Source organism: Perca fluviatilis, chromosome 14, assembly GCF_010015445.1.
Source record: "Perca fluviatilis chromosome 14, GENO_Pfluv_1.0, whole genome shotgun sequence".
NCBI lineage: Eukaryota > Metazoa > Chordata > Actinopteri > Perciformes > Percidae > Perca > Perca fluviatilis.
In genome coordinates, this window is record NC_053125.1 from 28,909,078 (window position 1) to 28,980,444 (window position 71,367).

At 39.0% G+C, this 71,367-nt stretch overlaps 5 protein-coding genes across 15 annotated transcripts; 1 reads left to right on the top strand and 4 right to left on the bottom strand.

Annotated features, from left to right (window-relative positions):
- Positions 1 to 6,678: 6,678 nt before the first annotated feature.
- On the bottom strand, positions 6,679 to 8,762 carry LOC120573518. 2 transcript variants are annotated; one of them, XM_039823304.1, is made up of 4 exons: positions 8,659 to 8,762; positions 8,492 to 8,517; positions 7,777 to 7,959; positions 6,679 to 7,614 (listed from the first exon to the last, which is right to left on the bottom strand). In XM_039823304.1, exons 3-4 carry the CDS (start codon positions 7,870 to 7,872, stop codon positions 7,000 to 7,002), a joined length of 711 nt encoding a protein of 236 aa, XP_039679238.1. In that variant the 5' UTR covers positions 7,873 to 7,959; positions 8,492 to 8,517; positions 8,659 to 8,762; the 3' UTR covers positions 6,679 to 6,999. The 2 variants fall into 2 exon arrangements, with proteins under 2 accessions (XP_039679238.1, XP_039679237.1); XM_039823303.1 differs by lacking the exon at positions 8,659 to 8,762 and having other exon boundaries at positions 8,492 to 8,609.
- Positions 8,763 to 18,264: 9,502 nt separating this feature from the next.
- Positions 18,265 to 21,561, top strand: LOC120573516. Its single transcript, XM_039823295.1, has 6 exons — positions 18,265 to 18,829; positions 19,159 to 19,208; positions 20,527 to 20,582; positions 20,679 to 21,061; positions 21,160 to 21,274; positions 21,353 to 21,561. The coding sequence occupies exons 1-6, from the start codon at positions 18,710 to 18,712 to the stop codon at positions 21,445 to 21,447; spliced, it is 819 nt and encodes a 272-aa protein (XP_039679229.1). The 5' UTR covers positions 18,265 to 18,709; the 3' UTR covers positions 21,448 to 21,561.
- Positions 21,562 to 25,329: 3,768 nt separating this feature from the next.
- On the bottom strand, positions 25,330 to 45,111 carry LOC120573515. 4 transcript variants are annotated; one of them, XM_039823292.1, is made up of 9 exons: positions 40,649 to 45,111; positions 40,482 to 40,507; positions 40,107 to 40,209; positions 39,796 to 39,969; positions 38,516 to 38,855; positions 36,129 to 36,208; positions 34,167 to 35,820; positions 33,849 to 33,898; positions 25,330 to 25,630 (listed from the first exon to the last, which is right to left on the bottom strand). In XM_039823292.1, exons 1-7 carry the CDS (start codon positions 40,649 to 40,651, stop codon positions 35,704 to 35,706), a joined length of 843 nt encoding a protein of 280 aa, XP_039679226.1. In that variant the 5' UTR covers positions 40,652 to 45,111; the 3' UTR covers positions 25,330 to 25,630; positions 33,849 to 33,898; positions 34,167 to 35,703. The 4 variants fall into 4 exon arrangements, with proteins under 4 accessions (XP_039679226.1, XP_039679225.1, XP_039679227.1 ...); XM_039823291.1 differs by having other exon boundaries at positions 25,330 to 25,639; XM_039823293.1 differs by lacking the exons at positions 25,330 to 25,630; positions 33,849 to 33,898; positions 34,167 to 35,820; positions 36,129 to 36,208 and adding an exon at positions 37,557 to 37,830 and having other exon boundaries at positions 40,649 to 45,109.
- Positions 45,112 to 52,784: 7,673 nt separating this feature from the next.
- LOC120573514 lies at positions 52,785 to 55,326 on the bottom strand. The gene is made up of 5 exons (XM_039823289.1): positions 54,688 to 55,326; positions 54,524 to 54,549; positions 54,175 to 54,289; positions 53,864 to 54,037; positions 52,785 to 53,698 (listed from the first exon to the last, which is right to left on the bottom strand). Exons 1-5 carry the CDS (start codon positions 54,772 to 54,774, stop codon positions 53,057 to 53,059), a joined length of 1,044 nt encoding a protein of 347 aa, XP_039679223.1. The 5' UTR covers positions 54,775 to 55,326; the 3' UTR covers positions 52,785 to 53,056.
- A 1,028-nt stretch (positions 55,327 to 56,354) lies between these two features.
- On the bottom strand, positions 56,355 to 67,503 carry LOC120573517. Of its 7 annotated transcripts, XM_039823302.1 has the most exons (9): positions 62,958 to 62,994; positions 62,277 to 62,377; positions 62,039 to 62,102; positions 61,519 to 61,577; positions 57,366 to 57,421; positions 57,110 to 57,282; positions 56,900 to 57,031; positions 56,687 to 56,801; positions 56,355 to 56,601 (listed from the first exon to the last, which is right to left on the bottom strand). In XM_039823302.1, exons 3-9 carry the CDS (start codon positions 62,084 to 62,086, stop codon positions 56,513 to 56,515), a joined length of 672 nt encoding a protein of 223 aa, XP_039679236.1. In that variant the 5' UTR covers positions 62,087 to 62,102; positions 62,277 to 62,377; positions 62,958 to 62,994; the 3' UTR covers positions 56,355 to 56,512. The 7 variants fall into 7 exon arrangements, with proteins under 7 accessions (XP_039679236.1, XP_039679235.1, XP_039679230.1 ...); XM_039823301.1 differs by having other exon boundaries at positions 56,900 to 57,282; positions 57,375 to 57,421; positions 62,958 to 62,992; XM_039823296.1 differs by having other exon boundaries at positions 56,900 to 57,282; positions 62,958 to 62,990.
- Between the last annotated feature and the right edge of the window lie 3,864 nt (positions 67,504 to 71,367).

The window sequence follows — 71,367 nt, forward strand, 5'->3', positions numbered from 1 at the left end:
GGGACGTGGATGATTCTGAATCGATTCACAAATGTCAAAAATCGATTTTCTGAAAAAAAAGTGTTTTCTAATAACATAATATTGGCAAAGCGAACACCCTTCTCGTTAAAAGCTAACGTGTGGAATTATTTTGGCTTCTATGAAGTTGAGGGCGGAAAGGACCTAGACAAGAGCCACACTATTTGTAAGTTATGTCAAACAAAACAAAAATATTTCGTTCGTATGTTGCACACTTTGGAGCCGAGATACAACGTCCCATCTCAGAGATATTTTACGGATACAGCGATCCCCACACTCTACAACGAGACCAAAACCAAAGTCATGGAATCACTGAAGAAAGCGGGGAGGATAGCTGTGACATGTGATGCCTGGACATCCATTGCCACTGAATCTTATGTCACCGTAACTGCGCATTTTATTACTGATTAGTGGCAGCTAGCGTCTCATTATGCTCCAGACAAAGGCAGTGAATGAGAGCCACACGGGCGCAAATATCGCTGAGCTGTTAAAGAATGTAGCAGAGGAATGGCAGATCACTAAAAAAGATTTAGTTTCAGTTACTGATAATGCATCCAACATGGCTGTTGCTGCTGAACTGTGTAAATTTCTGCATGTGAAGCGCTATGCCCACACGCTAAAACTTGGCCTCTCAGCGGGCGCTTAAGTTGCCCACTGTGTCAAGGCTACTGGGGAGGGTGAGACGTATTAGTAGACACATTTTTTTTCCTGTTGGTTCTTTGCAATGTTAATGAAATATATTGGAAGTAAATTCTTCATGGGTCATTACTTGGTACTTTTAATGCAAAGTATCTATAGTCACGTAAAAAAAAAAGATTTAGATAATCGATAATCGTTTTAGCATCGCATCGCCGACCTCTGAATCATAATCGAATCAAATCGTGAGAAGCCTAAAGATTCCCACCCCTACCGGAGGGGTGGGAATCTTTAGGGTGCCGTGGGTGAGGATGACTGGAGGTGGAAGGGGCGAGGAGGAGGGTTGCACTCTTTGCCTGAAATGACAACTGACAGCAGCAGAGAGAAGAACAGAATTAAAGCAGGGATGCCATGCTGTGATTGGCTCGTGGAATTCATGGCCAATTCTGGTTGGTTTGACTAAAAAGTGTGAACGCCTCGAAACAGCTGATTAGTTTTAGGAAGAGAAAGAGTGTGATGAAGTTTAGAAGTCTTCCTGAAAGAATTTAAGCTGAGCCTCATTTAAACTTGAAAGACCATTGGGGGGCGACCCTCATTTACAATGTCATTGAGTAATTACAAAGACAACAACAAAACAACACAGAGAAGAATACCCTATCATAAGCAAGATATAAAAAGACAATATAATCTTTAAAACTTTAAAATGAATAAATTAGTATAATACAGTACAAAAAAAAGTACAGGTAGAAGTTTGCAGGTTTAAAACAAGATTTCTCATATTCCGGTATTATTTGAGTTTTAGAGGCATTCTTTGGGCATGTGCAGCACATTTGTAATATGCGTCTCAATCTGGGTTTTTACAGTTGTTTACGGTTACGGTCAACTCTGTGCTTTGCTGTTAACAAACCAACCAGCCAACAGTTTGCAGGGCTGCAGACCCGAACGAGAAACACAGCTACTTTTAAATGTTATCAAAGACCTGGATATCAACAGTTTTTTTGGATATTGGCACATATCGCTACTACGACCTTTTCAAGAAGCTGGTTGAAGGAATGAAAAAGGGACATTTTAGTCCGAATATTGTCTTTTTCAGAATAATGGAAAACACCGGAATATTATGTGCATGTAAACGTAGTCACTTCCATATTTTCAATAAAATAAATAAATAAATACTATATAATTAATAATTTCACATTCATTCTTAGGTAAACAACTGAACATTAATCCACATTCACATCCCCACTACCGTATGCAGTTAAAGATGATTTTTTTTTTACTTATTGCTAAATTTACTCCCGTTTTAAAACTGATCTCACTTGTAATCTGTGTTAAAAGCAGTGGTAATATGTTCCAATTTGACATTGCCCTGGACATAACAGTTTTCTTTTTGGCATTAGTTTTAGGTAAAGCTAGTGGGAAGTATTCCATAAAGGCTTGCCTAGTGTTGTGATAGTGCCCATCATGTGTGTGTGTGTGTTAGCTGCGAGTAGCCTACAAGTGTTTGGGTTTCCTGGAGACAGATTTTCTTATATACTGGACCAGGCTTTATGCAAACTCTCTCTACAAGACTGCATCAAACTAAGAGGTGTAGCTAATATACTGTAGCTCAGATGATGGAGTGACGGCCTCTTGTTAAATGTTGCCACAGTTACAGATCACTTGATTTTAAAAGTAACAAAGTTAGATTACAAGTTACTTTATTAGTTAAATTGAGCTACTGCCGACCACACCCCCACAGCCACGACATAAAAACGACAACCGGTTTACTGTGAGGCAGCTCGGCATTAACTGTAGTAGGGATCTGGTTTATTATGGCACGAAAGAGAGTGAGTGAGCCGTGTTTAAGGGCAGCATTTCTTTAACTCTCCCCCACTTATTGATTTTGCACCAAAGTCCATCTTTTGCTCTCTGCTTCGCACCACCTGCTGGGACTTGCTCTGTAAGTTTGACTGCAGCGCTGCGACTCAAAATCTTTCTTCAAATTTGACGTAGTGTTTTTGTAGCTGGATAGCACTTTGTCGCCACCAGCACAGAGTGTACAACAAACCTTAATATTGCAGTCTTTTGCTGACACAAACTCAAAATAGTGACTGTATTTCCATCTCTCTCCTCCCTCCATTGTTGTTTACGTTTGTGTCGCTGCGTGGTACACGTGAACTGTCCACATGCTGAAAATGTGACTTGTCGCATACGTGACTCCAATCCCCAAGACAAGAAGAAAGCAAAAATATATGTTTTTACTAAGGAAAATGACAAAATAGTTACGCACATTGACTTGGATAAGTAACTTTAATCTGATTACTGGTTTGGAAATAGTAACGCGTTAGATTAGCCTACTCGTTACTGAAAAAAGTGGTCGCGTTACTGGCATCACTGCTCTTGTTGAGGGTCTAAGTCAGGGGTCTAAGTCAATAGTTAAGCTTTTCTTTGAAAAAAGAACAAAGAACGGTACAGAAATCATTCTTAAAAAACTCAGACCGGATACGGCAAAAGTTTAATCTATCAACTAGCTTCGCTACCTTCTTCGTTGCTCTGCCTGGTTGTAGCGCTATCCTATTACGTGCAGAGGGAATTTCAAAGATAATCGTTTATCCCTGCCCACGGATTAAGCCCTGCCCAATGTTCCCAGACCCAACATCTTGATATGGGTCAGGCTTGTCAGGCTAAAGAGACACTTGAACAAACATCAGCGTGATCAGAACTACATTAAATGACAGTAACTACGTCTTACGGTCAGCTCTGTGCATTGCTATGGTTATGGTATACAAATCAGCCAGCCAACAGTTTGCCAAACAGAGAGCTCAACACACTGGAAAAAAGGAGCTGCAGCAATGTTCAGTACAACAAAACTATGGTGGTTTTTAAAAATGAAACCATGTAAACCTATTCTGGTACAACCTCAAAATAAAATTATGAACCTGAAAATGAGCATGATATCAGCACTGTAACTACTCCAGCAGCTTATTATAGCCATAATAAAATTATTGTTATTATTAATTTGCTAGCTGAAACAACTAAATTGTTTTAGCTTATACATTTATATACATTGCATTAGTGTGCATGTTTGTTTGTGTAAAAATTGTATAAATTAGGGCTGGGCAAGTTAACGCGTTATTATCGCATTAAGAAAATAATTGGCGGATAAACAAACCAACAAACACGGAGAAGGGTACGGAACTTTTACATGGCCATTTTCATTTTAAAATTCTTCCAGACGGCGCAGTCGACAGAACCAAAGTTATTTGTAACCACTGCAAAGTTGAATTTTCTTATCACCGGAGTACTTCCATTCTGAAATATAACTGGATAGCTGCAGACTACAGGCCCATTAGTGTTGTGGAGGCCGTCGGTCTGAGAAACATTCTGAGAATCGCAACAAATGACGGCAGGTATGAGATTCCCTCAAGACGCACCATTACAAGCATAATACATAAGTTGTATGAAAAGGAGAGTACCACAAAAGCGACACCTCTACAACGTGTTGCTCTCACTGGGGACTACTGGACATCACTGGGTAACCATAGTTACCACGGAGTTACAGTGCATTATATTGATGAACAGTGGGCGCTGCATTCACTATGACTGTAATGAAAACAGAGGAGAGACATTATGCTGAAACGTTTGTGCTTCACCTCACTCTAACAGGGACATTTGGTACTGAACATAGACTGGTTATGCTACTCCCTGATAAAAGAAAAAAAAATTTTCTGCTCTTATCTCAGAAATTGCCGGTTTTAATGTTGTAATTGTGGCTCAGGATTTTGTGGGCAGTTTTATTTTATATATAACAAACAGATTAACATTAATGCCCTGGCAATAGCAATAAGCTTTAAATTTGTATTTGCATTGATTACATTGTTTAAGTTGAGATTTACACTAAATATTTTATTTAACTGCTACTGTAAAAACAAAATGCTGATGTTAAGTGTTTGCAGAACAAATGTTATGGCACTTTTGTTCATATGGCAGAACATTTAAAATAAAATTGCGCTATACACTACTTTTGAATTCATTATTGGATTTTGCGAATAACAATGCGATTATTCGCAATTAATCAGGGAACTCATGCAAATAAAACTGTTAATCATTGCCCAGCCCTAGTAAATATACTTATTATGGCATGCCATTTTGGAAATTATTAAACATATGTGAAGTTTGGATACATTATATTGAATACATTTTATTCTGAATATATTGAATGAAAGTCTGAATATATTGAACGAAAGTCTGAATATATAGAATGAAAGTCTAAATATATTGAATGAAAGGCATGTTGGCATTAGCCTGATGAAAGGGACCTGCCTGGCCAGAGAGGGTCCTTTTCTTTGGTCTTCCACGATGAAAAAGTGAATAAACTTGGGAGAATGGTACTGGATATGGTTACCGTTACCAGTGTTTTGGCCCGTACATGCATTCACCAGTGTGTTAATAATCTCTTCATTGCTCAAAATTGCTGACACTAGATTACTTGCTGATTCGCTTATAGTGTCACACTTCGGTTAGGATTAATTACAACGAAAACACAAGATGGCGGCAGACAATGATGTCAGATTCCATTTCAACTTTCATTTAATATATTCAGACTTTCATTCAATATATTCAGACTTTCATTCAATATATTCAGACTTTCATTCAATATATTCAGACATTCATTCAATATATTCAAACTTTCATTCAATATACAGCATGCCATACACATTGTATATATATATATATATATATATATATATATATATATATATATATATATATATATATATATATAAGCCTATGGAAGTATAACTAGTCATCTCAAAGGTTAAACTTGCAAACAAAATATTTGTGTAATGTTACACTTTTGGTCTATTATTTGTTCGATAATACGTCCATTTTGTTTACGGTTCACTCTGCTTCTTTCTCACTGATCAGTCTCTTAATCTCTCTGTCGCATTGACAACTTTCTTGTTTGTTTCCAAACTCTTTGTTTGGAGTTCTGGCACAAACCTCTTGCGTGGGAAGTTGCGTTTTGATGAAAGCTTCAGTTAAATGAAATGTATCGTTTCATCTGATATGCTAGGTATCACCCGTATGTCTGTTGTTGTTGTTGTTGTTGTAACAATCCGCCTGAGGCTGAAAGAAAAAGAAAAATGTTTTTCTTTTATTGTTCAGCATAAAGGAACTACAACTGCATGTTGTTATGTAAGCCTGTTTTGGGGGTTAGGGTTAGATACATGCCCCAAAATCTGTCTATAAAATGTATGTTTTTATATATGCTTTTGATAACTTTTAACATGATGGAGAAGTGCAGTTTTCTGTCTGGCTTCTTTAAAAAATATATATATTTAAATTGCATATTTTGGAATAGACTTTACATTTGGTCTTAACCTTAATCTCTACCGTGTTCCAGTTAAAAACTGTTCACACCGCAGTAATAACCGGCGTCCTCAAATTTAATGTTAAAGAAGCAAAGAACAACAAGCAAAGATAGAGTCTTCTGAACATGCCAGATGATGGAACCTCATCATCTGGCATGTTCAGAAGACTCTATCTTTGCTTTTTCACACTTTTACTAGACTCTCCAAACATATTAGGACTAAGAGTTGAACTTGAAAACTGTTTTGGTAGAGACCAACCTGCGTCTGCATTTTTAATCTCAATTACTTATTCTTTTATCCTGTATTAACTGAATTATATTATAATAATATAATATAAAACTTTTATATGGCATTTATTTTGACAAAAAAATGTCTTGAACAGCTACTGGACACATTTTAAACATATTGGCTTCATATATCAAAATGATTTCGCACAGTGCAACAGCATATGTCTGATATTTATAAACTCTGTATCAACAACATGTCAAAAAATATAAATTTTCTTTTCTAATTAATTATCACCTCTTTGGCAAAGGATCACTTCTTTCAGGTTGCAGGACATGAAATCAAAACAAATCATGCATTTAAGTTAACACCAGTGTTATTTTATTAGGAATGACATCTTTAATACATCATCTTCTGCTTGCTTTATTTAAACAATTAACACACTTTTTGATTTACAATCTTCTCCATTGATGCATTTCTATCTTCATTGTTAAAGTAAATACTTATATCAAAAGAATTTGCTCTATTCAAGTTATAAGGAAGCACCGTAAGAATTCTACTTACAATATTTAATATTCAAGGATTCAGGTTAACACGCTTATTTCAGTAGATCTGAAGATTAGTAGATTTGTTTTAATGTTTTAAACTAAGCTGAAAGTCTGAGCCACTTCAAATCTGATCATGTCTTACACATTGCAACTTTAAGACACAGGTATGATTAAAAAGGAAAGAGCAGGGAGCCAAAGCATTTCGCTGCACTTGAAACTCATTGTGGGGTGAAGAAATTTCCATCCCATGTAAAGTTGTGCTGTCTCAGCAGACGTTCAAGCACTGTCTTGACACTCTCTTCAGCCCTCTGCCTGTTCTCCTCTGTGTTATTTGCCGATGTTGGTCTTGCTTGCTCTCTAACTTCTTCAACATTTTTAAACAAGTTGCTCAGACTTTCAACTTCAGCACAGTTACCGTAGGGCCACTCTTTGGTTCCATCTGTTTTTAAACTAAACAAATTCTTACATGATCTGCAAGCAGGCAGTTCTTCTCCTTGAACGATTTTAAACGCCTCACACCTGACATTCTCTGGCAGTTTGATGGTCCCATCAAAATATCGTTTCTTGGCATTATATGGGTAGTAGGTCATCACTGCACCAGCCACATAACTGTCCCAGGAGCTAAGACAGGACGCAGCAACCATGATTCTACCAGGAATACGCCCAGCAGTGGACATGGAGACACCATAGTAGCTGACTGAATTTGGGATCTGAGAGACACAGATGTTGGAGGAGATAAGAGGCCTTGTTTTACCCCTCCTCAGTTGTTTGGTGATCTCTCGCACCTTCTTCTTTATTTCCTCTTCATTCTGCTGTCCAGTCAGGAGGACAATCTGAAAGCAATCACACATATTATCAAGCTGCTGCTGTCCCCGCAAATGCATCAAATCATTTAGAAACATACTGTAATATTTGAGAATGTTAAGGAGAAGTAGCAGTCCTGTACAACTTTACAAAAAACAATTGTATTATCTTTTGACAAGCTTTCATCTTACCATGTCTAGCACACATGAGAATGGACTCCGCTTGGGCAGTTGAGAGGAATAGTGGTCAAAAGGCCGAAGATAGATGCTCTTTAAGTCTTCAAGCATTTTGGCATCAGTCACAATACTTTCTGGGGGATGCTGTTTTTTTTTATTTCTATTTATCCTTCCCAAAAAGAAGATGCTGTGAAGAATCTGTAAAGTCAAAACACATTCACAGAGATGTCATTTTCTGTGTTGTGTAAAAAATACACTATTTCAGCCAGGACCAAGCAGTATGTCCAGAAGAATAACACTTCTAGTTTTCAAGTTCATAACAGTCTCAGATGAACCTCATCCACGAGCACTGTAGTCGCTCTTTCAGTACGTTCTGCATGCAGTTTCACCATTTCATAAATAATCAGTAAAGCATTCATCCTGAAGTGGTTTTCCATGTATTCTGCAACTCTAAATAAAATAAATAAAAAAATAATAAATAATAATAAATAAAAAAATAATAAAATGAAAAGTTTTTAGAAACATTTGAAAAGATCAGCACGTCAACACTGGACATCTTCCCAAACAGATGAGTATGCTTCCACTTTTCCCAAAGAATTGTTTCAAATGTTGCCTTTGTTTTTGAACTTTTTGGGTTATGTGTGTATCCAGACTGATGTACCTACACAGTTTCTACTTTGTGACAGATGCATCGATACAAACTTTTAGTTCAGTAAATCAGATGACTCACCTGTCTGTCTGGTCTTCTGTCGCAGCCTGATGCAACCAGAAATAATACAAGACAAATTACAACAATTATACATTTCACTGACAACAGAAATAAAATAAGAAATGCTGAATTTAATTAAAATTATATAAAATATTTACAAAGCAGAGAAGTTAAAGACACCTACTCACCATGGTGCAGCACTGAGTCATTTGACGAGAAACTAAATAAAGACAAGTCCCGCCCCTTGATGATTCAAACTACCACTCCTTAGATGTTTTCAGGATGATATGATGTTCCGCCCACACACACACACACACACACACACACACACACACACACACACACACACACACACACACACACACACACACACACACACACACAGATGTGTCCATGACACATGCTGCTTTGTTTTTGCTTTGCTTTTGGTTGTGATATTGTAAAAAGGGTATATAAGTTTATTATTGAAGGATTATTGTTTAGCTACTGATAATTGTGAAGTTAATAAATCTTATTATGCTTAATTAGCAGTTGCTTGTGATTATTTGTGTACTTGTTGTAACAATTGCTGGTCAATCAGGTCCGTTGCTTGGATTCACCCCTTCCTTTATTTCCTTTTTAAGGGATTACCACAGAAATGAGACTGTTCCACAGCTTTATTATTGGTCCCTGACTAGCAGGGTGGTGCCCCGTTTTGATTGTTTGTCGATTTGATAAAGTTATTAATAACCATATTCATAACTTTATTAATATTGATAAAACATCTTTGATAATTTGCCAATGATCAAATCTGTACCCTACGAGTATGGGACAACTACCACATATTCCTCGTGTTTTTGCAGGAGAGCCCTGAACACCTCGAGTTGAAAAAAAACTCAACTTTATGCTCATAAGGATTGGAACAACAAAATGATGGAATGACAAATGATGGAAAATGGAATTTAACAATCCATATCTTAATCTATTTTTGAAACGATGCAGTTTCATTACTCTAACAACAGTGGAAGCTCTATTGTAAGATCATTAACCTGTCAAGTTTCCGTAAGTCTGTGCGTAGACCACGGATGATGCCTGTCACTGACTTACATAGGCATCACTTCAGTGGGCCCGTCACGGAATTTTCGGTGATTCCGTGAAACTGCCCCAGAATTTGACCGTGTTCATTCCACGGAATACTGGGAGACCAGGTTGGTTTTTGTGTCTCTTACATAGCTTACTGAGATTAAAAAATCTGGTAACATTTTATAATAATAAGGGGAGAAATCATAAGTGATGTTTAACTAATGTATGACTCATGATTAGATCATCTGTGAGTTTTATCTGCTCTGTTTTGACTGGTTTATTAAGCCATTGTGAGAACTTTACTCTCTGATTCGTAGTTGAACCTTAAAGTGAGCATATCTTTACAGAACTGACTAAATACAGAGGTGGGTAGAGTAGCCAAAAATTGTACTCAAGTAAAAGTACTGTTACTTCAGAATAATATGACTTAAGTAAAAGTAAAAAGTAGCCATCCAAATAATTACTTGAGTAAGAGTAAAAAAGTACTCAAGTACTGAGTAACTGTTGAGTAACGTCTGATTTATTTTTTAACATAAGCATTCAATCAGACGGACAAAAATACAAAATAATCATCTTTAGGCAAATTATAGTTCATCCAATCAATAAAATAAATAAAAATTTATTAATTACAAAATAGCTTACATTAAAATAATCCAGGTAAATTCAAGTACTTAAAAAATAAAATACATAAAATAATAATACATAAAAATAAATAAGCACAAGTAACACAAACTTTTTTTTACCAGGCTCTGCAGGCAGAACTAGAACAAGGTAACGGAGCTGCTTTTTGGCACTTTTACTAAGGTAAACATGCTTTCATTATGAGGCCAAAGGCCTGGATTACGAAGCAAGATTTGGGGTTAACAGCTAACTTCAGGTTCAACCCAGGGTTTTCTGTATCACGAAGGTGGATCACTTGATACCGGGTTCAATCGCCATGGTAACTCATGCTGGACGCCTAACCTGGTCGGGAGCAGGTTGGAGATCAGAGATGAACTGGACCGGTGTAAAAGCACCGCCTACTGACCAATCAATAGGCCTACTCGATTGATAACGGCGTCACAGTTCTTATAGAAGATCAGGCGGAGCTCGGTGCGGAGAGAGAGAGAGAGAGAGAGAGAGAGACGGGGGAAATGTGCGCTCATAAAAGTTAAAACATTTAGAGAAAAACATTCCCTGATGGGTATATTTATGAAATATATAGATTTGAATGGGAGGGAATTACATATCGGCTATTTCTCTGCTTCTTGAGCCAATGCGCACAGCGGTTTGAATTATGTTTTTTATATTTTTTATAGAAGAATAGAATAGAATACCAAAGAAGTAAAAAGAAAAGTAACGAGCTCATTGTAGCCCAATGTAGCGGAGTAAGAGGACAGTTTCTTCTTCACAAATCTACTCAAGTAAAAGTAAAAAGTATAGTGATTTAAAACTACTCCTAGAAGTATAATTTTTTCAAAAACTTACTCAAGTAAATGTAACGGAGTAAATGTAACTCGTTACTACCCACCTCTGACTAAATAGATCATCACATCCAAAGTTAGACAGCGCACAGGACAAGTTTTGTCCAGAAAACACGTCCAAAAACATGTTGCTAGAGTTGCATTTACTGAAAATATTTGAGTTGGCTTAATCAGTACTAATTTAACTGATATTCAAGTATCAGTTACTTCATATATTTAAGCTCTGAGAACCTCATACCTTTGAGTTTATGAACTCAAAACAATTGCCTCAAAACCTTTTTCAGGTGAGTAACAACAAATTCACGCGTTCACCCCTTAGTGGCTTATTTAAATAATTAATAATAATAAATTAGTTTTGTCCCTACGGATGATGAAATTATTTTGACCATTTGTGAAAGTATAAATGTTGCGTGAGAATGTGTGTCCGTTTCTGTGTGTGTGAAAAGCACTGGTATGTCTTTATCTATATCTTATCAGTCTCGCTCTGCAGACGGGCTTTATCAGGTTCCACAAAACTCAGTCTGAAAACTTCATAAAAACTTCATAAAAGTTCAAACATTTAGAGACCGACGACCCGGTTAACGTTCTCTGATGGGTAACTTTATGAAAGATATAGATTTTCAGCAGAGGGAATTACATATCTTTGTCGGCTTCTTGAGCCGTGTGTTGCCAATGCGCGCATCAATTTGAATTATGTTTTTATAGGCCAATTTTTTCCTCCCACTGCCAGGGTTGCAAATGTAATAAATAGGTTGAAAAAATAGGCTGAAGCAATTACAGTTTATGGAAAGCAGAAGTGTAATTATGGTCTGATCTCCTGCCTGACTGATGGGGAACTGATATTGATAAGCCTTGTGATTTACGCATTGACAGCGTCGCCTATTTTTTTTGCCAGCTTTCCTTTCTGTTGTAGGAAGCAGCGACTGTATTGCATTTTGCCAGTAAAACCTTTGTGTTCTTCATATTTATGTAGAATTATAGTTTTCTCTTCTTATGTACAATATGTGGCTCTAGTAGATGTTTGCGATTGGTCACGATGTGCAAACACTGCCTCTTTTATGTGAATTCTACATTAGGAAACCCTGGGTTGATTGAACTAGTTGATAACCAGCGTCGTGACACAAGTTATGTGGGATCGCGATTGTAAGGTTAGGTGAAGCCGGGTTAGGTGAAGCCGGCTCTCATCTACATGGACGCAGCAGTTGCCATTTTTGCAAACCATACATAATTACAAGGAAAAATATTACTGAAAATGCGCTTCAGGTGTTTGGAAAGGTCAGGAGGCATTTTACAGTACAGTCCTCAAAAAGTCGCAGCATTCTTTGTGGCTTGTTGTGTTTTACACATTTACATAAATCATGGATGTGTTGATGACATAAATGAAGAAATATTAGAGGACTTAAGGAGACGTGATGTTGAACTATGGCGGGATTGGACACTCCGGCGGGATCTGGTCCGGGAGTGGCGATGCGCTCCTGATGGAGCGGGTGGACAGAGGTGGAGTGGGGGGGAGGAGGAAGGGGCACAACAGGTGCAGGTGGTGCGTTTGGAGGCCCACGCTCCATGGCTGCAGCAATCCTCTCCAGACTTGAGGAGATGCGCCCGAGAGGCTGCAGCAACATCGCCACCCGGTCAAGACGGGCATTTATTACTTTGCCGCATCCCGGACAGCTCCCGCTGGCGTGCGCCAGGCAAATCCGCCATTATAATAGCAATCAACCATGGAACCAGCGCGCCTGCTCTTAAAGGGAATGTGATATGACGCTCTGATTGGTTTATTGCACGTTATGCCCAAAACACACCTAGCTACTTCAGATCAACCCATTTAAGATTTGCGTCGGGCGCAAGAGTCAATAGGCTCGTTTGAGATGAACTGCGCCTCGCCTGTAAAGCGGACGAGAGCAGGCGGCAGCAGCGGGGGTGGTGACGAAAATCCACTCTCAAGTCGGACAGTTTTCTAGCCGTATCCAGCAGCCTTCAGGCTGAACAGGAAGTCACAGGAACACTGTGGTCCGATTCTGATTTATTAAAATGTTATCACACCAATATATTAGCTCCTACACAGTCTCCAGTTGTTTTTAGGGTTGGGCGATGTCCCCTAAATTGGCAGTTGACGATGGTTACAGTAAAACATCCTGATGGACGATGATATCGTCGTCCGGGGCGGGGTGTAGCTTTACATAAATATTTTTTCCTACTACTATGGGCCAACAGTTAACATAGAAACGATTAGACATACATTTAAATGCCCTCTGTAAATGGTGCCCTGCTGGTAGGTTTTACAACATGACCTACTTTCACTTAACTATGGTGCAGTAAAATCAATCAGATGTCCGTGATCTGCGTAGCGACAGTACAGTGGGACGTTTGCCTTCAACAGAGCGACAGTAATAACCTAACATACCATCATTACTGAGTTTAAACTACATTCACGGTTATGTTTGCACTGAATAACGCATTCAATAAACAGAAACATAACTCTTGCAGCGCACATGAACAGATGCGCAATATAAGCTCACACATAAAATAGCACCCTCATGAATTAGCCTACTGTTGCTAACGTACATTCATAAATCCTGCATAACATCGTCCCGTACCTACATGACCTCAGACTTACTTATTGATGCACGCACAGAGTAGTGTCGACAAACTTAGTCCAATGAGGGGAGAAAGGAAAGTGTGATAGCGCTCCACTTTTAACGCTTTTTTCTCTCTCACTCAAGACCGCTGTGTCCAACGTTAGAAGGTAGAGCGAGCTACAGCTGACAGGGAGAGAGAGAATGTATCACTACAGCCAATCTTGTCTTTGTGTCTTTGCTAGTTTAAGACCGACGCACTTGTCAATTTCCCGTCCAGCGCCCGCGACTAGGATTAGTGTGTTTGACCGGGGTGGGGGGGGGGCGACACATCACGATGGTGGCTCTCCATCATGATATCGTCCATCGGCACAACCCTAGTTGTTTTAATTATGACAGAGTAGCTCTCAAAATGCTCTACATGCGATCTGTTTCTGATTTTAATTAATAACACTGTATCAGCTGTGCTGTGTGTTTAGCCAGTTCTGTTTATTTTGTTCCTCGTTCTTGTATTCTAGTCAGGCAATGTTATTCCATTCCTGTGAATAGTGTCACTACCCAAAATGAGTAGAGTGCAGCTTTGAGTTGCGCATGCGTCACTTTGCGACGAGTGCAGATGTGAGTTGCGCATGCGTCACTTTGCGACAAGCAGCCTACAAGATGCTAACGGCGGTTTGAGCTAACGTTAGCAATCAAGTAGCCTACTAGATGCTAACGGCGTTTTTAGCTAACGTTAGCAATCAAGTAGCTAGCCTACTAGATGCTAATGGCGTTTTGAGCTAACGTTAGCAATCTAACAATTATAGAGAGCTAAAACGTTTTTGAAATGACTGCTAGCTACAAGTTAGCAATCAAACACAACATCGGCTGTCACTTGAATGGCGTTTTGAGCTAACGTTAGCAACCAAACAATCATAGATAGCTAAAACGTTTTAGAAATGATTTCCATCTTCTGTTATTGTATGTAAAGAGAAAAGTTTATTATTTTACAGATTTCACAAATTTCAGTAAGACACGTTATGCCGTAAACCGTTTAAATCTGAGCATGCGCAACTCAAAGCTGCACTCTACTCATTTTGGGTAGTAACAATAGGTCCTAGTATTTTGATCAGGCACTCAGTCGGCCACCTAGCGGTACAAAGCCTGAAGTAACAGTCAGAACCCACCTTTTCAGAGTCATTAGGCTCGTTCGAGATGAGCCAGATCTGCGCAGAATCGATCACCGGCGATCTGCGCCCAATGCATGCCGGTTAGATTTGTGTCCGACTTGATCCCGACTTGCTCTGACGTCATGCACACGTGGGCAACGATACTCTCACGAGACCAAGGCGGCCGCAGTTCTGAGACGCAGGTAGCGCAGTTGCTTTTCACCAACTGCAAGAGCCAGGCGGACGCAGGTGGACCCAGTGCATGCTGGGAAACGCCGGCCTCTCAGCCGATCAATCAGCTGATTGGTTCAGAATCGACTCAACATGATGACGTTTTATATAAACTTTTTATTGATTTTGATTCGGAGGGGTTTTAACTGCGATTTGTCTGATTTAAAAGCTTATTCTCTACAGAACACATGTTGTGTGGCTGATAGTTACATTTAGAAGTCAGAGAGACAAATCTGTTGAGATTACAGATCATCTAGGCCTACAGTCTGTTGGTAATTAAAATCAGCAACAGATCACATGTAGAGCATCTTGACTGCTACTTTGTCATAATAAAAACAACTGGAGACTGTGTAGGAGCTGATATATGGGTCTGATAACATTTTATTAAATCGGAATCGGACCACCAATGTTTCTGTCACTTCCTGTTCAGCCTGAAGGCTGCTGGAAACGGCTGGATAAACTGTCCGACTTGAGAGCGGACTTTTGTCACCCCCCCCGGCTGCTGCCGCCTGCTCTCGTCCGCTTTACAGGCGAGGCGCAGTTCATCTCAAACGAGCCTAGTCACACATGTGCAGGGCAAGATTGTGCATCAGGTTGAATCCTCAGATTATAGTATAATGATTTGGTGTGCGTGCATCTAATGGTGAGTTGATACCAGTTACTCAATGTATGTTCCTAGCTGCAATGTTGCACTTGCTTATTAGAGGCACCACTTAAAGTTTGTGGCTCTCGAGAGAAGCGTGCTAAATTGTTTGTGCTAATATTGCTATGCTAATGCTAATGCTAGGACATGCTGGTTGCTAATATGCTAGCTTTCTCATTGTGTCATTGTAAACCATGTTGCTATACTAATGCTAATGCTATGATATGCTAATTGCTAATGTGCTAGCTTTAGTTGTTTCATTGTTAGCTATTGTTAGCCATGTTGCTTAGCCTTAGGCAATGTATTAGCTTAGCAGGTCAAGATGTAATGTTACCTATGCTATCTGCATGTTTTCATAAGACATTGAATTGTCTTCTCTCTTGTTAATTCCAGAACCACACCCAAGCTCCCAAGCTTTCATTCACCTGATCATCTCTGTTCTGTGTTGTGGGTGTGAAGATTTAATGTGTAATAAATCTTTGAACGACCTTGGCAAGCCTGGTGTTTGTGTTCTGACAGGATACCCTGTAGAGTTTGCTGCCGGAAATTAAGAACTACTTCCCTCATCACCCCAAATCCTTTTCAAACACACTGTAGATGATTCTTAATCTGAACAGATTTAGTCTCTCTGACTTCTAAACGTAACTATCAGACACACAACATGTGTTCTGTAGAGAATAAGCCTTTAAATCAGACAAATCACAGTTAAAATCCCTCCGATTCAAAATCAATAAAAAGTTTATATAAAACGTCATCATGTTGAGTCGATTCTGAACCAATCAGCTGTGAAATCAGCTGAGAGGCCGCCGTTTCCCAGCATATATTTTAATAAGTTTAAGAAACAATATTTGATTATATTAGAGTTCACTTAAAGCTTTTAATATTTGTCTCTCTCTGTCACACCCACACACACGGGTTGCATGATATTGACAAAATGTGATATTGCGATATCGATTATGAATATTACGATATCGATATGAATTAAGATATTTTTAAACATATGTAAAATTACAAAATAGATTCATAACAAATTAAAGTTTTCATCATCATGTATTGGACTGGTATTGGACAATATAAATAAATAAGGACCATGTATACAGAACAGGACATGTTTTACTGGTTGTACAGTATAAAATATATAAAGAAAACAGGACACAACTTTTCTTTGGCTTTTCTGATTCGTTATGTTTTGTTGTCTCTATTTCTTCACTTACGCTGTCACTCTATCTAGTGAACAAACAGAAGTATTTACAGACCCGCCAACACTTACAGCAGTATTCACATATAATGTATGTGTTTCCAGGCGGTTGTTAGCCATTGCCAGTGCTTTTAGTTTCAGTGTTAATGTGGTCAGACTGATGAGAGACACAACTTACTATACTACGTGTGATGAGTAAGGTTACGGTACAGATATAAAGCTTAGACTTAGTTCTGGGATGCCAGAATTTAAGTCTTGAATTGTCGTGGAACTTTATCTGTTCACACACACACACACACACACACACACACACACACACACACACACACACACACACACACACACACACACACACACACACACACACACATTTTAACCATTTATTTATGTCCACATGAAGAAAAATAGTACAGGGACACAAATATTACAGATGCAGTACAATACATACAAAAACTCATAGACCAGTGGCACGCAGCAGATCTTCACAATATCACTTAACAAGCACAATACTCAGTTCTTAAGGGTATAAGTAGCAACGTCCCCGCCATATGTGGCAGCTGCCAATAATAGCACATATGGCACAGTATTTTGCAATCTGTTTAGCCTCTTTTTGGCCATCCCAAGTTGTTGCAGCCCTCTTACTACCAACCTGTGTGTGTAGGCTACCAAATATGAAAACTAGTAGTGTGCACCTATAGCCCAGCTCTGAGATGGTGTTTAGGAGTGGTTGGTATTAAACTACCTTAGTGTAGAAAACCTTCTCCATGCTGGAATCAAAGCTGCAGCCTACCTCCAAAATGAATACCTCACTGGACTCCTCATTGATAATAACTACATTTGGGGTGTTGGCAACCAGGGGCCTAGTTCACAAAACCAAGACTTAGCCTTTAGCCTTGACTCGGTTTCACGAAAGCAGAGGCACATAAATCACCATGGAGATTTAGTCTCCTTGTGTTCATGCCACCTTGGAATAACAGGCACCGCCCCCAGGTTACGTTGTTTTTCCCGATGCAGGTTCGTCTTTGACATTTTGGAATAACGTTGCATGACTGCCACCAACGGTTGGCCGTAGCCGAGAGCATCAGGTGGGTGAAAACATGGAGGCCACAATAACAAAAGATTTTCTGCTGTTTTCTTATGCGAGCATCCAAACAGCACATCGCCAGGTGTTTGTTTGTGTTATCTGCAGGACAACCAATGGGAAAAGACACGGATAATGTGTTTTTTTTTTTTATACATAGGCCTATTTATGAATAATCTTAAACATGTTGTGTCTGTGTATGTTTCTTGGCAGAGGCATTTGTCCACAATAAACAGTTTATTGTCATTGAAATATGTTCAGTGAACCAAAGTCGCCTCCATCAGATGTCAGTTGTCAACAACGCGTCACCAACTGGGGAACTTGGTTATCAAAATCCAGCCCGAGTTTCCGACCTCTGATTCCCACAGGACGTTACGTGAATGGTGACGTTTTCATTCGGAAAAACGTTTTTCTGATGTCCATGAACGCACAGTCTGTGCAGTTAGCCTGCTCCCAACCAGGGCAGTGGTACTGTACACATCCTTGGCATTTGACTCATGACTCAAATCTCCAGAGATAACAATGAAGGCATTGGGCTTCTGCGTCTGAAGATTTGAGACAGTGTTGTGGATGACGTCAGCAGCTGCCTTCATATCAACAGATCATGGAATGTAAACAACGGTCACTATGGCGGACGTGGGGTGGGGGGGGGCATGGATGTATTAAGATAGGAGCAAAGTGTGTCTGCTCGGCACAGACAGCCAGGTCGCCTCTTTGATCGAACTGCAGCGGTGCATACTGGAGAGAAACTGAAACTAGCGAAGACAGCCAGGTCGCCTCTTTGATTGAACTGCAGCGGTGCATACTGGAGAGAAACTGAAACTAGCGATCTCATCAATGTTGGTATTGATATTATTGATATTTGGATCGATCTGCCCACCACAAGTTCTCAGGCGAAAATTTAAAGATTTGCCGACAGCCACATCAAAAATGGCAGCAGGTACAAGCTATAGAAAAGTAAGTAACACCTGTTGTATTTTATTTCCTTATCAGTGGTGTGAGCCAAATATATTTTTTAAATGCATTAATTTATACTTCATTTGAAGACTTAATAATGAAACAGAATAGTTTGTTGTCTAGTTTATTGATCATGTTAACATTTTAAAATGTATTTGCCAGATTTAGGTTGGTTGTTTTCTGTTGATACGGTATGTAACCTGTTGTTTCAGAAAAGGCTCAAATTCTGTAATTATATTATTTTATTAATCCATTGCAGTACTTTGATACTTTTTGAATATTTTTCCACCACTACTTTTAACAAAATAAATTTTGTTTTTTGGGGACAGAGAGCCACAATGGAGTTGGTCCTGAAATCCGCCTACCAAATAAAACTGAGGTGAATGGGAATTTTTGTTTATTCAGTCCATGTTGAGAAATCACAAATTTGTGTCAGCGGTCTTTCAAATCTGAGCAACATGCAACACTCTCTATTATTTAAGTCTCAGTTTTCTGATTGTGATCCAGCATCACTTCCTACTCCTAATTTAAAGTTTCATGGGTTCTTCCTTGGTGCGCTCCCAAAGGTGGTTGTTGGTGATGGTATCCGACCTGTACATACCAAACATTGGTAGGACCTGGACTACAAAACCTCCCATGTTCTCCTATAGAACAAAAATGGGACTGGAGCACACTGATTGCACAATTTAAGGGATACTTTGCCGACCAGTGTTGTAGTACTCGAGATGGGTCTTGGTCTATTGTAGAGATCAGTTTCAAGACCACATTTTGAAGGTCTCGTCTCAGAATGAAACGCATATTTACTCGGTCTTCTCTCGGTCTCAGATGAAGAGGACTCTGGATTTTATTTCAAGACAAACTGCAGGGATATCACTAAATGGCCTTTGCATTGTCTGATTTATGTGTTAATATTATTACTTTGATTTGATGTAAAAGTTTCTGCTTGAAATGCAACCCATCACTTCACTCGTTTCTAATTTGAAATTTGTTACTGTTAACTCCCTCTCCCCGCCACCTTAACACGCACTCAAACAGGATAAGATGCCCTGGCTGTCTATAAGATGTCAGCCATCGTCTGTAATACGATTTAGCTTCCTAACTATAAGGAGTTATGTGCAAAACAACATCTAAAAAAATCACACAGCAGTGTAACACTGACTGAGACAGCTAGGACCATTTACATTTTTTTATCAGCTATACATATTAGCTAGTTGTGTATATATTGTTTGTTTCAGGGATCTAGTGTGGGTTACACACCCAAAAATAGAAGTACCATTGTGTACCTTAAAGGGTACAAATGCTTGTCGCAGGAGAGGTACCCTTTTGAAAGACAATTCAATACCCTTCTCTTTCATTTTGTACCCTCAAATTAGTCAAAAGGTACAGTTCTGGCCTCTTAAAAATACAATACTTTACTCTTAAGGGAACATAAAAAGTGTACCTGTAAGTATCTTTTCTCGTACCTCCTGTTTTGAGTGTGAAGGGTTAGTATGGGACTCGCACTGGACTGGTATTGATGGACTCTGGTCTTGGTCTTGACTTGGTCTCGGTTTGGGTGGTCTTGACTACAACATTGCTGCCGACTTTAAACCAGCTCTATGTCATGACAGTGTGGGTGGTGTGCACCCACACTGTCATTAACTAAATCATTAACATATCTCTTTGCAAGATCATTATCTTTTCTCTCTTTCTTTCAGGTCGGCAAATCAGCTGTTTGGTCTAATTAGTTGCAAACAATGTGAAGGGGAAACAGGTAGCTACACATATTTGCATCACACATCATAAAACCATGCTATGATAAGTGTTTTCTGTATTCCATCAAACTCTTCTTGTCTGGTATGTGTTGCAGGTTCAGAATACCTGAAAGGGGTGTTAGGCTTTGTGTCCAAAACCAGACACAAGACTTTCAACTTGAAGAATCCAGCTGGTGCTACATGGAAGATAGGAGACCTGGGCGATACTATTTATAGTGGGGAAGATTACGAGGTAAATGGTTGGGGAAAGTTTTACCTTCCCGAGAAAGTAAATATGCAGGTTGTAGGTGTAGTGAAGGGGATCTCGTGCCCGTGTGACCAGCTCGTTGTGATGACCTGCTGTGAGGACAGACAGGTGTATGCCTACGATGGAGAGAAGCTGCATCTGGTAGCTTCAAACCTGCAGCAGCTAATGGATGAGGGAATAAAGTACCCAGGGTCCAGGAGCTATTACAATGGGGAGGCCTTCAAAGATATGGTGAGAACTTAGTTAAGTTGCTGAACAAGCAAGGCTTTGTGACTCTGATGAACCTGTGGGCCCTGATAACTATGGCTTATATTGTCTGTTTTGTGTAGACAGATGAGGACTGGGACAAAGTGAACAAGAGGCTGGACCAAGAACACCATGAACTGGTGATGTCAAAAAAAACTGAATTCCTTAAGAATCTCAAATCAATCAAAGACAACCTAGGTGGGCATCTTTCTCTTTCCTGCTTTCAGTTGTGTTTTGCTTGGAATAATTAATCAATCAGTAATTATTCTTTCACAGGGAAGCCAGAGATCCTTCAGCAGCAGACTGCTCCACCCTCAGAAGAAGGAGCGCTACCGCAGGTCCTTCATTCCAGCAGCAGTCAGACTCTTTAATGCAACATCATAATGTAGCACTGTTAGCTGTTTCTGCAATATGAGCATCACTCGACTATATTCTGCACTATACATATTAATTTATTTATTTATTACTCTCTGTTACTTTCGATAGTGCAATATTTTTGTAATATATATATATTACAATATATATATTATATATCATATTTCTATTCATCTGCACCTTTCTCATCTGTATATCTGTATATATATATACACTTTTTATTACTATTATTAGTATTATAACAACTATTTTCTCTGTCTAATGCTTTTACTATGTATATCTTTTCTCCTATGTGTACTAAATGTGTATTTATGTTATTCTGATGTGTGTACGTTTTTCTTCTTCTTTTGAGCTGCTGTAGCACAGGAATTTCCCCAGTGTGGGATTAATAAAGTCTATCTTATCTTATCTTATATTATCTTATCTTATCCTCCAAGCAAAACATGCAAAGTTGCCCCTTGCTGGGTTTTAAACACAGAACCCACTTTCCTTTAATATCGTTTATAATATCTGATAGATTTTTTTATAAAGTGTTATTAGTGGAGATGAGTTTCACTGTGAATTTGTTGAGCTATAAAAATAAGCTAGAAAGCATTATTAAAGTGTAACTCATAATTAAAAGCGTAATTAGGACGTAAGGGCCTCTTTTAAGATTTTTCGTGTTGTCATTTTCGGTCAAATGGCCTTTTGAATGGGAGTGCTAGGGGCACTACTATGATAGCATCGAAATCTCTATTTCTAAAAGACTAAGAAGGCTCTAACGCAGTGGTCAGAAAGAACAGAAACACTTTGTTTCTCCCACTATGACTCTAGAGTCGCTACTCGCTCAGAAGCTTGAGAAAAAAACTTGAGGGTCTAATAATAGTGTTGCATGCTGCTCAGATTTTAAAGACTGCTGATGCAAATTTGTCATTTGCCAACATTGGCTGTATAAATAAAATACCCACTCACCTCAGTTTTATAGAGCAGGGAGGTTTCGGAACGAACTCCATTCTGGGTCTCTGTCACCGAGAAAACAAAATTTGTTTTGTTAAAAGTAGCGGTGTAAAACTAATCTAATCAGAATTTGAGCCTTATTGAAACACCAGTTTACATACCGTATCAACAGAAAACAACTAACCTAAATCTGGCAAATACATTTTAAATTGTTAACATGATCAATAAACTAGACAATGAACTATTCTGTTTCATTATTAAGTCTTTAAATGATGTATCCATTTAGCTCACACCACTGAAAAGGAAATAAAATACAACAGCTGTTACTTACTTTTCTGTAGCGCATACCTGCTGCCATTTTTAGTTTGGCTGTCGGCAAATCTTTATATGTTCGCCTGAGAACTAGCGGTGGGCAGATAGATCCAAATATCGATAATATCGATACCAACGTTGGTATTGATATTGATCAATACCAGTGTAATGAGATTGATACTTTGCTGTCACATCAAAGAGGCGATCTGGCTGTCTGTGTCTGTGTAAGTGCCGCTCCTGTCACTGAGCAGAGCACGCACACTTTGTTCCTCTCTTAATACATTCATGCTCCTCCTTCCTCTTGTGATTTGATGTTGTACCGTCACGTGACTCAGCGGCACCAGGCAAAATAATGCTTTCTTTATGATTTAAGTAATGTGTGACTTATGACTGGGTTGTATGATGTGTTAATATCCTGGTTTGTTTAGTTTCCTGGTTTATTTTGTAGGCTCACTTGTAAGGCATCATTCTTGTTTGACTTCTTTGCTCTGTGTGTTTTTCCTGTTAATCAGCCCTCATCTTACCTTACACTCCTTATCACAAATATTGCCTTGTTTATTTTTGTGCTAACTTTGAATCTCTGCTGATGGACCTTTGATCCGATCTTACCTTCCTGATCTACATAATTTTTCATTTGCACAGAAACTGGTTGTGCATTATCCTTTCAGTCAATCCAAAGTGCTTCACATCAGGAACTAAGAAAAGAACAACATATCTTGCAATAAGAATAATGAAACGTAGAAAACAGGAAAATCATAAAAGGTTACAAAGAAACAGGAAAAGGAAATTGTCACACCACTACTGAGTATTATAAGCCATTCTAAACAGGTAGGTTTTGAGTTTAGACCTGAAAAGAGCAACATCTGTAGTTGTGCGAATATCAGGGGGTAACTTGTTCCAGAGTCTCGGGGCAGCAACCGCAAAAGCCTGATCACCCCACCGTTTGTACCTTGACCTCGGCACTTCTAAAACCAGTTGGTTAGAAGACCACAGAGACCGGCTGTACTCACGCAGGTTAAAATCTCGGATAAGTACTCTGGGGCCAGACCATTAAGGGCCTTAAAAACAAACAATAAGATCTTAAAATGTATTCTAAAACGCACAGGGAGCCAATGTAGGGTGTAATGAATGGGAGTGATGTGTGCACGTCTAGATGTATTTGTTAAAAACCGAGCAGCAGCATTTTGCACAAGTTGAAGGCGTGAGATGGAGGTTTGATTCAAACCAACATAGAGAGCATTACAGTAATCCAACCTTGAACTAATAAAAGCATGGATTGCTTTTTCTAGATCATGCCTGTTAAAGTGATGGTTCAGAGTAATTTCACCCTAGGGTCCTTTGCACCATGACCTCGAGCCAAACACCCCCCCAGAAGCTTTTTTCACCTGGGTCGAACATTGGGAGAGTTAGCGTTGAGTAGCGTTATCAGCTGAATAGCTTAGCGCAGGGGCTAATGGACCCACGTTTGTATCTCGTAAGTTACCCCACAACAACAACAGCAGAGAGCAGAAGCCAGCAGGCAAGTGTTATTTACATAAACTTCTGGTGTACTTACAAACTTTCCAATCCATCGTTTTATGAGAGCATAACCTATTTGTACTGCTTGTAGACGTTTGGTATCATTTCGGGCATTATTAGTGGGGTCATTTACGAGATACAAACGTGGGTCCATAGTACCCACATACCCATAGTGAAACTATGGGTAGCTTGTGTGTGGGTGATCTAAAGTAACATTTCAACGGTATTTCACAATCAATTAGTTTTTTGAACAAATGATTGTGCAAGTGCAATATTTCTTTAAATATATGAATGCACAATGCAATGTTTTGAACATTGGACAGTCTGTGTTACAAGTGATAACCGTTCTGAGTTTTGTGTCTATAGAGTTTTGAAAAATGACATCATGGTTCTGAAATTAGTGATTGTGAAAAACTGTAATTTGAGTGTGATGAAGAACTCCTGCAGATACAACTGGGCCACATTGCAAACTTCTCAACATATTAGTGAGGAAGCTGCCATGTTGCTTCTCTCATCCTGGTCTCCTCAGGCCCTGCAGACTGGACCACACTTGTGGTTTACTTCTAGAATATTACAGTAGGCCACTTTGCTGATTCAGATTTGCCACTTGAGTCCACAGCACCATACTATATATGATAAACATGCACCAGCCTTTGTGAAAGTGTATGTTCTGAGAGAGAGAGAGAGAGAGAGAGAGAGAGAGAGAGAGAGAGAGAGAGAGAGAGAGATATCTCGGTTGTAACATTAAACATTTGCATGATTCTGTGCCATCTGCTTCTGCTCCAACAATACAATGGCAGGAAATATTTATATTGCTTACAAGGAGATGTCAGTTATCTTGATCAGAAAAATAATGCATTGCAAAGTCAGGACTGGTACCAATTATTTAATTTACAACACACAAAAGCACACAAGCACACAGCAGCACATCGTTTTTGTTATTTAGTTCTTTGAGTTTTATGTTGTTATGGTGTTATGTTCTAAGTCTTATTATATGTGCTTTAGTTCACTTGTTCATTCCATTACATTACATTAAATGACATGTCATTTAGCTGGTGCTTTTATCCAAAGCGACTTACAATTAAGTAAAAGGGAGAGGGAAATCAGAGCACCTGGAGAAAACCCCATGCAGACACGGGAAGAACATGCAAACTCCAAGCAGAAAGGCCCCGGGCCACCAGGGTTCCAACCCAGTAGCTTCTTGCTGTGAGGCCACAGTGCTTACCATTGACCATTCCTTATTGTAATTCAACCACACAATACCTATCATGTATTATATTTTATTATCCAATATTGGCCAACTACTGTTTCAAGGGCTTAGTATGAGCAGTGAACCTCTAACGAGCTGGGTGATCCAGGCACAGGTCCAGCAGTGAGGAGGTCTACCATGCTCACCATGAACTCTGGTCCAGTCTGCAGGGCCTGAGGAAACCAGACCAGAATGAGAGAGTCTCCAGTACACTTTAACTTGTTAATTTATGTTCTTCATCACATTGACATGTTCACTGGCAACTAATGTGGTCAACCATGTCACATACAATATTCTGCAGAGCAATTTAAAAAAGCCCTTATATATTTTTGCCTTTTTTTTACTGGCTGATTTAAGATTAGAGTAAAACTATTCAATAACGCCACACATAATGCTAGGGGAATGCAGATTTTATTTAAAATGTGATTTAAAAATTATTAGAATCCTATTTCTATTTTAAAACAATATCCATTCTTACTCCCTTTGTGTGTGGCTTATATTAATGAATGTTGCTCAATTAAATACTTTATATAACCCTAAATAATTAACTGTAGCTTAATCGAACAAGCTACAGGCAAAAGCTAAAGTACATTGTTCTTCTGGCAGTTATTACAGCTCTCATACTTTTATTTTGACACGTTAACGTTACTTCCTGTCCAGAGCGGATTTGTTTTAGTCAACTTTGATCTTAAGACGTAAGACCAAAAATATTATATTACAAACGAGACCTGTGTTCCATCAGATTTTCAATGATTATGCACATTATAAAAAGGCCCGTATTCTCGCCTCTTGGGTTAAAACGGAAACATGAATAAAACAAAACAACAGTTGAAAAACGAGCAGTTTTCCAGTTAATTTTTAATTTGTATGGACATTGGAAAAACGAGAAAACGGATCTCATAGTTTTGTTTTTCCGTTTTTGGTTTGAAACGAAAAACGGATTATACTTTAGCACTAACCGTGGTCCGTGTACTTTTTCGTTCATTCGATTTTCATTTCATAAACAGACTTAAAAAACAAAAAACTAATGGTTATTTGATTTTCGTTTTAAAATACAACAATTGAAATTGAAATACACGCGTATTTTTTCCTTTTTCATACGGAAGGATGGGAGAAATTAAAATGGGCCGGTGATTTTAATTTTCTATTTCATATAACAAAAAAAAATAATAAAAAGTTAAAAGTTTTTTTTTCATATTCAGAGACCGGATGTTGTCATTTCCAAGGCAACAGCGCCAGCATAGCCTACCAGTGTTGCTTTCAGACCAGGCTAAAATTACTTTGGAAACCTATACTTTTGATAATGCTTGGGGGAATTTTATTTCATAATGCCACATGTATTTATTCCCCTCTCCTCCTGCCTCCCTCTGACTCTCTGTCTCTACCCGCCGCAGACAACTTCGCCCCTAATCGGAACCAGCTGAGGAAACAGAAACTTTCAGTTCACGGCTGTAACGTTATCGTTACGCCACCGTTTAACAATCCCAGCAAACGTTCTGTTGCTGATCTGGCAGAGTCACCGGCGGTTCTGGATCAGATCATGGGGATCTGACCTCCGGTGCTGGGTCTATTATAATATTAGCTGCTGTTGCAGCTAGCTAGCAGATAGCCACCAGCCCTGTGACCTCGGTCCCCGTGGTTCGCTCCCCGGTGTTGACTGACTCTGGTCCGTCTGCAGAGCTGCGTTACCCGCTCTAGCTGAGCTGGGAATCTGCCGCGCTCGTGATTTATTCATATTTTATTTTATTTGCAGATAGTGATATGCTATGATGCACTGATGTCAGCTTGCTGCTGCTTTTAGTCTGAGTCTGTGAGATAACCAAACTTCCCTTAAATATAACGTGCATATAAATAGATGGAATAAATAAAAGTCCCTCGAAATACATAGTAAAACATACATGTATTTAGGCTATTGAAGTATTATGACTAAAGCCTGTATTTCATGATCTATTTCATAGCCATATGTATATTTATGTAAAGGGGGGCAAAAAACGGAAGTTAGGCTACAGATTCCCTCAGCTGCAGCCGGGACATTCTAAAACGCTTAACGTGAAAAAGCTTAACTTTAATGTACCTAAACAATGATCAATCAAATATCAGTCAGTTATCAGTCAGATAACGTCCATAACGACTTTGGGTTAGATTTTTTGATCACTGTTTATAAACAGTGATCAAAAAATCGCTTAACGAGAAAAAGCTTAATGGTTAAAGGGGTGATAGAATGCAAAACCGATTTTACCCTGTCATAGTTGAATAATGACAGTTTAGTGGGTAACTAGGACATACATAGAAGCTCAAAGTCCCATTGACACCCCTTTCCTCTGCAAATCTCACAATTTGAAACTGCCTCTGAAAACGGGCGAATCTCAACAAAGCTGGAAGTTGACGTCAACCTCCCAAATCCTCCTCATTTGCTCAACCTTCTATCTTTGTAACACCCAAATTTACATAGGCCACTAACTGATCTGAGGTCAGTTAGTCTTCTAAATCTAGGTCGTAGATCTCCTATTCCATTACAAATTACTTCTTAGACTTTTTTATGCGAGAAATCAACTATGTAAAACTCAAACACGGGCCGTTTTATGGAAATTGATGGCTAATTGCAAATTTGGTAAGTCAGTGTCGGACTTCACAAGCTCCACAATCTGCCGAGACAGGCGGCGGCTGCTGGCCGGGTTTGCTGCCTTCCCTGTCGGCCTCACCGCCTTCACAGACTCACTGAGCTGGAGCTGTGTCAGGATCTCCCACACGAGCTGCGCAGTGTACTTTAGAAAAGAAGAAAGTTTGGAGGTTTTGCAAGGATATTGAAAATGAACCATGGTCGTAAATGCAGTGTTCCAGACTGTACAACGGAATAGCCTACTGGCCCAGAGAAAAGGGTTTAGAACGAGTACATCGGACGAGAGGGAGTTGTGGATCTAACGCAGCGCTGCAGAGGCACTGGCAGAGGACAGGCTTGCAGGGGTTCACTCTCCTCTCCCCACGCTTACTAGCTAAAAAGGTGAGTTAATTTTTTGGTGGTGTTTTTTTTTATGTCGCAAGAGTAACGTTAGAACAACACTTGTTATAATGAAAGTGTTGAAACTTTTTTATTTTGTCTCGGCTGTTTTAGCCGCTGCGGCTCTCTCCTGGGCATGTCTGGGCATGTAACAGACAGCGTGCCTGTGTGTGTGCGCTGTGCAGCGGAGTGTGTCAGTGTGTGTGTGTCTGTGTTTGTGTGTGTGCGGTATCCTGCGGTGTGTGAGTGTGTGTGTGTGTGTGTGTGTGTGTGTGTGTGTGTGTGTGTGTGCGTGTCTGTGTTTGTGTGTGTGCGCTGTGCGCAGGGAAGCAGTGTGTGTGTGTGTGTGTGTCTCTAATGTGTTTGTATTGGATTCGCTCAACCAATCAGCGCGTGTCTCTAATGTGTGTGTATTGCAATTCTTCTCAACCAATCAGCGCGCAGCTCATCTAAATATTCACGAGCATACCATATTTGGAAGAAAAGCTGTCGTTCCAAATAGAGCCAAAACACAGGGATGCATAAGGGCCAAAAGAAATAGCACCTGGGCCATTTTCAGCCCAACCAATGTTACATACCCCATTAGGAGACCATAAGGAACAGTGTGAAATACCCTATATAATCATTCTATCACCCCTTTAACCATGTTAAGCTTTTTCCTTACAATTTCCCTTAATGAAGCAGAAACCCTTAATGTCAGCTAACGTCCATAATAATTGTACTCTGGGTTAGATTTTTGACAGTTTTCAGTGGTTATGAGGAGCAATATGAGAGAGAAATTTGGTAATCCTTGATCATTGCTCATTGATCATAGAGCAGGTAACGCCAGCTCTGCAGAGTCAGTCCCGGGGAGCGAACCGCGAGGACCGAGGTCACAGGGCTGGTGGCTAGCTGCTAGCTAGCTGCAGCAGCAGCTAATATTAGAATATTAGACCCAGCACCGGAGGTCTGATCCCCATGGTCTGATCCCCATGATCTGATCCCGAACCCCCGGTGACTCTCTGCCAGATCACGCCCATAAGCAGCGGCAGCAACAGAAAGTTTGCTGGGATTGTGCGGCGGCGTGGCGACGGTAACGTTACAGCCGTCGGAACCGAAAGTCTATGCTCTCGCTGGTTCGACTCTCTTCGGCGGAAGTTGTCTGCGGTGGGTAGAGACAGGGAGGCAGGGAGAGGTAATATAAAATACATATGACATTATGAAATAAAATTCCCCCAAGAGTTATCAAGAGTATAGCTAGGTTTCCAAAGTAATTTTGGCCTGGGCTGAACACTGGTAGGCTAGGCTGGCGCTGTTGCCTTGGAAGTGACAACATCCGGTCTCTGAATATGAAAAAACAAGCCTTTTTGTTTCTGTTTTGACAGTGATTTTATTTTTGTTATATAAAATAGAAAATGAAAATCACAGCATATTTTAAATTTCTCCCATCCCATTTCGACCATGAAAAAGAAAAAACGCATTGTATTTCAATTTCAAATGTCGTATTTTAAAACGAAAATCAAATCGTTTTTTGTTTTTTAATACCTGTTTATGAAATGAAAATCGAATGAACGAAAAAGTACACGGACCCCAGATAGAAACAAAAAAGTTTTTTTTTAAACTCTACACTTTTAAAACAACTAAGAAGTGAGATGACATCAGACTATAAAATGAAACATTAATTGTTCCTTTACGTGTTAGTTTGTCCTGTCATCAGCCCTTTTGTTACCTCTCGGTATCACGTTTCAATGTGTCCCAAGTGACCTGATTTGGATCTTACTTTTCTGCTTTACATGTGTCACGCGGCGGAAGTTTATTTTTATTTTAGCATGCTTTTATTGGATTTCCTGTGGTTTTATTTGCTGTGTTTTTATCTTTTATTGCATGCTTTTATTCTGAAATGTGTGTTGTTTTTAATGTTGACTTCCGCCAGTGAACTTTGTAGCAGGCCTAATCATGCTAATGACTCGCACCTGGGAGTGAGAAGGGGTTGATTGGCCCTTAGATTAAAAGGACAGAGCAGGAACAGGGCAGAGGCAGAAGGGAGAAGGAGGAGGCCATGGAGAACATGAGGGAGGCATGAGAGTATGAGACACGTAGAAGATGGAGGAGAGTACACCAGGGAAGACGCTGAAGCACGACAGAGCATATGTCAGTACCCGATCCATTCCACCTGCACGATCCGTTCTGCGCATGCGCAAGATGTTCACGCATGCGCTGTGGTACGAGGATTTACGACACTACCCAACCCAGATAGCAGACACATTTGGGCCAAATTTGGGCCACTTTTGGCACTTACGGCTCAGTTCCGGCAATGGCAAATGTCGTGTGGGCCAGATGTGGCCCAAATGAAATGAGCCAGGCCTGACTTGACTTACGGCGAGTGTCGTGTGGGCCAGACGTGGCCCAAATGTTAGGAGCCGGCCCCAACCTGGGTTACGGCGACTGTCATGTGGGCCAGACGTGGCCCAAATGTAAGGAGCCGGGTCCGGCCTGAGTTACGGTGAATGTCATGTGGGCCATACGTGGCCCAAATGTAAGGAGCCTGTTCCCACGCTAGCATCCAGCTAACGTTAGTTTAGCTAATAGCTAATTCGGCGGACCGCTAGGTGATTATAGCGGTCTGCCGTTAGCCTCCACAGTTAAGCTAACGTTAGTTTAGCTAACAGCTAATTTGGCTAACCGCTAGCTGAGACAGCATGTAAACTTTAAAAGACCCTCAAAATAAAACTTATATAAATAACTGTTAACATATATAACAGCTGTTACGTCAGTTCTACTTTACTTGTGCTCATTTAAAATACAATCACTCAATACTTGTCTTTATTGTTATTACTGTAAAGTCTTAATTTAGCTGTAGCCTGCTTCTCCCGTTAAGTTTGACTTAACGTTATTTTAGACTGAATCTAGCTGTCCGTTCTGCCTGCACGATCCATTCTGCGCATGCGTTATTTTAGGCTGTCGGCTAGCGGTTAGCCGAATTAGCTGTTAGCTATCCCGGTGGAGGCTAGCGTGGAATCATTGACATATATATATATATATATATATATATATATATATATATATATATATATATAGGACCAATAGATCCCGTTGCTCTGGACGGAGACCAGTGAAGGCTATTAGAAGCACTTTTCCGGTGATCTCTTGCGTTACTGCGCAGCCTCCAACTGACGGAAACAACATAAATGTGACGTGAGCAATGTGTCTGAAAGTTGTAAGTCTTCTGGTAGCTGTGCCGAGAGAAATCTCAATCATTCACAATCTTACAGAGACGGAGAGTGTAGGTATATGTAAGGAGATAACATAAGCACAGGCTAATTATTGCTAACTAACATGCTAGTTAACATTAGTAATTAAACCTAAACAGCTACTGTAAGTCGAAACTGCCTGCGAGCTTCTCCTGTACTGTACGGTTATTCCTCTACTGTGCGACAGTAAGTCACTTGGTTATGACACAATCGTTAGCCTATTTTTACAAAAGCGTCTGCTACGGAGCCATAACGGGAGATACAAGGTAATGGAGCCTTTTATACATTGTCGTGTTTCTTTAGAAATAAACAATGGACAAATAGTCTTTAAACGCTTCAGATGTAAAGTTATTCGCTGTCAAAGTGACGTAAAAAAAAAATGGTGGTCAGTGGAATGCTATTAAGAGGTGATCGCTTTGTAGCAACAAAATGGCGCCATCGGAGGTTCGCATTCTGAAGCGAAGCTTACCCCTTGCGTGGAACAGATCGGGCAGGTCGTAAACAGTATTATCGTCTGCGCATACGTCATGGCATACGTGTCATCTTGCACATGCGCAGAACGGATCGTGCCCGTGGAACAGATCGGGTACTGACAGCATACTGACCAGGCGGAGAAGCAGGCAGGAGATCGACCGAAGAGAAAAGGAGAAAGAACCTTAGAGCCCTGAAGCTACAACAAAGGAAACACCAACACCGACCGCTAGCGGCAGAAAGTGGGAGAGCGTAAAACCTCTCCCTCCCGCGTAAGTCCCTTTTTTGAGACCGTGGTGGTAAATGGTATGAAGTGGTAGCAGTTCCTAAGGATGTTTTACTGCCAGAGTTTATGTTGCAGGTTATGACCAAGGATGGTGACCTATGAAAAGGAGGCTGATTCCTGGCAGAGCCCTGTGGACGTTTTAAAGCCGAGACTCCTGTTCCGTTGGACTGTCTTAACTTTATTTTAGTGACCTTATTTTAGTGGTTGTGTTTTTAGTTTTTTTTTTTTTTTATTGTTTTATCCTTTTAAAATAAATGCGTTATTTCTTAACCTTTTCTTTTTTATTCATTGTTTTAAATACACTTTTACTGCTCTCCCCTGGCACAAAGAACCTGTTTTTAATCTTTTACCTACTGTAGTTTTAAAGAGGTCCTAGGCCTTAAGCAAAACCTAGGTGGTGTTGTCGGTCCTTTTTTATGCTCCATTTTATATTTTACTTTCAACGCTCCCCCACCACCCTCCTTTATGACACATGCAAATACGTTCGTATAGAGGTTGGTTGTCATCTACATAGTGTCAATATTATCAGCCTCTTTCAATTTAATTCAACTCTACTAAAAGGGGCTTTATTGGCATGGGTAACAGCTGCTTACACTGCCAAATTAGGAGCGAAATAAAAAATGTACAAACTATATTTAAAGAACTACTAAAATAAAGTGTAAACAGAGCTGTGTACCATTGTAACTTTTCCAATTGTAATCACAGAAATAAATAGATTAAATGAAGTTGAACAAATTTAGACCTATAGGCTGACACAGTGGAGCCTGCAGGATTTTATTTATAGTATGCACAATAACTACTCATTCAGTAGCTCATATTTGAATCACATACACCATCAAAATAATGTAGTCATACTGTATAAAGTGACTTTCAACAAAACTAATATAGGCCTATCCAGAACCACTAAAGGGGGAATGTGTAAACTTGCCTCTATGTATTGTAAACAATAAGTAAGCAGAACAAAAAAGATGCAATCATAGTTTGGTAACATTGTTGCATTCTTCATGGTGAAGAATAAATCTTTTTCCATACATTTTATGGATGCCTACAACAATGTTGTAGTACTGGAGACGGGTCTTGGTGTCAAGACCACTTTTTGAAGGTCTTGTCTCCAAATCGTCTGTCTTGGATAAAAAGGACCCAGGATTTTATTGCAAGACCACAACTGCAGGGATATCGCTCAACTGCTGTGTATCATCTGATTTATGTGTTAACATAACTGTGATTGGATGAACAATTTCCTGCTTCAAACTCAACCAACAACCATAATGTGTTACTGTTAACCCCATTTCCCCGCCCACTTAACACGCACTCCCAAGCCTCGGCTGTCTGGGAGATTTCTTTACAAGAATTTGTCATTTGCCAACATTGGCTGTATGAATAAATTACCCACTCACCTCGGTTTGATAGGGCAGGGAGGTTTCAGAGCAGACTCCATTCTGGGTCTCTGTCACCAAGAAAACATTTGTTTTGTTAAAAGTAGTGGTGGAATAATCTAATCAGAATTTGAGCCTTTTTGAAACACCAGGTTATATACCGTATCAACAGAAAACAACCAACCTAAATCTGACAAATACATTTTAAAATGTTAACAATAATGATCAATGATTAAATTAGACAATGAACTATTCTGTTTCATTATTAAGTCTTTAAATGATGTATACATTTAGCTCACACCACTGAAAAGGAAATAAAATACTACAGGTGTTACTTACTTTTCTGTAGATTGTACCTGCTGCCATTTTTGATTTGGCTGTCAACAAATCTTTATATGTTCGCCTGAGAACCAGTGAAATTAGATTGATAGTTTTAGTTTCTCTCCAGTATACACAATGGTGGTTTCATCAAAGAGGCGACCTGGCTGTCTGTCTCTGTGTAAAGGTGCTGCTCCTGTCACAGCGCAGAGCAGACACACTTTGCTCCTCCCCCCCCCCCTTGTGATTTGATGTTGTGACAATTGTTTTGAGTTCATAAACTCAAAGGTATGAGGTTCTCAGTGATTAAATATATGGAGTAACTGATACTTGTACTTTTTTGAATATCAGTTAAATTAGTACTGATTAAGCCAAGTCAAATATTTTCAGTAAATGCAACTCAAGCACTCAAACATGTTTTCGGACGTGTTTTCTGGACAAAACGTGTCCTGTGCGCTGTGTAACTCTGGATTTGGTGATCCATTTAGTCCGTTCTGTAAAGATATGCTCACTGTAAGGTTCAACTACCAATCGAAGACAAGAGTAAAGTTCTCACAATAACTGGCTTAATAAACCAGTCAAACCAGAGCAGAGAAAACTCACAGATGATCTAATCATGAGTCACACATTTCAATCAGGAGAGACTTTGTGAAAATATACACTGGTTTATTTGTACATATGCCTAATATGAAATGTACAGAGTCTTTGGCGAATCGAATCCATCATTATAAAAATAATTTTATAAGGGGTAGTGGAGCCAAGGCATATCCCCCCGATGGAGTCTAGACACTGGTGGTGGGGGTGAAGGACCCTGAAGACTGGACCGAAGGAGCCGATGGGAGCGGTCTGCCTCCAGTCATCGTCACCCAGGTTGCCGTGGGTGACGATGACTGGAGGTGGAAGGGGGGGGGAGGAGCAGGGTTGCACACTTTGCCTGAAATGACAACTGACAGCAGCAGAGAGAAGAACAGAATTAAAGCAGGGATGTCATGCTGTGATAGGCTCGTGGAATTCATGGACAATTCTGGTTGGTTTAACTGAAAAGTGTGAACGCCTCGAAACAGCTGATTAGTTTTAGGAAGAGAGAGCGGTGGATGAAGTTTAGAAGTCTTCCTGAAAGAATTTACGTTAAGTTTAAATCTCAGTAAGCTATGTAAAAGACACAAAAACAGTGTAACCGTAATGTTTAAACAGATATACTTCAAACTGGAAAAGCCTCTTCATGAACTAAACAAACTTACAGCTGATGAGTAGACAAGTGCAGCTTTTGTTGCCTTCTGGGAAAATCTGTCGCCTTCAGTCAAACTATACACCTGCAAACTGCTGTCCAGAGACCAGAAAGGTGCATAAACACACAGCTTTATGACACGGATAATACACAAGGCAGGTAGGTAGTGTGTCTAGAAACACACACCAACATTAGTACAGCTAACTCTTCCTCAAGAGCTGCTACTTCCCCAGATCTTGTCACGCCTCCTCAGCCATAACCAGAAGCTGGCCTTCTCTGCCTCTTCTGAGAGCTCCCTCAAGTTTTTTTGTAGTTCTTAGCCTCATAGCCCTAGATCTCGGAGCAGGTGTAATGTTGAGCCCCCCCACAAAACCCCTTGCTCAAATCTCCATAGGACAGAGTTTCAGACAAGATGTGTTTTTTCAGCGTTGAGGCAATGCTGCCATCCTGTGGTGAAAAGGTGATAAGGTAAACATTTTAACCTTTAGATATCACCATAAAAATCACTGAGTTGATTACTTACATCAAGACAAACAAAAAATGTATTACACGTTTTTGGAAATTGTTTGTTAATATGAGCAAAAGGTGCATAACCTAATTACATATGTGCTAATTTGCATAAATACCACTACAGATCTTAACATTGGGTATAGCCAGGTGAAAATGTCGTGTTGAATCTTGTTGACATACAGTATAACAGTGGAACCCATTTAGGCTACCCATGAGCATTAATACATGGAGTCAGGAAGAAATACCTTAAACCAGCCTTTATTAATTATTATTGCAGAGATGGGGTTTTGGGCTGGGTCCGTGGGACTGTTTCTGGGGGATGAGTCTGAGGGAAGAACAGGAGACAAGGTTAAGGAGTATGCAGAAGACAAAAGGTAGGTCCTGTTGTCATTGTACACAAGCATGTACAATGACTATGAAGTATATTCTATTCTAAAGGATTTTTTGTGTGTGCAGTGGGGTCTGGACCCCCCCCAATATATAATTGTAAACATGACTACGTCATATTAAGTCATATAATGAAAGCTCTTGGGCTGATTATAGACGCAAAACAATGGGTTTTTACATTTTAAACATCTGACACATGTTCTTACACAACTTCCACAGCTGGAACAGATGTAATATTTTAACCTTCAGAGTAAATATTCATCAAGACTTCTCCCTGAAAGATATTATTTTAGGTTCCTTGTGATAAAGACAATCTGTGAACCTCTCCCCAACCAATCCATTTATTTATCTATTTTCTTCTGTAAGTGTTCTTGTTTATTCTGTTTGAATGATTCGGTATGTGTTGCTGTTCTCTATAGATTTCAGACACTGTGTTTCGTCTTTCAAGTTCATCTTTGAATATGGTAATATAGGCTAAAAGAGGGGGCATTTATTTATAAATTTTTCACATTCACTCATGTTCAACTTGGCAAAAGAAGAATATCCATTTGCCTGTTGGTCGTACGTATCACACACACACACACACACACACTCAGGAGTTGAACTTTAAAACTGTTTTGGTAGAGACCAAACTGTGTCTGAATTTTTAATCTCAATTACTTATTCTTTAATCCTGTATTAAAGGAACACACCAACTTATTGGGACTTTGTCTTACTCACCATATCCCCCAGAGTTAGACAAGTCCATACATACCCTTCTCATGTCCGTGCGTGCTGTAAGGCTGTCTGATGGCTCCAGCATTAGCTAAGCCCAGCAAAGAACCTGAAGGTAACCGGCTCCAACTAGCCTACTGCTCCGAATTGTGACAAAATAACGCCAACATGTTCCTATTTACATGTTGTGATTTGAGTCACAGCATGTACAAAAAAAACAACTTAACATGACACACAGCCACCTTCTAACTCTAAACAAACTGGGAACTATATTCTCAGAAAGGCTTGCTGCAAAGCAAATCAGTGAGCTTTGCCTTCTGAGAATATAGTTCCCGGTATGTATACGGTTAGAAGATGGCTGTGTGTCATGTTATGATGTTCTTTGTACATGCTGTGACTCTACAAATCACAACATGTAAATAGGGACATGTTATTTTGTCACTTATTCGGAGCAGTAGGCTAGTTGGAGCCAGTTACCTGCAGGATCTGTGCTGGGCTAAGCTACCGGTGGAGCCGTCAGACAGAGTCATAGCACGCACGGAGATGAGAAGGGTCTGTATGGACTTGTCTAACTCTGGGGGTTACGGTGAAGAAGCTAAAGTCCAGACCTGACCACGTTTAGGTGGCATTCTTTTCAAAAAGATTTGTCACAATTTTGTTCAGCTACTGGACACATTTTAAACATATTGGCTTCATATATCAAAATGATTTCTCACAGTGCAACAGCATATATCTGATATTCATAAATATGATGTATCAACAACATGTCAAACTATATCAATTTTCTCTTCTGTTAAGATTCGTCCTGGTGCTTTTAATTATCATCTCTTTGGCAAATGATCACTTCTTTCAGGTTGCAGGACATGAAATCAAAACAAATCATGCATTTGAGTTAACACCAGTGTCATTTTATTATGAATGACATATTTAATACATCATCTTCTACTTGCTACATTTAAACAACTGACCCACTTTTTGGTTTAATATTTTCCATTGATGCATTTGTATCTTCATTGTTAAAATAAATACTTTAATCAAAAGAATTGAAGCAACGTAAGAATTCTACTTACAATATTTAATATTCAAGGATTCAGGTTAACACGCTCATTTCAGTAGATCTGAATAATGTTTTAATGTTTTAAACTAAGCTGAAAGTCTGAGCCACTTAGTTAAATCTGGTAATGTCCTACACATTGTAACTTTAAGACACAAAGGTATGATTTAAAAGGAAAGAGCAGGGGGCCAAAGCATTTCACCACACTTGAAACTCATTGTGGGGTGAAGAAATTTCCATCCCATGTAAAGTTGCGCTGTCTCAGCAGATGTTCAAGCTCTGTCTGGACACTCCGCCTGTTCTCCTCCATGTTATTTGCCACTATTAGTGTTGCTTGCTCTCTGACTTCCTCGACATTTTTAAACAAGTCGCTCAGACTTTCAACTTCAGCACAGTTACCATAGGGCCACTCATGGTCTGTTGGACTTCTCAAACCAAACATATTCCCACATGCTCTGCAAGGAGGCAGGTGTGTACCTTGAAGGATGTTGAACGCCTCACACCGGACATTCTCTGGCAGTCTGATGATCCCATCAAAATCTGGTATGTTGGCATTATTTAGGTAGTAGGTCATCACTGCACCAGCCACATATCTGTCCCAGGAGCTAAGACAGGATGCAGCAACCATGATTCTACCAGGAATACGCCCAGCAGTGGACATGGAGACACCATAGTACCTGACTGAATTTGGGATCTGAGATACACAGATGGTGGAGGAGATAAGAGGCCTTGTTCTACCCCTCCTCAGTTGTTTGGTAATCTCACGCACCTTCTTCTTAATTTCCTCTTCATTCTCTTCTCCAGTCAGGAGGACAATCTGCAAGCAGTCACACAAATATGCATCACATAAATGCAGAAATGGGAAGTACTTTGTTACTATTACTCAAGTAGATTTTTAAGACATTTTTACTTTACTTTTTTTTGTGGCGACTTTTCACTTTTAAATTTTAACACGAATATCGGTACTTTCTACTCCATAAATTCTTTTAAATTGGCTCGTTACTTTGGTTTTGTACAAGAGGTCATAATGTCAGGGAATAGCGCGGACGCGCGACTCACACCACGAGTGGGCGTGTGCGCCACACAGAGCACAAAGTGTTTAAAAACTGTTTAGTAATTCATATTTTATCCTTCATTTTCTTTCCAGAAGCCATATGTGAGCACATACATACATGCAGATCCCTTTAAATGAAGATTAAAAAAGAGAAACTGGATCTTTGATTTCTCACAGAATCTCAATTGAATTCATATCTTTCTTCTCAGTCAGAATCTTATTAACCTGGAGTCCCAGTCTCTGTCACAATAATCATATATGTGATGTTTTACGCCTTGGCAGACATCCATATAAAATGTATACAATGGAATATAAAGAGCCTTTTTTCCATGTCCACTGAGGTTTCTCAGCTTGTACTCTAGTAATATTTGTGTGTCCAGGTAGCTTTGCATAAAAAATGGTTGTCATTCGCAAGGCTACTTTTACTTTTATACTTTAAGTAAATTTCCAAGCCTGTACTTTGTTACTTTTACTTGAGTAAAGAAGTTAAATCAGTACTTCTACTTTTACCAGAGTATTTTTTAACACAAGTATCTGTACTTCTACTTGAGTACGAGAAGTGAGTACTTTTGCCATCTCTGCATAAATGCATCAAATCATTTTGAACCATACTGTAATATTTGAGAATGTTGAGGAGAAGTAGCAGTCCTGTACAACTTTACAAAGAACAATTGTATTATCTTTAGACAAGCTTTCATCTTACCATGTCTAGCACACATGAGAATGGACTCCGCTTGGGCAGTTGAGAGGAAAAGTGGTCAAAAGGCCGAGGGTAGATGATCTTCAAGCCATCCAGCATATCGGCATCAGTCACAATACTTTCTGGGGGATGCTGTGGATCATTTATCTTTCCCAAAAAGAAGATGCTGTGAAGAATCTGTAATGTCAAAACACATTCAAAGAGATATCATTTTCTGTGTTGTGTAAAAAATACACTATGTCAGCCAGGGCCAAGCAGTATGTCCAAAAGAATAGCACTTTAAGTTTTCAAGTTCATAACAGTCTCAGACGAACCTCATCCACGAGCACTGTAGCATGTTCTGAATTCAGTTCCAACATTATGTTAATAATCCGGAAAGCATTCGACCTGAAATGGTCTTCCCGCCATTCTGCAGCTCTAAAATAATAAAATTAAACGTTTTTAGGAAATCTGAAAAGATCAGCACACCAACACTGGACATCTTCCCACATTTCCTAAAGAACTGACTGTTTCAAAGGTTGTTTTTAAATGTATTTAACATATTTAAAATTAAAATATATAAAGACAAATTTTAAACAACAACAGTTGGCTGTGTGTGTAACCAGACTGAGGATGTAAAGTACCTAAAACAGACATGACAGATGCATGAATACTAACTTAGTAGTAGTTCAATAAATCAGAGGACTCACCTGTTTGCCTGTTCTTCTCTCGCAGCCTGATGCAACCAGAAATAATTCAAGACAAATTACAACAATTACACATTTCACTGACAACAGAAATAAAATAAGAAATGTGGAATTAAATCAAAATGATATAAAATAATTGCAAAGCAGAGAACTGAAAGACACCTACTCACCATGGTGCGTCCTGAGAGATTGAAGAGAAACTAAATAAAGGCCAGTCCTGCCCCTTGATGATTCAAATTACCACTCCTTTTACCAGAAGGAAATTAACTTACGATGACAGTAACAATACAATATGAATACTACATGACATAAACACATTGCATCTATTAAACTATTTATAATACTAATTAGAGTGGGACATCTTTATATGTATGTACCTGTATGAGAAAGGCCGGCAGAAACACAGAAATAGAAAACCCCACTCATGCAGTAACAACTAATTTAACCACGGGGACTGAGAAAGAGACTTTGATTTACGTGTTTAATAATTGTAACTCAGTGTCACAGATATGTGATTGGAATCAGATGCAGACTATAGATAAGCAGCTAGATAAATACTTTGAAATAGTGTCATGCTGTCGGAGGTTTTTGTGGAAGACAGCAAAACCAGTTTGAGGACATAACGTCACTCTATCCTCACTCAATGAACAATAAGAACACAAGAACACGCAAGCAGGCATACAGTAAGTCACGCACTGGACCATATCATCAGACACAATCCCCGATGTTAAAGATTTCCCGGAAGACTTTTGTTTGGTTTTCAAGTATTCTGATACAGAAATGAGAACAACACACGCAAACACACAATACAGGGTTTTATATCGAAAAGTGTTTGTTACGACATCTTCTTCCGTTCATTTTGTGGACTACAACAGTGTTGTAGTACCAGAGACGGGTCTTGGTCTCAAGGCCACTTTTTGAAGGTCTCGTCTCCGAATCAACCACATTTTTACTTGGTCTTGTCTCAGTCTCGGATAAAAAAAGGTGCCATCGTCTGTAATCAAATTTGGCTGCCTAAACCTTAAAGTGTACCTATTATATAACATTTTCAGGTTCATACTTGTATTTTGTGGTCCGTAACCTTGCCAAAAAAACAAATTGGAGGTGTGCAACAGAAAAAAAGTGGTTGTGCCATATCTAATTATATGAACGCTCATTCAACAGCATTCACAGTATTGTTCTCCTGTTCTTTATTCTTCAATTTTCTTCTTCCGTACATTTTGTGGTCGTCTCTAACTTCTGCATACGTTCAGCTACAAAAACTATTCAAATATCAAAATGTTCAGCTCTTTAAGGACATGACGGCTCCTCTTCAACTTTTGTTCTGCTATTTTTACTTTTTCAAATATTAAGCTTTTTTCAACTTTTTTTATTACAATGAAAGTGAGATGCAGACTTTAAATCCTTCAAATCCTCTTCTACTTCAAAATGCTACTCCTCCTTCAAATTTCACCTACTGACGTGATTCAAACTTTAAAACACTCATGAAAAATTCAGCCATTCAGGGTCTATTCAGTGTTTTGATATCTTTTATCAATCGTTTAAGTTTAGTGTTCCTTTCAGCCATTGCGTTTATAAAGGGTGTGTATTGCGTGACTAACAATGGGTGATGTCATGGCTAGAGCACGGAGCCTTGAGAAAGTAGCATAATCTTAGTCTCTTCTCTATAACTTGCTCTCATGCCCACAATTTACTTGTCACAAACAATTAATACATTAAAAAGTGTTCTTGTCTTCTTTCAGGTAATGTGCTCACGAAAGCTATTCATCCTCATTCTCTCTTGAGGCAAAACGCAAACGAAGTGTATTTTGAAACTGCGATTTCAGTCATTATTTATTTTTATCTACACAAATTACAGTATATACCAATAAATTTGCAAAGGCCTTGTGGCACTCACGAATCAGGACATTTCACTGATACCACCTATAGTTTAAGCTGTCTGAGGCTTCTTTTCGCAGGTCGCTCTGTGTAAGGGAGCAGTCCAACAGCAGGTGATACGATCGTCAGGTGATTACGGAGATCAAAGGGATCTCCGCTGCGTTTACAAATATGATCACAATTAGTAAGCATGACGCAGCATTTTTGCCAGACAGTCACTGTCAGATTTGTTATTTCGGAACCACTGCACTGGAATCTAAACAATGATAACTATGGCGGACGTAAATTCCCTACGGGGGGTGGGCATGGATGTATTAAGAGAGGAGCAAAGTGTGTCTGCTCTGCCAGTGACAGGAGCGGCACAGACACTTTGACAGCCTCTTTGATGAAAACGTAGCAGTGCATGCTGGAGAGAACCTGAAACTATCGATCTCATCAACGTTGGTACCACAAGTTCTCAGGCGAACATTTAAAGATTTGCTGACAGCCACACCAAAAATGGCAGCAGGTACAAGCTACAGAAAAGTAAATAACACCTATTTTATTTCCTTTTCAGTGATGTGAGCTAAATTTATACTTCATTTAAAGACTTAATAATGAAACTGAATAGTTTGTTGTCTAGTTTATTGATCATTTTAACATTTTAAAATGTATTTGCCAGATTTAGCTTGGTTGTTTTCTGTTGATACGGTATGTAACCTGTTGTTTCAAAAAGGCTCAAATTCTGTAATTATATTATTCTATTATTCCATTGCAGTACTTTGATATTTTTGAAAATTTTTCCACCACTAATTTTAACAAAATAAATTTTGTTTTTTGGGGACAGAGAGCCAGAATGGAGTTGGTCCTGAAATCCGCCTACCAAATAAAACTCAGGTGAATGGGAATTTTTGTTTTTTCAGTCCATGTTGACAAATCCCAAATTTGTGTCAGCAGTCTTTCAAATCTGAGCAACATGCAACACTCTCTATTATTAGACCCTTAAGTGTCAGTTTTCTGATTGTGATCCAGCATCACTTCCTACTCCTAATTTAAAGTTTCATGGGTTCTTCCTTGGTGCGCTCCCAAAGGTGGTTGTGGGTGATGGTGTCTGGCCTGTACCAGGGGCGTAGGCAGAAATAGTATTTTGGGCAAGCCAGTACAAAAGTGGGTGGGCCTTTTCTAAAAGACGAAGTAGGAAAAAGGACTAACTGAAAAAAACAGCAACGATTTTACCTTCCAACATACTGCATTACAACGGCAATAACAGTACTGTCTCCAACATGCTCAACAACAAAGCTCTGTCTAAAAAGTTTGTACTCAACAATATAGACAAAAACCTGTAGATTGTAACATATTCAGGCTAAAATATATTTGCACCGGCAGAAACAGCAGCATTGGCTCTGCACAGCACTGTTATAAAATTAACCCTTTTATTGCATAAAGTGGCAACTAAACATGAACCCACACAGCAGAGAAGGCGTTTACATACTGCAGGACATAGAATAGCCTACATCAGACAGAAATCACACATGTAACAATGCAACAGCATTGTTGCTTCAGGACTCTCAGGTCAGATCATGAGCAGCAAATGGCTACCAGCAGTAAAAGAAAATCAAAGAATGAAAACTTCCAGCCAAGCATTGTTTAGCTAAATTATGAAAGATATAATGAAAAGTGGCCAGCCAGGTGCCAAATCTTAGACAGTGTATTACGTCCACAGCAGTGACAGGGTCAAAGAAAACTCAAAACTAGGTCACTCACAGAGAAGTTATCTTCTTATTTGATGTGGACAAAACACAAACGCGTTTCAGCTAGAAGCCATCATTAGTATTCACCATTTCTTACTAAAATAGGAAGGTTACTAGGTTAGCTAGGTTACTTAATTAATAACACAAGAAGCGTGAAAGACGTTTGACTTAATGTTACCTGTGTGAGGGCCTCCTCTCTCGCTGGGGAAATGTCTGCACATGCTGCAGAAAAGCTTGTCCTTATTTACACTGGATTCCATCCAAGAAAACTGTCCATACCACTTTAAAGAGAAGCCATTGTTGTCGCGGTAACGCTTTTAACAGTGCATTGCTTAACACATCCGTGGTAGCTAGCTACGTTGTCTAAATAGCCAGCTAGCTAACGTTAGCTGCTGAAGGTAGCCCGGAGAGTCTGCCTGTTGTTACCATAGCAACCAACTACGTTCCGAAGGCGTTTGATCTAATTGTTTGATTGTTTGGTTTAAACAGTTTTGTTTTAATCAGAAGAAAATACCCATTAAACACACACAACCTAAATATATATAGTTGAATATTTTTCATAACAAAACGTATTTTGATCAAACTTGGCTGGACGGGCCAGTGAGTAAAGTGGGCGGGCCAGTGCCGCCCTGGCCCATTACTGCCTACGCCTCTGGCCTGTACATACCAAACATTGGTAGGACCTGGACTACAAAACCTCCCCTGTTCTTCTATAGAACAACAATTTAAGGAATACTTTGCCGACCAGTGTTGTAGTACTCGAGAGATGGGTCTTGGTCTACTGTAAAGATCAGTTTCAAGGCAACAATTTGAAGGTCTCGTCTCAGAATCAACCGCATATTTACTCGGTGTTGTCTCGGCCTCAGATAAACAAGAGCTCTGGCTGTCTGGGAGGTGTCAGCCATCGTTTTTAATAAGATTTGGCTACCTAAACTCTAACTGTACGTACACACCGCCGCCGACTTGAGCTTCTAAAGATACCGGAAGCCATTCATTTTTAATGGAAGCTGGCTTCTCTCAGCTGCAAGGAGCGTCAAATCTGTCGGCGTCGCGTTTTGGGCGTTTTGGGCGTTTTGAGCGTCAATCAGAAAGTTGAACTTTGGTCAACTTTATGGTAATGAGCTATGACGCGGTTCAGCGGCAACCAATCGGAAAATAGACGTCCTTCTCGCTGGCTGATTCTGGAGAAACATACGATGTAAACTTTTGTTCCTATCAAGACATTAGTTCAGAGAAAATGGAGGAAAAGCTCATAATCGCCGCTGCTGGGTTCCCCTATCATTTATGATATGACGTTGTTTGCGTTTAGGGACCAGTTAACGTGCCGTCACATGGTCTCTAAACAGTCCGCTCACGGTGAAGTCCTGCACGGGTCAACAGCTGGCGGCTGCTCGCTCTGCCTGCCTTCTGCTACGGTTTAGCGGCTAACGAGCGAGCTAACTGCTAACAGACAGCACTGCGACCAACAAACAATACAAATTCTGTCCTTATATATGTAATTTATAAAAGGTTTCTAGTGTCAGTGTATTGGCCGTGCAGCGGCTGTGTTTTGAACATGATCGAAGAACGCTGCCACGTCAGAGCGTCCAAAGCATCAAACAGCTTCCCCGGACTTTTTGACAAGCGTCCTTGACAGGGCGGCCAGAGCTTCTTTGCAGCTCAAGTCGGTGGCGGTGTGTACGTACAGTAAGGAGTTTATGTGCAAAACAATGTCTAAAAAAACACACAGCAGTGTAACGTTGACTGAGACAGCTGGGACCATTTACATTTTTTATCAGCTATACATATTAGCTAGTAAGCTAGTTGTGTATATACCGAATGTTTCAGGGATCTAGTGTGGGTTACACACCCAAAAATAGAAGTACCGTTAAAGGGGGTACAAATGCTTGTCGCAGGAGAGGTACCCTTTTGAAAGACAATTCAGTACCCTTCTCTTTCATTTTGTACCATCAAATTAGTCAAAAGGTACAGTTCTGGCCTCTTAAAAATACAATACTTTATTCTTAAGCGAACATAAAAAGTGTACCTGTAAGTATCTTTTCTCGTACCTCCTGTTTTGAGTGTGAAGGGTTAGTATGGGACTCACATGGGTCTGGTATTGATGGACGCTGGTCTTGGTCTTGACTTGGTCTCGGTTTGGGTGGTCTTGACTACAACATTGTTGCCGACTTTAAACCAGCTCTATGTCATGGGTGGTGTGCACCCACACTGTTATGACACAGAGCTAAATCATTAACATATCTCTTTGCAAGATCGTTATCTTTTCTCTCTTTCTTTCAGGTCGGAAAATCAGCTGTTTGGTCTAATTAGTTGCAAACAATGTGAAGGGGAAACAGGTAGCTAAACATATTTGCATCACACATCATAAAACCTGCTATGATAAGTGTTTTCTGTATTCCATCAAACTCTTCTTGTCTGGCATGTGTTGCAGGTTCAGAATACCTGAAATGGGTGTCAGACTTTGTGTCCAAGAAGAGAAACAAGACTTTAAACTTGAAGAATCCAGCTGGTGCCGCATGGAAGATAGGAGACCTGGACGATACTATTTATAGTGGGGAAGATTACGAGGTGACAGGTTGGGGAAAGTTTTACCTTCCTGAGAAAGTAAGTATGCAGGTTGTAGGTATAGTGATGGGGATCTCCTGCCCATGTGACCAGCTCGTTCTGATGACCTGCTGTGAGGATGGACAGGTGTATGCCTATGATGGAGAGAAGCTGCATCTGGTGGCTTCAAGCCTGCAGCAGCTAAGGGACGAGGGAATAAAGTATCCAGGGTCCAGGAGCTATTACAATGGGGAGGCCTTCAAAGATATGGTGAGAACTTAGTTAAGTTGCTGAACAAGCAAGGCTTTGTGACTCTGATGAACCTGTGGGCCCTGATAACTATGGCTTATATTGTCTTTTTTGTGTAGACCGATGAGGACTGGGACAAAGTGAACAAGAGGCTGGACCAAGATCACCATGAACTAGTGATGTCAAAAAAACCTGAATTCCTTAAGCATCTGAAATCAATCAAAGACAACCTAGGTGGGCATCTTTCTCTTTCCTGCTATTGTTGTGTTTTGCATGGAATAATTAATTAATCAGCAATTATCCTTTCACAGGGAAGCCAGATATCCTTCAGCAGCAGACTGCTGCACCCTCAGTTCAAGAAGGAGCGCTACCGCAGGTCCTTCATTCCAGCAGCAGTCAGACTCTTTAATGCAACATCATAATGTAGCACTGTTAGCTGTTTCTGCAATATGAGCATCACTCGACTATATTCTGCACTATACATATTAATTTATTTATTTCTTACTCTCTGTTACCTTCGATAGCGCAATATTTAATTTCTATTCATCCGCACCTTTCTCATCTGTATATCTGTAAATATACATACTTTTTATTACTATTATTATTATTATAACAACTAATTCAATTTTTTCTCTGTCTCATGCTTTTACTATGTATATCTTTTCTCCTATGTGTACTTATGTGTATTTATGTTATTCTGATGTGTGTACATTTTTCTTCTTCTTTTGAGCTGCTGTAGCACAGGAATTTCCCCAGTGTGGGATTAATAAAGTCTATCTTATCTTATCTTATATTATCTTATCTTATCCTCCAAGCAAAACATGCAAAGTCGCCCCTTGCCGGGTTTTAAACACAGAACCCACTTTCCTTTAATATCGTTTATAATATCTGATAGATTTTTTTATAAAGTGTTACTAGTGGAGATGAGTTTCACTGTGAATTTGTTGAGCTATAAAAGAAGCTAGAAAGCATTATTAAAGTGTAACTCATAATTAAAAGCGTAATTAGGACGGAAGGGCCTCTTTTAAGATTTTTCGTGTTGTCATTTTCGGTCAAATGGCCTTTTGAATGGGAGTGCTAGGGGCACTACTATGATAGCATCGAAATCTCTATTTCTAAAAGACTAAGAAGGCTCTAACGCAGTGGTCAGAAAGAACAGAAACACTTTGTTTCTCCCACTATGACTCTAGAGTCGCTACTCGCTCAGAAGCTTGAGAAAAAAACTTGAGGGTCTAATAATAGTGTTGCATGCTGCTCAGATTTTAAAGACTGCCGATGCAAATTTGTCATTTGCCAACATTGGCTGTATAAATAAAATACCCACTCACCTCAGTTTTATAGAGCAGGGAGGTTTCGGAACGAACTCCATTCTGGGTCTCTGTCACCGAGAAAACAAAATTTGTTTTGTTAAAAGTAGCGGTGTAAAACTAATCTAATCAGAAATTGAGCCTTTTTGAAACACCAGTTTACATACCGTATCAACAGAAAACAACTAACCTAAATCTGGCAAATACATTTTAAATTGTTAACATGATCAATAAACTAAACAATGAACTATTCTGTTTCATTATTAAGTCTTTAAATGATGTATCCATTTAGCTCACACCACTGAAAAGGAAATAAACTACAACAGCTGTTACTTACTTTTCTGTAGCGCATACCTGCTGCCATTTTTAGTTTGGCTGTCGGCAAATCTTTATATGTTCGCCTGAGAACTAGCGGTGGGCAGATAGATCCAAATATCGATAATATCGATACCAACGTTGGTATTGATATTGATCAATACCAGTGTAATGAGATTGATACTTTGCTGTCACATCAAAGAGGCGATCTGGCTGTCTGTGTCTGTGTAAGTGCCGCTCCTGTCACTGAGCAGAGCACGCACACTTTGTTCCTCTCTTAATACATTCATGCTCCTCCTTCCTCTTGTGATTTGATGTTGTACCGTCACGTGACTCAGCGGCACCAGGCAAAATAATGCTTTCTTTATGATTTAAGTAATGTGTGACTTATGACTGGGTTGTATGATGTGTTAATATCCTGGTTTGTTTAGTTTCCTGTTTTATTTTAGGCTCACTTGTAAGGCATCATTCTTGTTTGACTTCTTTGCTCTGTGTGTTTTTCCTGTTAATCAGCCCTCATCTTACCTTACACTCCTTATCACAAATATTGCCTTGTTTATTTTTGTGCTAACTTTGAATCTCTGCTGATGGACCTTTGATCCGATCTTACCTTCCTGATCTACATCATTTTTCATTTGCACAGAAACTGGTTGTGCATTATCCTTTCAGTCAATCCTAAGTGCTTCACGTCAGGAACTAAGAAAAGAACAACATATCTTGCAATAAGAATAATGAAACGTAGAAAACAGGAAAATCATAAAAGGTTACAAAGAAACAGGAAAAGGAAATTGTCACACCACTACTGAGTATTATAAGCCATTCTAAATAGGTAGGTTTTGAGTTTAGACCTGACAAGAAAGAGCAACATTTGCTGTAGTTGAATATCGTCAGAGCAACCTAACTTGTTCCAGAGTCTCGGGGCAGCAACCGCAAAAGCCTGATCACCCCACCGTTTGTACCTTGACCTCGGCACTTCTAAAACCAGTTGGTTAGAAGACCACAGAGACCGGCTGTACTCACGCAGGGTTAAAATCTCGGATAAGTACTTTGGGGCCAGACCATTAAGGGCCTTAAAAACAAACAATAAGATCTTAAAATCTATTCTAAAACGCACAGGGAGCCAATGTAGGGTGTAAAGAACGGGAGTGATGTGTGCACGTCTAGATGTATTTGTTAAAAACCGAGCAGCAGCATTTTGCACAAGTTGAAGGCGTGAGATGGAGGTTTGATTCAAACCAACATAGAGAGCATTACAATAATCCAACCTTGAAATAATAAAAGCATGGATCACTTTTTCTAGATCATGCCTGTTAAAGTGATGGTTCGGAGTAATTTCACCCTAGGGTCCTTTGCACCATGACCTCGAGCCAAACACCCCCCCAGAAGCTTTTTTCACCTGGGTTGAACATTGGGAGAGTTAGCGTTGAGTAGCGTTATCAGCTGAATAGCTTAGCGCAGGGGCTAATGGACCCACGTTTGTATCTCGTAAGTTACCCCACAACAACAACAGCAGAGAGCAGAAGCCAGCAGGCAAGTGTTAATTACATAAACTTCTGGTGTACTTACAAACTTTCCAATCCATCTTTTCATGAGAGCATAACCTATTTGTACTACTTGTAGACGTTTGGTATCATTTCGGGCATTATTAGTGGGGACATTTACGAGATACAAACGTGGGTCACTTATCACTTACTGTTACATAGTACTTTTATATTCAGGTATACGGCACAGCTAAGTTCGTTGTACACAAGCATGTACAATGACGATAAAGTCTATTCTATTCTAAAGAATTATTTTAATTAAATATGTTTTGAATATTTTGTGTGTGCCTTTCCCCCCCCCCAATATATAATTGTAAACATAACTACGTCATATTAAGTCAAATAATGAAAGCTCTTGGGCTGATTATAGACGCAAAACAAGTTTTTACATTTTAAACATCTTACGCATGTTCTTACACAACTTTCACAGCTGGAACATTTGCAATATTTTTACCTTCAGAGTAAATATTCATCAAGATTTCTCCCTGAAAGATATTATTTTTGGTTCCTTGTGAAAAAGACAATTTGTGAAGTTCTCCCAAACCAATCCATGTATTTATCTATTTTCTCGTGTAGTGTTTTCTCTAATGTCATCACTTGATGGAGCTATTGTATCGTTTGTATAAGTTGCTCCATTTCAGACACTGTGTGTTTTTGTCTTTCAAGTTCATCTTTGAATATGTTTAAATTGCAATACAGTAGGCTAAAAGACGGGGCATTTATTTATTCATTTTTCATATCCACTCATGTTGAACTTGGATTTCCATTTGCCTGTTTGTCGTACATCAAGATATTAATTCTTTATCAGATACAGGTCCACTGCTGTGAACATGTCTCACACACACACACACACACACACACACACACAAACACACCCACAGACTCATTCACCCACTCACACACACACACACACACACACACACACAGACAGACACATACACACACTCTCTCTCTCTCACACAGACAGACAGACAGACAGACAGACACACACACACACAGACTCTCAGGAGTTGAACTTTAAAACAGTTTTGGTAGTGACCAAACTGTGTCTGAATGTTTAATCTCAATTACTTATTATGCTAATCCTGTATTAACTGAATTATATTATAATACAGTTTTTTCTAAATGACACTGGGCACAACTCAAACTCCAGTCTGCATTACCAACAGTCACCTGAACTAAAAAGTTCATATCACCTGCAAAACTCATTCCAAGAGTAAAAACACTAGCATCAAACACCAAGACAGAAATTACCAACTTTCTCATCTTTACAGTTTGAACAATTTGAGTGACTTTACACTACTCAATAGTTTCTTTAAGGAAAAGATATAGATTTTATAATATACCAATTTTTACGTAAGGTAAACAAGAAGGAATGAAAAGCAGCAGTTTGCTTCAATATAGTATTTTGTCTGTAGTAATTTATGGAATTACTGAAAAAAAAACTAAAGGTACATAACCGTAAAGAAGAATAGTGTGACTAATCCTGCCTGTCTCCAGCATCATGCAGCAAGTTTTCTTTATCACATTGGATGTCTGCATCATCTCTGAATAACAAATGAATGTGTTGTTTCCATTGCTTCCACCTCCATTACTTTATGAAAAACAGAACGCAGTTTTACTATTGTAAAGATATAGTGTTTTTCATATTTATTTTTTATAGCTGTGTATGTAACCTCAGACATCTTGAACCTGGACATGTTGATATCTTTGCTCTTTTACCTGTTTCTCTCAAACGGTACAGTGTATAATTGTTTTATTCTTATTTGGTGTTTGTATACAAAAAAGTCTTTCTGAGCTTTCTCTATAAATACCGTATATGTTCACTCACTAGTCTAAAACAAGACACCTGCTTATGCTTTCAGCTAAAATTGCAATCAGCAGTGTTTGATAGGCACCAGACTGAAATCTATTCTGTTTTTGAATGTGTGATTGACCTGTATGTCTACAGTGTTGTGCAGGTTGTGGAGTTTTGCGTAGAGTTTTGAAAACTGTGTTCAAGCAATGAGAAACAAACTAGTGCAGACTGTGGTTAGAGTTTTGCACATCTGACTCATTACATTATTACATGTCATTTAGCTGATGCTTTTATCCAAAGCGACTTACAATTGCTGTATATGTCAGAGGTTGCTCGCCTCTGGTCTTAAGTGTCTTGCTCAGGGACACATTGGTTGATGTATTGCAGTGGGAATCAAACCTAGGTCTCCCACATCAAAGACATGTGTCACGTCGTTTAGTAATCGAAAAAAACTGTAATACCACTTTAAGGTGGCATTCTTTTGTCACACACACACACACACACACACACACACACACACACACACACACACACACACACACCAGATGATGAGGTTCTTTCAAACTTTTACTTGACTTTCCAAACACATTAGGACTAGGAGTTGAACTTTAAAACTGTTTTAGTAGGGACCAAACTGTGTCTGAATTTTTAATCTCAATTCCTTATTATTCTAATCCTACATTAACTGAATTATTTTATAATAATACCACTTTAAGGTGGCATTCTTTTGACAAAGATTTGTCACAAACTTGAACAGCTACTGGACACATTTTAAACATATTGGCTTCATACATCAAAAGGATTTTTCACAGTGCAACAGCATAAACAAACTAGATGAATTTTCTTTGCTGTTAAGATCCGTCCTGGTGCTTTTAATTATCATCTCTTTGACAAATGATGACTTCTTTCAGGTTGTCGGACATGAAATCAAAATAAATCATGAATTTGAGTTCACACCAGTGTAATTTTATTATGAATGACATCTTTAATACATAATCTTCTGCTTGCTTCCTTTAAACAGCTGACACACTTTTTGGTTTACAATCTTCTCCATACATGTATTTGTATCTTTAATGTTACAGTAAATACTCTTATTAAAAGAAAATCTCTCTGGTCAAGTTATAATAGAGCACCGTAACAATTCTACTTGCAATATTTAATATAATTTCATGTCCGTCTACGAGCGTCACACTGAACGTTACTTCTTTACATTCTGTTAAGGATGTTGTGGAGTGAAGAATTCTCCATCCCAAATAAATTTCTTCTCTTTCAGCAGACGTCTAAGCTCTTTCTTGACACTCTCTTCAGCCCTCCGCCTGTTCTCCTCCGTGTTATTTGCCAATGTTGGTCTTGCTTGCTCTTTAACTTCTTCAACATTCTTAAACAAGTTGCTCAGACTTTCAACTTCAGCACAGTTACCGTAGGCCCACTCTTTTTTTTCATCTGTTTTAAAAAACAAATTCCTACATGATCTGCAAGGAGGCAGTGGTGTACCTTGAAGGATGTTAAACGCCTCGCACCTGACATTCTCTGGCAGTCTGATGGTCCCATCAAAACATCTTTTGATGGTCCCATCCAAATATCGTTTCTTGACATTATTTGGGTAGTAGGTCATCACTGCACCAGCCACATACTTGTCCCAGGAGCTAAGACAGGACGCAGCAACCATGATTCTACCAGGATCACGCCCAGCAGTGGACATGGAGACACCATAGTACCTGTGTGAATTTGGGATCCGAGAGACACAGATGGTGGAGGAGATAAGATATGTTGTTTTACCCTTACTCAGTTGTTCCCTGATCTCTCGCACCTTCTCCTTTATTTCCCTTTCATTCTGTTGTCCAATCATGAGGACAATCTGCAAACAATCACACATATTATCAAGCTGCTGCTGTTATTCCCACAAATACCTCAAATAATTTTGAACTATACTGTAATATTTGAGAATGTTAAGGAGAAGTAGCAGTCCTGTACAACTTTACAAAAAACAATTGTATCATCTTTTGACAAGCTTTCATCTTACCATGTCTAGCACACATGAGAATGGACTCCGCTTGGGCAGTTGAGAGGAATAGTGGTCAAAAGGCCGAGGGTAGATGTTCTTTAAGCCATCCAGCATTTCGGCATCAGTCACAATACTTTCTGGGGGATGCTGTGGATCATCTATTTTTCCCAAAAAGAAGATGCTGTGAAGAATCTGTAAAGTCAAAACACATTCAAAGAGATATCATTTTCTGTGTTGTGTAAAAAATACACTATGTCAGCCAGGGCCAAGCAGTATGTCCAGAAGAATAACACTTCTAGTTTTCAAGTTCATAACAGTCTCAGACAAACCTCATCCACGAGCACTGTAGTTGCTCTTTCAGCACGTTCTGCATTCAGATTCACCATTTTGTCAATAATCAGGAAAGCATTTGACCTGAAATGGTCTTCCCGCCATTCTGCAGCTCTAAAATGATAAAATTAAATGTTTTTTTATGAAAACTGAATAGATCAGCACACCAACACTGGACATCTTCCCACATTTCTGTTTCAAAGGTTGTTTTTAAATGGCAATTGAAAATTAAAACATATAAAGATACATTTTAAACAACAAAACTAGGCTGTGTATCAAGACAGCAGTGTCTACTTTGTGACATATACATCAACACTGACTTGTAGTTCAGTAAATCAGATGACTCACCTCTTTGCCTGTTCTTCTGTCACAGCCTGATGCAACCAGAAATGATACAAAACAAATTACAATTCTACATTTTACTGACAACAGAAATGAAATAAGCAATGTATAATGTAAATATAATTATTTAAAATATTTGCAAAGCAGAGGACTTAAAGACACCTACTCACCATGGTGCAGCCCTGAAAGATTTGACCAAAAAGGAGAAGGCAAGCCCCGCCCCCCGATGATTTGCACCACTCCTTAGATGTTTTCATGTTATGAACTTACGATGGCAGAAACAATAAGAATATGAATACTACATAACATACACACATTACATCTATTAATTTCGTTTTCAATACTAGTTAGAGTAGGAAGTCTTCCTAAAGACTCTCTCAATTATTGGGTCTTTGTTAATTATAGAGTGTTGTCTAGACCTACTCTATCTCTAAAGTGTCATGAGATAACTTGTAAATTGCCAGTGGAAACTCATTAAGGGGCACAAACACAGTGTATCACTCCTGTTTGAGATAATACATTACAGACTATTATAAAACTAATAAAACTTCAGTAACCAGAGAATTAGGTGCCTAACCTAAAAAGCAGCAAAACACTTTGCTGAACTTAACTGAAAGGGGAAATAGAAAACCCCACTCATGCAGTAACAACTAATTTAACCATGGGGACTAAGAAAGAAACCTTGGTGTTAACCATCATTTGAGGAAACTACACTGTTCTCATCCAAACCAGAACACACTCACATGCAAGCATGCATAAGTCACGTACAGTATAGGACTGGGCGATATGGAGAAAATCAATTATCACAAAATATTTACACAATGAGATTTTTGATAAATAATCATCAGTAATGTGGATATAATGACTAAGTGGGTACAGGTAAATAATAGAACAGTTACAACAGTCTGGTAAGTTCAGAAAATGACATCACTTTACTGTAATGCAGCCTTTAAAACCAGGAAAAGACTTATGTCATATCACGATATTACGATATCTAATCTAGTCTCATATCATATCGATATATTGCCCAGCTCTAATACAGTATATCCTCAGGATGGTGTCTGATGTTAAAGATTGTCATGAAGACTTTTTGTGGGGTTTTCAAGGATGATCAATATACAGACATGGGCCCTCAAACTTGGGGCAAGCTGTCACCAAGAAAAGCAGATTTATATTGATAAAAGTAGAGATGTAATAATATTCAAAACATTTCTAAAAGCACCAACAATACTACAATGGAATACTATTATAATTATCATTACAGAATCTGGGTAAATGTTTCTGTTGGATCTTACTGTATTTTTACAAATGTTTTGTGACTGTGTCTGTAAAAGGTGCTATATAAAATAAACGTATTATTTATTAAGGACATGATTAAAGGAAATGTATGCTTTTTAAAATACAAATATTCTTGTTTTTATAAAATGGAACTCAACCTTCCAATCCTCTTTGCCTGCTCCACTTTGAAATGCTTTTCCTCCTGCATACTTTCAGCTAGGGACTTAATTTAAGCTTTTAATGGCTTACAAGACTTAACGTAAAACTTATACAGAATTTTGATATCTTAAACATTTTTCTTACAGTTTTGGAATGATCGCAATATGTTTTATGAGGGGCAGATAGTCATTTTCAACTCCTTACTAATTCACACTCCATTCAAACCTTAAAATCTTCCAGATCTTCCATTCATTAGGAGTTTAATACACATATTACATCCCATTTTTGTTCAACACAGCTATTTGAGATTTTCCTAATTTGACCCACCCATTTCTCACTTTGTCAACTCAGATAGAACGTCAGATAGCATCAGCTTTAATAAAGAATTATATTCAACATATGAAACTTTCTACATTTGTCAACTGTTTATTAATTTTCAAAGTGTAGATTTTCAATATATATTTTGTAAAAAACAGCATTTTAAAAAGATGTGCAATAAAAATGAAGAAAAGAGAAGAAGGCTGTACAGGCTGTGCAGGGTCTGTTGGAGAGAGGGGATTAAGGTTTGACTGAAATTGGGTTCTCAGTCCCAGCTTGGGATGCCTCTGTGGACTTTTCATTTTCTTCTTGGAGGATCTCTGGCTTCCCTGTGAAAGGATAATTACTGATTGATTAATAAAAGAGAAAAGTGAAAAGAAAACTTTATCCTGCAGCAAAGAGAAAGATGCCCACCTAGGTTTTGTTGGATTGATTTGAGATTCTTGAGGAATTCAGTCTTTTTTGACATCACCAGTTTATGGTGCTCTTTGTCCAGCCTTTTCTTCACTTTGTCCCAGTCCTCCTCGGTCTACACAAAACAGACAATATAAGCCATAGTTATCAGGGCCCACAGGTTCACCAGGGTCACAAAGCCTTGCTTGTTCAGCACCTTAACTAAGTTCTCACCATATCTTTGAAGGCCTCCCCATTGTAATAGGTCCTGGACCCTGGGTACTTTATTCCCTCGTCCCTTAGCTGCTTCAGGCTTGAAGCCACCAGATGCAGCTTCTCTCCATCATAGGCATACACCTGTGTGTCCTCAGAGCAGGTCATCAGAACAAGCTGGTCACACGGGCACGAGATCCCCTTCACTACACCTACAACCTGCATACTTACTTTCTCAGGAAGGTAAAACTTTTCCCAACCATCCACCTCATAATCTTCCCCACTATAAATAGTATCATCCAGGTCTCCTATCTTCCATGTGGCGCCAGCTGGATTCTTCAAGTTCAAAGTCTTGTGTCTGTTCATGGACACAAAGCCTAACACCCATTTCAGGTATTCTGAACCTGTAGACAAGAAAAGTTTGATGGACTACAGAAAACACTTTTAATTGCATGGATTTATGTGTTATGCAAATATGTGTAGCCACCTGTTTCACCTTCACATTGTATGAAACTAGTTAGACCAAACAGCCGATTTGCCGACCTGAAAGAAAGAGAGAAAAGATAATGATCTTGCAGACTGTGCGCACACCACCCACACTGTTATGAAACAGATCTGGTTTAAAGTTTTTTTCAATTGCTAAATGACCACAACTGAAGCCCCATGTGCAAAACTAACAACAGTCTGTGTAGCAGTTCATGTGAACCAAACTCTAGTTTGTTTCTCATTGCTTGAACACAGTTTTCAAAACTCTACACACAATGACTTTAACCATAACCTGCACAACACTGTAGATTTACAGCACTTTGTTCAAATGCTAACACACTGCTGTCAAAACTGTTGACCACACATTCAAAACAGAATAGATTTCAGTCTGGTGCCTATCAAACACTGCTGATTACAATTTCAGCTGAAAGACTAAGCAGGTGTCTTGTTTTAGACTAGTTAGTGAACATATATGGTATTTATACAGAGAAAGCTCAGAAAGCCTTTTTTCTATACAAATACCAAATAAGAATAAAAAAATTCTACAATGTACCGTTTGAGAGAAACAGGTAAAAGAGCAAAGATACCAACATGTCCAGGTAAGATGTCTGAGGTTATGTACACAGCAATAAAAAAAAAAGTGAAAAACACTATATCTTTACTATAGTAAAACTGCGTTCTTACTGTTTTTCAGAAAGTAACTTGCCGCATGATGCTGGAGAGAGGCAGGATCAGTCACACTATTCCTTGTTACTGTTATGTACCTTTAGTTTTTTTTTTCCAGTAAATTACTAGAGACAAAATACTAAATTGAAGGAAAAAATTATGCTGTAATTAATACATTAATAAGATTTAATAAGTTCACTTTGTATCAAATAAGACCAAAACAAGAAATAATGTGGTCTTTATCAGACAGAAAACAAACACAGTTAAATACAAACTAGAAACCATACACATAAATGATGCTGTAACTAAAAACACATATTTTGCCATATTAAACTCAAAATATACTATATCTAGACAATATAATATACCAAATACACATTTAGAAAGATGACTATGTATTGTGTGTCAGAGATATCTACTGAAATGAGCATGCTAACCCTATTTATCAATATTAAAGGTCCAATATGTAATACTGACAGCTAGTGTTTAAAATATTGCTACACACACTGCAAACTCAAGCTCCTCTCTTCCGGATTTAAAGCCTCCCTCTCTTGGCTTAAAATAACTCACCATTGTACACGTTGTAAACAGCTGTTTACTCCGGAAACGTTAGCAGTTAGCAGGGTTAGCATGGCGGCATTAGCCAGGACCAGTGAGGATCACATTACTGGCTGTGTCTCAATTGTTTTTGCGAGTAACCAACTCTGGTACTCTAGCTATATAATTCAATGTGAGTACACAAATGTTTAAAGGGGTGATAGAATGCAAAACTGATTTTACTCTGTCATAGTTGAATAAAGACAGTTCGGTGGGTAAATAGGACATAGATAGAAGCTCAAAGTCCCACTGACACCCCTTTACTATGAAAAGCTCATATTTTGAAACTGCCGCTGAAAACGGGCGAATCTCAACAAAGCTGGAAGTTGACGTCAACCTCCCAAGACCTGTAACTTTGTCATACCCATGGGTGTATTAAGAGAACGGTCAGGCCCCAACATTTAGGCTACACAACTGACCTGAGATCAGGTAGTTTTCTGAATCTAGGTCGCGCAGATCTCTGCTATTCCATTACAAAATTCACTTCTGAAACTTTTTTATGCGAGAAATCAACCATGTAAAGCTCAAATATGGGCCACTTTACGAAATGGATGGCTAATTGCAGATTTTGTCCGACTGTGTGTCGGAATTCAGCCGCCGGTGCTGCCTGTGTTGCTGCCTCACCGCCCGGCCTGCCTTCCTTCACAGACCACGGCCTGCTGTGAGCTCCATCAAGGCTGGCAGCCCACAGCACTCCATACCCGCGCAAAGTCACCGTTTTGTGGGTGAATGACTACTAAACGCCACTGCCCTGACAGAGCTCCAGGGCCTGCAGCTCCCCTCTTCCTAATGCCCGGTGTGTGTGAGTGAGAGCGTGGTCAGCGAGCTTGTTACACCAGCAATCTCTTACCACAGATTCCAGTTAATCTTTTAATGTGTGTAATTATAATGTGTTGAGTTATTTAAACAAACGATTGGGGAAATAAACGCCGCTTGTCCGTGAGTCTCATTGATAAAGCCTGCGGCTGGATGGAGCTCTATCAATGAGAGCTAGCTAGCCTCCTCTTAGAATTCCTCTGGAATTCATAAATATTCATTAACTTGAAATCAGACACCGTTGTTAGCTTTATAATAAGTAGATGTTGTATACGTGGCATGACGAAATTCAAACTGTAAATATACTCGAATTACGCCGAAAATGAAGCTAACTATCCGTGGTTTGTAGCTAGGATTGAAGGGACAGTCACAGCTAACGAAACACCTTGCTAGTCTTCACAAATATTCATTAACTTGAAATCGGACACCGTTGTTAGGTTTATAAGAGATTTTAGGTATATGTTGTATAGCTAAGTGGCGTGACATGTGTGTAACATGTGGTAAGAGATTGCTGGTGTAACAAGCTCGCTGACCGCGCTCTCACTCTCACACAACGGGCCATTTAGCTAGCAGGAAGAGGGGAGTTACAGGCACTGGAGCTCTGTCAGGGCAGCGGTGTTGGTAGTCCCTGCTGTGGGCTGCCAGTCGTGACGGAGCTCATAGCAGGCCGGGCGGCGAGGCAGCACCTGCGGCTGATCTCCGACACACAGTCTTACCAAATTTGCAATTAGCCATCAATTTACGTAAAACGGCCCATATTTGAGCTTTATATAGTTGATTTCTCGCTTAAAAAAGTGAATTTAAAAACGAAATAGCCCGATAAACAATGTATAACTTTGCAGTGTCTGAAATATGAGAGTCTCCCATGTGTTTCTATGTAGTTTGCTCAAACCAATCAGCACGCAGCTCATTCTGAATATTCATGAGCATACCATATTTGGAAGAAAAGCTCTTGTTCCAAATAGAGCCATATTCACAGGGTAGTTAAGGGCTTAATAAAATAGCATTCGGGCAATTTCCAGCCCAACCAATGTTACATACCCCATTAGGAGACCTTAAGGAACAGTGTAAAATACCTTATATAATCATTCTATCACCCCTTTAAATGACATAAAATGCCCGTCCCTTGTAGCCGTGATAAATTAGCCCAAAGCTAATGCTTACCTGTTCAGGAGGAAACAAGTAAGCTCTGCGTCCTTTTGGGCCCTAAGCTGTCTCCATCTTTCACATACATCTCCAATATTTATCCAGGGTTTGTAACATCTCTGTCACGGAACTGTTAGAAACATGCCGTTTTTTTAGGTCATGTAGAATCTATCTCCGTTGATCCCATTTGTTTGTGTGTACTAACATTACAGCTGTAGTGCGCTGGGTTTAAGAAAAAATACTGACATTAGCATTGTTGTCAGAAAAGATAATATTTCAGCTTAACATGTTTCCTTAATATCTGATGAGGCATTGGTGTCACTTTTGGATTTATTACAGTAAATATATTACATATTGGACCTTTAAATATTGTAAGTAGAATTGTTGCGTGCTTTATTATAACTTGACCAGAGAGATTTCTTTTGATAAGAGTATTTACTGTAACATTAAAGATACAAATGCATTTATGAGAAGATTGTAAACCAAAATGTGTGTCAGCTGTTAAAATGAAGCAAGCAGAAGATGATGTATTAAAGATGTCATTCATAATAAAATGACACTGGTGTTAAGTCAAATGCATGATTTGTTTTGATTTCTTGTCCTGTAACCTGAAAGAAGTCATCATTTGTCAAAGAGATGATAATTAAAAGCACCAGGAGGTATCTTAGCAGAAGAAAACAGAGAATATGACACCTGGATACAGTTTGACGCATGTTTGATACATGTGAGTTTATAAATATGAGATATATGCTGTTGCACTGTGAGAAATCATTTGGATGTATGAAGCCAATATGTTTAAAATGCATCATGTAGCTGTTCAAGTTTGTGACAAATCTTTGTCAAAAGAATGCCACCTTAAAGTGGTATTACAGGTTTTTTTTGATTGCACATTTGTCATCATGGACTGAATAAATAAAATTCCCATTCACCTCAGTTTTATTTTGTAGGAGGATTTCAGAGGTATCAGGACCAACTCCATTCTGGCTCTCTGTCACCAAGAAAACAACATTTGTTTTGTTAAAAGTAGTGGTGGTAAAATATTCAAAACCTTCCTAAAAGTATCCAAGTACTGCAATGGAATAATAATATAATATAATTACAGAATTTGAACCTTTTTGAAACAACAGGTTACATACTGCATTAATAAAAAAAACTGACCTAAATCTGGCAAATACATTTAAAAATGTTAACATGATCAATAAAGTAGACAATTAACTATTCATAGTAAAGTATTTGAATGATGTATACATCATTCAAATACTGTATGTATACATACATTAATGCATTTAAAATATATGTGTGTATATATATATATTTAGCTCACACCACTACATATGTACACCACTACATACACCACTACATACGTATGAATTAATGCATAATTATATATATATATATATATATCTCACACCACTAAAAAGGAAATAAAATACAACAGGTGTCACTTACTTTTCCGCAGCTTGTATCTGCTGCCATTTTTGGTGTGGCTGTCGGCATATCTTTAAATGTTCACCTGAGAACAAAACAGATGTTTTTAAATTCAAGATATAACCAGTGCTTTTCACACACAGAAACACACATACATTCTCACACAATATTTATACTTTCACCCATGGTCAAAATAATTTTCTAAATAATCATCTGTAGGGACAAAATTAATAAGCCACTTGAATTTGTTGTTACTCACCTGAAAAGGTTGCAAAGCAACATGTTTTTGGACGTGTTTTCTAGACAAAACTTGTCCTGTGTGCTGTGTAACTTTGGATTCGGTGATCAATTTAGTCAGTTCTGTAAAGATATGTTAACTGTAAGGTTCAACTACGAATCAGAGACAAGAGTAAAGTTCTCACAATGACTGGCTTACATGGGCGTCAGTTTGGTTTGAAATGTGCTGGGGACGCAGACGCATTTATTTTGTTTTCTCTCTCTCGCAGGTCATGTTTTGAAAGATGCTGTCCTGTAGCTTACTAATGTAAATGAATAAAAATGTATGAAAAAAATGTGATGATTTCCAACACTTTTTATGAAGAAGCTAGCCTTACATTTTCTAAAAAGCAAACGTAACTTAGTTACTTTACAGATTACTTGATTTTAAAAGTAGTTTAGTTACTTTACAGATTACTTGATTTTAAAAGTAACAAAGTTAGATTACAAGTTACTTTATTAGTTACATGCAGCAACTGCCGACAACACCCCCACAACCTCAACATAAAAATGACAACCGGTTTACTGTGAGGCAGCTCGGCATTGCCAGTAGTAGGGATATGGTTTATTATGGCAAGAAAGAGAGCGAGTCAACCGTGTTTAAGGGCAGCATTTCCTCTACAACATACTGCCCGACCAACTTCTTCAACTCTCCCCCACTTACTGGTTTTGCAACGAAGTCCAGCTTTTGTTGTTTGGGTGGTGGGGGACCTTCTCTCTCCTTCGCACCACCTGCTGGGACTTGCTCTGTAAGTTTGACTGCAGCGCTGCGACTCCAAATGTTTCTTCAAATTTGACGTAGTGTTTTTGTAGCTAGATAGCACTTTGTCGCCACCAGCACAGAGTGTACAACCTACCTTAATATTGCCATCTTTAGCTGACACAAACTCTAAATAGTGACTGTATTTCCAGCTAGAAAACGCGCATCTCTCTCCTTCATCCATTGTTGTTTACGTTAGTGTCGCTGCGTGGTACACGTGAACTGTCCTCTAGTGATGTGCGGATTGATACTAAAGTATTGATATTTACGATCCCAACGTCTCCTGCTCTAGTATCGATTCTCATATAAAAAGATCGATATTTGAACTCAGTAATTTGGAGTGAGTGTTTATGTTATCATAAGTAACTTGTTGTCACCAGAAAAGTCTAATTATATCCGGTTAGGGGAAGGAACTACTTCTCCTTCCGCCGGTCAGTTGTGTGTGCACTGCGGCTCTGTGACGGAGCCGGCCAGGGGAGCCTATTTTTATTTAATTTTTTTGTAAACATGAATGTTTTGTGAAAACAATTTGAGTTAACTGGTTTTCAAGGGTGCCTGATTTACATGTGTTGTAAAGAACAGCAAAAAGTGGATATGGAATATTTTGTGACAAGGTTACCCAGATAGCAATGAGTCGGCGGACCACCGGCGGTGCTCCAGAGGCAGTAGAAGCGTCAGAATGGCGTAATCGCAAACACGTTTGCCAGCGCACCGCCGGCGGCAGCCGCTTTTTAAAAGCGGCAGCCACCTTCCTACCGCCTTCGTTCCGAGGCAGGCCTGCGGGCCAACCGCCGTTCCGCCGCCGTTATACCAAAAGAGTCAAATTTGTGTTATTTTCAACCTGTTTTACTGTACAAGTCTCCGAGATTTTCTTTATAATTAAATAATATGAGAGTAGTTTATTGTCTTGTCATTATGCAGCTATAATTTGGAATTGGTAAGCCTACAGACTACTTTTTTACTTTAAAGGAACACGCCGACTTATTGGGAATTTAGCTTATTCACCGTAACCCCCAGAGTTAGACAAGTCCATACAGACCCTTCTCATCTCCGTGCGTGCTGTAAAGCTGTCTGACGGCTCCAGCGTATCAGCCCATAACAGAACAGGCAGGTGACTGGTTCCAGTAATCCTACTGCTCCGAATAAGTGACTAAATAACGCCAACATGTTCTTATTTACATGTTGTGATTTGTAGAGTCACAGCGTGTACAAAAAACAACGTAACACAAGACACAGCCATCTTCTAACCGTAAACAAACCGGGAACTATATTCTCAGGCGGAAGAATATAGTACTTGGGCGGAGTGATATGCTCGCAGCAAGCCTGTCTGAGAATATAGTTCCCGGTTTGTTTACGGTTAGAAGAATGGCTGTTCTGTAACGTTGTTTTTAGCAGTTATTTTTGTCACTTGTCCAATTCGAACAGTAGGCTAGTTGGAACCAGTTACCTGCAGGATCTGTGCTAGGCTAAGGTAATGCTGGAGCCGTCAGTGTTACGCAACACGAACGAAGATTATTAGGGTCATATTCCTTTAAACTAGTTGTCACATCACACTGCAAATAAAATACGTAAAAAGTATTGGTATTGGTATCGGTATCGGCAATACCAGCCTGGGTATTACTTGGTATCGGATCAAATAGGAATTAAGTGGTATCGCACATCACTAGCCTACTGTCCTCATGCTGAAAACGTGACTTGTCGCATACATGACTTCACTCCCCGAGACGCAAGAAGAAAGCAAATATATATATTTTTACTAATGACAAATAGTAACGCACAGTGACTTGGATAACTTTAATCTGATTACTGGTTTGGAAATAGTAACGCGTTAGATTACTCGTTACTGAAAAAACTGCTCAGATTAGAGTAACGCGTTACAAGTAACACCTTACGTGGCATCACTGAGTATGACCCACTTTCACAGTATGAGGTGGTCATACAGTGTTGTGAACAGAGAAGCGTGTATAGCGCAGCAGCAGAGCGACTGTGTCTGTGCTGCCCTGTGGGGATAGAGATTGTTGTTGATTTGTTGGCATCTGTCGCTCAAGAATTATTGTGTTGTGAACTTCATTTTTTGTTAAGTAAATTGAGCTCGAGGTTTTCAAAAAAAAGTGGTGGGTACAAAGTGACTCATGACGAAATCTGATAGGTAGGCCTACCGTCCCCACCGAAATAGATGCCTATGCTGGCTTAATAAACCAGTAAAAACAGAGCATAGAAAACTCAAACATGAATAATCATGAGTCATACATATGTTGCTGCGAGCTATTATTTTTCAAAATGATTGCCACAGCCCAAATATAGAACCACAGACAGCAATTATTTTATCAGCTTTAACACTGAAACTATGCGTCAGATTTCATCTTCATATCCGATCAGTTCAACGTGCCGTTTCAGGTTCGCTGTGGATGGGACTGAAGTGCGGATTTTCTTTTAGAAAGCCGGGGGGCAAAGTTTGCACAGAAATGTAAGATTTTTCCATCCTCACCGACCTCGTCATAAAACTGGTTTAAATGATCATACGAAGCCTACGCTGCTTCGTCGCCTCCACGCTGCTTTTTGTTTTGATGACGCATGCGGCGGTGAGACACTGGTGGCTGGTGTTGCCCTTTTATATATGTCAATGGTGTTGCCAGATTGGGTTAGGTTTTTTCCGACATCAGGAATTTCCCAACATCGCGAAACATTTGTTCACTGAAAAAAAAAAAAAAAAGCTGTGAGTATTATTTCATAACATCTGTGTCCCAACAGGTGACGATAGGCCTACGTCAGCGCGGACAGCAGTGTGTCCGAGCCGCTGACAGATTTAAACATGTCGGGAATTAATGTTTAGGCTTGCTACATGTAAATACCATTGCAGTTTATCAGCCGTGTGTGCCTGTAGTGGAACGGCTTTGAATGACGACCAAAAACGCTTGTCTGTGACCATTTACTGTTCAATATGTTGCAGTTTTACACACAAGAAAGTGAGCAACTTAAGCTTGACGGACATGTTTGCACAACAGTCATCTAGCGTCTCACGTTCATCTCAGTAAGCTCGCAAGAGTACACAACAGACAACTTCTGTTCAACTTCTACTTCCAAATAAAAGCACTTCCTGTGATGGTTTGCAGTAAAACCATAGAGTAAAACTAAATTACTGTTAAACAAATAAGGTTGTGGACCTTTTCACATATTAGCTGTAAATCAAGTACTGTAAATAGTGAGTTTTAATCACACTATAATTGACCATTTCCTTTGTTTTAAACTAAACAACATGAATTTCTTATTCAAGTGCTTTAAACAAACATGTTACAACAATGCCGTACTTTAATACAACTGTAAGGTACTTTTAATTGAGTATTTACAGTTTCTCCTACTTGCCCATTGTACATTTTACTTATCTATTTTTATAGCTTTAGTTACTTTGCATATCCATATTCGTTATACAAAATATTATGAATAATCTATGATGTAAAAGTGAATAAAGAGGAGACTTTATTGATCCAGTGATGAAATTCACAAGCTAGCTGCCAAGTCAAACTTCCACTGTTATTTTGACGAAAGTAACTCAAAAGTAACGCAAAAGTAGTGTAGCGCATTACAATTCAGAGACAGTAATATTGTGATATAATTAATTACTCTCAAATGACAGTAACTAGTAATCTATAATGTATTACATTTTGGAAGTAACTTGCCCAGCACTGTCCACAAACTTCAGGGCTTGTGTTTGGTGTTTTAAAACTGTCATGTGGAAGCGATAGAGGCAGCGATGTAACTGTTTAGTGTACGGGATTCTCAGACCTCCTCAAAACGCAGCGTGATATGGGGTTCCGTTTCTCAAATACATTTTTTTTCTGCTATTTACTCACAAGACAGGCGATAGCAAACCTAGACTCTTCTTCTAAGCATCAAAAAAGGGCTCTCACTAACTTTCAAAGGTTGTAAACGTATTTCCATTGGGGAAGGAAATCCTTCTGCTTTTACCCCTTGATAAGTGCCAGCTTGTTTTCCGTTGGAACAATTAGATTATAGATTTGAATGAAAAATAGATTTGAATGTTAAATTGCTAGCTGTTTCTGATTGGCTACTCTTATCTAATTTTAATTGAATGTCAAATGGTTGCCTTTTTTAAACACCTGTAAATATAATTTCTATTCACATGGTTTATTTGATACCTGGGGAACTAATACATATGTTGTTTGTCATTCAATGATATGATTTTTTGATTATTTTTTATAACAATAGTAACAACAGTAAACATTTATGGCGTAATCATTCATATTTGGGGCAATTAGCCTACATATTATTTGATGGGGGGTGGTCAGGGACCTGGATAATGGATAAGGGGGTGCTGGCACAAAAAAGTTTGAGAACCACTGGTTTAAACAGATCTATGTCAAACTGAAACAGCCTTCATGAACTAGAAATATCATAACCAAACAAACTCACAGCTGATGAGTAGACAAGTGATGCTTTTGTTGTCTTCTGGGAAAATCTGTCGACTGCAGTCAAACTATACATCCGGCAAACTGCTGTCCAGAGACCAGAAAGGTGCATAAACACACAGCTTAATGCCACAGAGAAGACACAAGGCAGGTAGGTAGTATGTCTAGAACTGAATACAAACATTAGTACAGCTAACTCTTGCTCAGGAGCTGCTACCTCACCAGATCTTGTCACGCCTCCTCAGCCATAACCTGGTTTAAAGTACGCCTTCTTTGCCTCTTCTGAGATTTAGATCTAGAGCAGGTGTAATGTTGAGCCCTCATACAAAACCCCTTGCTCAAATCTGTTGTTGAGGCAATGCTGCCACTCTGTGGTAAAAAAGTGACTAACTATTGGCAGAATTCAATATTTGCAGTTTTGCTAAATGACAGCGGGCACAACCTGGAGTCACATGTGCAAAACTGTAACTACAGTCTGCGCAGCAGCAGTTCATGTGGACCAAACTCTAGTTTGTTTCTCATTGCTTGAACACAGTTTTCAAAACTCTACACACTTATAACATCACTTTAACCACAACCTTCACAACACTGTAGATTCACAGCACTTTGTTCAAATGCTAACACACTGCTGTCAAAACTGTTAACCACACATTACAATTTTTTCCAACTGCTTACACACAAAATCTTTTCATGTAACACGATTTTTTAAACCTCTCACTCAAAGTGCAAAACTACACAGCAAATCTCCAAAACCATAAGCTATTTCTCAGCCTTTCACTCAGTTTTCAATTGCATGAAACACTTTTTTCAAAACATTACACACAATGCTCTACCTAAGACACAAAAATCTAACAGGAAGTGACTTGCTTTCCTTTTCTAAACACAACCAATCAAAATGCTACACTTATTTACCAGGGCACACACACACACACACACACACACACACACACTCCTCACATTTGCAAACACATTGTCATAACTGAACACTAACCAATCACTGCTTTAGTATAGGCCTATACATAGGTCAAAGGTCAGATTACCTGTTTTGAACAATGGATGCCAACAATAGACAGAGAGTAAGGGGAGGAGGAGGAGGGAGAGACAGGGGACAACAATGAGGAAGAGGAGGAGGAGGGAAGAAGAGACAGAAGGAGAGCCATCTCTGATGAGATCAGGGCCACATTTATTTATCATGTGATCAACCACGGATGGGCCAATGAGAGAAGCCCAGTATGTTTGTACTTTTGTTTTCTTGTTTCATGCTACTGTATACAACACTGTGCTAATCTTACAAACGTAATGTTTTGCCCAATAAATATTTTCTGTTTTACTGTAACATTACATTGTTTTTTACAGTGCACTTTTCAACCACTCTCAGCAAATTAGTTTCTCTCTAGAACATTGTAAATGTAGATATAAGCCTATGAAAGACAAAAGAGCTTTAGATTCAGAACAACAGTGTGTACATGGTATATCCAAATAATTTACTATTACGAAAAAAGTGTTTGCCATTTGATGCAAATGCTTCATTTTGAGATGTGTTTATGGTATTTTTAATGCAGTGTTTCATTTTGAAGGAAATATGAGGCATTTTGTATTTTGTGTGTGCAGTTTTAGGAATTGTGTGTAGAGTTTTGAAAAAAGGAGACATAGTTTTGAAAACGTGTGTAAGGAGTTGGAAAAAACTGTAAAAAACAGAATAGCTTTCAGTCTGGTCCCTATCAAACACTGCTGATTGCAATTCCAGCTGAACGCCTAAGCAGGTGTCTTGTTTTAGACTAGTTAGTGAACATATATGGTATTTATACAGAGAAAGATCAGAAAGATTGTATACAAACACCAAATAAGAATGAAACAATTATACACTGTACTGTTTGAGAGAAACAGGTAAAAGAGCAAAGATACCAACATGTCCAGGTAAGATGTCTGAGGTTATGTACACAGCTATAAAAAAAGTGAAAAACACAAAATCTTAACTATAGTAAAACTGTGTTCTTACTGTTGTTCAGAAAGTAATGGAGGTGAAAGCAATGGAAACACCACATTCATTAGTATTTAGAGATGATTCAGACATCCAATGTGATGAAGAAAACTTGCCACATGATGCTGGAGAGAGGCAGGATTAGTCACACTATTCTTTGTTACTGTTATGTACCTTTAGTTTTTTTTCCAGTAATTCCATAAATTACTAGAGACAAAATACTATATTGAAGCAAACTGCTGCTTTTCATTCCTTCTTTTTTACCTTACGTAAAAATTGGTATATTATAAAATCTATATCTTTTCTTCAAATAAACTATTGAGTAGTGTAAAGTCACTCAAATTGTCAAACTGTAAAGATGAAAAGTTAGTAATTTCTGTCTTGGTGTTTGATGCTAGTGTTTTTAGTCTCAGTGTGTTCTGAGTGACAGTGTGTGTGTCTCAGTGTGTGTGTGTGTGTGTGTGTGTGTGTGTGTGTTGTGTGTGTGTGTGCGTTATCTCAGTGAGGCTTGTGCATAGTGTTTGGCTGCACTGAGCCTGTTTTGAGACGTGTGTTAAGAGTTGTGTTGCTGTGAATGAGTTTTGCAGGAGATGTGAACTGTTTAGTTCAGGTGACTGTTGGTAATGCAGACTGCAGTTAGAGTTTTGCACATGTGGCTCCAGTTGTGCCCACTGTCGTTTAGCAATCGACAAAAACTGTAAATACTATTAATACTTAGTTTCCAGTTGATTAGGTAAACCGAGATGTTATACAGTACATTCTACCTTAATTTTTAAAAATTTATTTAGGATCCCCAATAGTTACCGAAGTAACTATTCTTCCTGGGCTCAACAAAAAAGATAAAACAAAACAAGATAGTCAATGAGTAGGTTTACATGCACACCAATATTACACTATTATTCCAAAATTACAATATGCTGAATTTGAAACAGGTCATGTAAACAGCATATTCCAGTTGGATATTTCAAATAAGACCTTTTCCGAATATAGCATTTTCAGATTAAGACATGTGGGATATTCTGGTATTATTCAGGTTTTAGAGGCATTCTTTTGGACATGTATTCAGCGGACATGTGTTTACGGCTTATGAAAAGCTCTGTGCGTTGCTATGGTTGCTGTACACAAACCAACCAGCCAACAGTTTGCAAGGCTGCAGACCCAATAAGAAGGAGAAACACAGCTTCTTTTAAACATTAAAATCTTGGATATCTATATTGTGAAAGTATCAAAATATTCAGAAGCTGTGCCTTTAAATGAACCATTACGGTCATTCTCTGGCTGCAATGATGGTGCTGAGAGCGCAGATGCAAAAAAACAAAAAACGTAAACGCTGACCACTTAGTTTGAAGCAGGACTTAGATGTTGGAAGCAGGACTTAGATGTTGGCTTAAAGCATGTTCCCTTCACTTTGGAAGTCATAGCTTTGAATGGCATTAGTTTAATGAGTTAACTGCGTTTCAATACAACTAGTGGGAATAACCATTATTATGCTGTGTTTTGAGTGTACAAATACCATAGCAACACGTCCACAGATAGACGTCTTCAAGGGGCGTTGTTCTTCTTCGTAATTTCCGAATGGGAACTCGTTAATCCTGACTTCTCCGTTCAAATTGAACGTACAATTAAATTGCTAAAACGGAGCGTTTCAGACAGACGTTTAACATTTAACTCGTCCAAATTTGACCCGTTTTGAAAGTTCTGAAATATGGGTTTCTTACAAACAAATTGCCCAAAAATAGCATGGCTGCATGCACGTATGTTGTACTGAACCCACCAACATTCTTCGCATGTAAAATTAATGATTACTTCCATGGAATTGTGGGAGTTTTATTCAATTTTATAGCATTCTTTATATATTTTTTTAAATGGTTCAAAAACTGTATCCTGAACAAACTTTGACATAAAC

Coding starts and splice junctions, on each gene's coding strand:
- LOC120573518 (XM_039823304.1), bottom strand. CDS start 7,872: ATGCTTGAAGACTTAAAGAGCATCTATCTTCGGCCTTTTGACCACTAT. Junction 7,615..7,776: donor TCTCATGTGTGCTAGACATG/GTAAGATGAAAG, acceptor GATTGCTTTCAG/ATTGTCCTCCTGACTGGACA.
- LOC120573516 (XM_039823295.1), top strand. CDS start 18,710: ATGTTGGTATTGATATTATTGATATTTGGATCGATCTGCCCACCACAA. Junction 18,830..19,158: donor CAGGTACAAGCTATAGAAAA/GTAAGTAACACC, acceptor TTTTGGGGACAG/AGAGCCACAATGGAGTTGGT. Junction 20,583..20,678: donor ACAATGTGAAGGGGAAACAG/GTAGCTACACAT, acceptor TATGTGTTGCAG/GTTCAGAATACCTGAAAGGG.
- LOC120573515 (XM_039823290.1), bottom strand. Junction 40,210..40,481: donor AGAGAAGAACAGGCAAACAG/GTGAGTCCTCTG, acceptor TTATTATTTTAG/AGCTGCAGAATGGCGGGAAG. Junction 39,970..40,106: donor CTACAGTGCTCGTGGATGAG/GTTCGTCTGAGA, acceptor TTGACATTACAG/ATTCTTCACAGCATCTTCTT.
- LOC120573514 (XM_039823289.1), bottom strand. CDS start 54,774: ATGAAAACATCTAAGGAGTGGTGCAAATCATCGGGGGGCGGGGCTTGC. Junction 54,038..54,174: donor CTACAGTGCTCGTGGATGAG/GTTTGTCTGAGA, acceptor TTGACTTTACAG/ATTCTTCACAGCATCTTCTT. Junction 53,699..53,863: donor TCTCATGTGTGCTAGACATG/GTAAGATGAAAG, acceptor GATTGTTTGCAG/ATTGTCCTCATGATTGGACA.
- LOC120573517 (XM_039823299.1), bottom strand. CDS start 62,086: ATGCCGACAGCCACACCAAAAATGGCAGCAGATACAAGCTGCGGAAAA. Junction 57,422..61,518: donor TCCTACAAAATAAAACTGAG/GTGAATGGGAAT, acceptor TCTTTCTTTCAG/GTCGGCAAATCGGCTGTTTG. Junction 57,283..57,365: donor ACAATGTGAAGGTGAAACAG/GTGGCTACACAT, acceptor TCTTGTCTACAG/GTTCAGAATACCTGAAATGG.